This window comes from Panthera leo, chromosome C2 (assembly GCF_018350215.1).
Source record: "Panthera leo isolate Ple1 chromosome C2, P.leo_Ple1_pat1.1, whole genome shotgun sequence".
Classification (NCBI taxonomy): domain Eukaryota; kingdom Metazoa; phylum Chordata; class Mammalia; order Carnivora; family Felidae; genus Panthera; species Panthera leo.
The window spans coordinates 11,921,473-11,992,106 of NC_056687.1; the positions used below are offsets into that span (position 1 = coordinate 11,921,473).

The 70,634-nt window shown below is 47.7% G+C and overlaps 2 protein-coding genes across 6 annotated transcripts; both read right to left on the bottom strand.

Moving 5' to 3' along the window:
- Positions 1-1,806: 1,806 nt before the first annotated feature.
- On the bottom strand, positions 1,807-26,948 carry IL10RB (interleukin 10 receptor subunit beta). Its single transcript, XM_042955679.1, has 7 exons — positions 26,822-26,948; positions 25,306-25,429; positions 21,565-21,722; positions 19,277-19,443; positions 14,757-14,904; positions 8,905-9,059; positions 1,807-2,523 (listed from the first exon to the last, which is right to left on the bottom strand). Exons 1-7 carry the CDS (start codon positions 26,868-26,870, stop codon positions 2,209-2,211), a joined length of 1,116 nt encoding a protein of 371 aa, XP_042811613.1. The 5' UTR covers positions 26,871-26,948; the 3' UTR covers positions 1,807-2,208.
- A 1,766-nt stretch (positions 26,949-28,714) lies between these two features.
- IFNAR2 (interferon alpha and beta receptor subunit 2) lies at positions 28,715-59,110 on the bottom strand. Of its 5 annotated transcripts, XM_042903850.1 has the most exons (10): positions 58,997-59,110; positions 52,003-52,110; positions 50,793-50,880; positions 49,714-49,755; positions 47,704-47,827; positions 45,720-45,892; positions 43,071-43,231; positions 38,329-38,497; positions 34,163-34,293; positions 28,715-30,522 (listed from the first exon to the last, which is right to left on the bottom strand). In XM_042903850.1, exons 3-10 carry the CDS (start codon positions 50,845-50,847, stop codon positions 29,818-29,820), a joined length of 1,560 nt encoding a protein of 519 aa, XP_042759784.1. In that variant the 5' UTR covers positions 50,848-50,880; positions 52,003-52,110; positions 58,997-59,110; the 3' UTR covers positions 28,715-29,817. The 5 variants fall into 5 exon arrangements, with proteins under 5 accessions (XP_042759784.1, XP_042759782.1, XP_042759785.1 ...); XM_042903848.1 differs by lacking the exon at positions 52,003-52,110 and having other exon boundaries at positions 58,997-59,085; XM_042903851.1 differs by lacking the exons at positions 49,714-49,755; positions 52,003-52,110 and having other exon boundaries at positions 58,997-59,085.
- Positions 59,111-70,634: the final 11,524 nt, after the last annotated feature.

The window sequence follows — 70,634 nt, forward strand, 5'->3', positions numbered from 1 at the left end:
GGGGCAGGGTGGGGGGCTCACCCAGCAGCATGGGGCAGAGGCTCTGTTGTTAGCTCCTGGCCCAGGAGGACCCCCGCTTTGCTCTCCCTTTGTCCTCCCTCCCTGTGTCTCTCTCCCATTCGAGGTAGGAGGCTGATGAGCCCCCCAGACTCCAGCTAGCCAATCTTGGGCTTCAACTCCTTCCCCTGAAGCCCTTCAGGACCTCCCACCTCTAGAGGGAAGGTGTTATTACCGTCAACTCCCTCTGCTGAGCAGCCAGACAGAGAGAGATCTCATTCCCACCTGCCTCCTGCGCTTGCTCGGTGGATTTTCAGGACTGGGAAATCGACATCCAGTCCGTTTCACTCTTGGAGGTCCCCTCCGAGTCTTAGATGCGAGCACCAGAAGACGATTCTGACCGATATAAGAAGGAAAGGAATTTCTCAACATGATCTAGAGGAGCTCACAGATTCTCCGGAAGGCTTGGGGGAAACAGACTTAGCGGGGACCCAGGCAGGAACAAGGTCCAAATCAGACCCAGTCTGACGGGCACGTCGCTGCTGATGGTGTCAGCTCCCCTGGCCACTGGCTACGTCTCCCAGGAGCCCTGCCTCTTTCTGCTGCCCGTCTTGTAGGTCAAAGCTGGGCTGGAGCCTGGCTTGTGGGCCCTGTAGCCCAGCGGCGAGGGAACTAGGAAGCAAGCGTGCGGCATTTAGAGCCCCCAGAAAAGGGGAGGGGTTCACATTTGCAAGGTGAGGGAGATTCCGGTGTCCGGTGGGCAAAAAGAATCCAAGTGTCCGCAGTAAGAGAGGGTCGACAACGGGGTGTCTCATTTCTTCCCTCCTGAGCCAGATGCCTCCACCCGTGGAGAACTTGGCAGTCGCCCCCTCCCCCCTACTCCACGTGTAGGGAGGAAGAACTCAACCGGGGAAGAGAATCAACGTCTCCCCTGTCATGAGACTAGCCTCACGCCAGAGGAAGATCTTTGGGGGCACCGAGAACTGAGAATATGGTGCTCGCTCCTTCACAAGGCTATTGAAAACAATGAAATCATACTGAAATGTCAAACGAGAGCCAGGAAGGTCAGCAATCCTCCGATCTCCCTCCGCCTCCCCCCTCCGAACGCCACCCATGATGTTTCTTTTTAAAAATGTCGAGTTATTTGAAGAGTTGTTTCTCCTACCTTTGTGGCCTTCGAGGCAGCTGTTTATTGGGCAGTCCGGCGCAGAGGAAGGGACATTTGTCGCTGACCTAAGTTAGGAGTTAAAGTCATACCCATGACTGGTTATGTTGCTGGTAAGAACAGCTACCATTTCCTGAGTGCCTACTATGTGCGGGCATCGGGAGCAGCACTTTAATTAAAAAAAATTTTTTTAAATTGTTTTTGTTTATTTTTGAAGGAGAGACAGGGCATGAGCAGGGGAGGAGCAGAGCGAGAGGGAGACATAGAATTTGAAGCAGGATCCAGGTTCTAAGCTGTCGGCACAGAGCCCGATGCGGGGCTCGAACTCACGAACTGTGAGATCATGACCTGAGCTGAAGTCGGTCCCTCAACCGACTGAGCCACCCAGGCGCCCCCCTTAGGTCTTTTCATCTCCATGTACAGATGAGGAAACTGAGGGGTCACAGGCTAGAAGTTGCCTGAGGTAGAATTTAAAGCTTTCTAGACTGATAGCTCCCAGATGCCATTAGACCCTCACACCCGGCACAGCTCCTGGATGATGGCAGGAAGGGACTAAGGATTACCTGGCGAATGAATGGACACCAAAAATGGCAGATGAAAGCCTCATTCAATATCTGACGATTACCCAAATGTAGTACCATTAATGCATACAAACAGAGAATAAAACTTTAATAGAGCACCAGCACTATAGAAAATGTATACAGTAGAAAAATAAATCCAGGCCAAGTATCTCTGAGAACCCAGAGTTTGCTGACCACATTTGAGTTGAGGCTGTTTTTCGGAGGCAGTCTCTCGGCAGTCTGGTTGGATTTTACAGCACCTAGTCTGGTTGGATTTTACAGCACCTCGGTTTTTATTCCTCATTTAAAATATTTTTGTTTCTTATAATTAAAACTTATTGCTTATATTAGTGCCCTAAGAGGCTGAAAATTATACTCCCAGTGGTCAACAATTTTTTTTCTTAAAGTTATTGAGGTCTTTATAAAGCAGCAAATTCCCAACGTGGAGTTATTTTTGCCAAGCGAGTCTTCAAAAATCTAGCTCTTTCATTGTTTAGATGTTGTCTCGGAATCTTCGAGATCCAGATTTGGGGTTTGCCCAGGTGGTTTCCCGCTCCATTTACCCTCAGACGCAGGCGAGAGAACCAGGGGGGTGCTGTACTCAGCTGGGGGCACTTCCCCTTCGGGGACCAGCCTGGAGGAGCCCTGCCCCGACAGGGTCCCCGGGGTACAGCCGTTGCCAGGATTCTGTGTGCCGCTTTCAGAGACTGGCGTAATGACGCTCAGTTTGTCAAAGACTTCACTGTCATCAGAGGGCGGGAAGGAGAACAGAAGTGTATTGTGATGAGGGCAGCCCAAAAACTGCAGGAAAAAAAAAAAAAGATAGTTAATGATCAAATTTTCCCATTTCTTTTTCCGGGCTTACACAGATTTTATACAGAACTCCTGGCCAGAGAATGCGAGTTTAAAGGATGTGACAATCGCAGAGGGAGAGTTCCTCAAAACGTTAAAAATAGAATTATCATATGATGCAGCAATTTCATTTCTGGATACACGCCCAGAAGAACTGAAAGCAGGGTCTCAAAGAAATATCTGCACACCCACGTTCACAGCGGTATTATTCACGAGAGCCAGGGGGAGAAGCAAGCCGAGTGTCCGTCAACGGTGGAATGGATAAGATGTGGTCTGTTCATACAGTGGAAAATTATTCAGCCGTAAAAAGGAATGGAGTTCCGACACACGCTACGTGGATGAACCTGGAGGGCATTACACTCGGTGGAAGAAGCCAGGCACAAAAGGACAAATGCTGTATGGTTCCACTTACGCGAAATCCCTAGAGTAGTCAAGGTCATGGACAGAGAGCAGGACGGGGGTGCCAGGGGCTGGGGAGGGGGGGGATGGAGAGTTCTTGTTTAATGGGGGCAGAGACTCTGTTTGGGATCATGAAAAAGTTCTGGTGACGGATGGTGGCGATGGCTGCCCACCAATGTGACCCGCACTGTCAGAGCAGAACCTGACCCGGGGCTTGATCTCCCGAACCGTGACATCATGACCTGAGCCCAAACCAGGAGTTGGCTGCTTAACCCACTGAGCCGCCCAGGTGCCCCCGATGGTTCCTCTTTTAAGCTGGGATTTAGAGCAATCACAGCGCTGTGGCACTAACACAGGCCTGAGTGTCATTCCCTCTAGGAAGCAGGATGTTGCAGGCACAGGATGAACGTGTCTTGGAATAACGCAGAGAATCTCCCGTCTGTCTTCAGGCAGGGTTAGGGGCTCTCTTTGGTGTTTGCCAGTACCCGATGCGCCCCTAGTCTGAGCCCTCAGCCCTGTGCCGCCTGGCAGCCACGAGTCACATGCGGTTTCTGGCCACCTGAAATGTGGCTACTCGAATCAACACGTGAGAAATGCCAGATTTCGAAGACGCTGTATGAAAAAAGAATGCAAATATTTCCAAAATTATAAAGACCATTGATGACCGGTTGAAATGATATTTTGTAAATACCGGGTTACAGAAAGTACATTGTCAGTGCTAATTTCGTCTGCCCTTTTTTACTTAAAAACAAATAAACGACAATGTGGCTACTAGCCAATTTCAAATACACGTGGCTTGTGCTATCTTTCTGTCTAGCGCATCGAATGCACGTGGCCTTGTTTATTTCTCTCTCCTAGGGCATGGGGCTAGTTACGAGCAGGAACCCTAGTCTAACCATCCGGGGCTTTCCTGCCCTTTGAAGCATGAAAGATGCCCAGGTGTTTCCTGGAATATCTGCCGACTTCATGTTTGCCGTTTTCCTCCCAGTAGGTCCACCGACGCCCTTGGATCTTCAGGATGAGGTGGAGACAGTCTCAGAGCTCTGCAGTTTCCCTCAACCCTTTGATGGGACCTGGTTTAATGCCGCAGGATTTCCACCTCCCACCTGAGGGAAGGGAGGGGAGGGGCAAGAGGAATTACACCCAGATCTCAGTTTGTGCAAAGGAAGACACTGCGGAGAGGAGTAACTTCCCCAAACTCTCAGATCCAGTGGATTCGTAAGAATGGACCAGGGCCGCTCTTGATTCTCCTGGGAAAGGGGACAGGAAAGAACAGAGGAAGGTGGGCTGAGTCTCAGTAGAGCACATGTCAGGCTGGTGTCCAGGCGGGACACGTACAGAAACGCAACAGATTGGTGTTGGATAAGCCTCTGTGTTGCTCTAACTCCAAGTCCCCGTCCCTGCTGAGTCCCCCGAAACCCAGAATTGTTCTCTGGGCCGCGGTTGGCGAACCTTTACATCACGCATCAGGCTGGAGCATCCCATGATGCAATGATCCCAATCTTTGTAGTTTCCCGGTGCTTCCTTCGTCCCTCTCCCCGCTGGCCCCCTTCTCCAGCTCCCCTGCCCGCATTTCTCAGCCATTCCAGGGGCTGCCTCAGCAGGCAGGTGGGGCAAGTCTTCTAGTCTTGGAGCAGGGGCTCGTTCCAACAGATCTGGCTTTGATGTGCCTTACGGCAGGTGGTCCCAGTTGTCCTTTCCTGTCTGACCAGTCTGTGACGACAAGCCACAAGCAAAAACAGCAGGTGAATAGTTTTGCTTCCTTCTGGGTCTCCAGTTACAAAATGCCTTCTGCCCAGAACAAAGGGCCTGCCCCTCTTTGTTCTTCCTGCTTCTCAGGAGCTCACAGAGGCCTCTTGGCTCTTTCTGGCTGAGGCGGTCTTGATGAACTGATTAATGATCTTGAGAGAAGGTTCTAACTGCCCGGAAACACTTGCCTGTGGTCATGTGTCTCACTTTCCCTCCACTGTGGACGGCGTGCGGCCTGGACCAGCCCTCACGGTGCTTCTTCCGCAGCTTCTGGCAACACTGGGGCTGGCCTGGCTCACAGCAGAGTCCGGAAACTGCCCTATACAGAAGGGCGCGGGTCGCGGGGGACCGCGTCCTTCCCAGGGGCAGTTGCTACCAACTGACCGGGTGGTGTGGGGATGGGGCCTGACACCAGCTATCACGACAATATGGTAACGGGACCAGAAGAGAAAGAGATGGCAAGGCCTTGGTAAGACACATGCACCTCGGAGCTTGGGAAACTCCCCGTGTGGACATTCAGGGACCTGCCATATCAGTGAAGTTTTAGGGGTCCCCTGGAGTAGGACCCGCTGGACATCTTCTCTAAAGTAAAGGACCAATGGCTGTGTCTCACCCCTCCCACCGCTAACAACTAGCACCATTGCTAAGTGGGCCTCTCTGGGTCTGGAGGCAGCACATTCCATACCTGGGAACCCAACTCCAGGGTGTTTGTAGAGGGACACAGGACAGCTGCCAAGGGCAGGAGAGGCCCCCGCAGGACGAACGGGCTGTAGAGCAAGCCGCCCTGGCCACATCTCGTGACCGGCCGACGCAGGGGCACGAAGGCCCGGCATTATCTGTCAGTGACGACGTGTTAACTGGACCCAACGAACACGAGGTGCGCGTGGCCCGGCAGATCCTTGACGGGTCTGTGGTGGGGAGCCACGCCGGGTGGGGTGGACGGCAAATCCTACAAGGAGAATCGCTACGCGGATGACTGCCGTTTGGGGGCCAGGCCCGGCCGCTGCCGCAGAGAGTTATGCCCGATTTGTAAGACGGCTCCTGGACGTTACAGGGACCCAGCGGGGACACGGCCCGTGGCCAGAAGCGAGGTCGGAGGCTGCACGTACCCGGGGCTCGGCCTCCCACGCCACCCGCCCCCGCTGCACCAGCGCCCCCGCCTCGGTCCGCACCACGACCGCGCGGGGGGGCCGGCCGAAGGAGGAGGAAAAGGCCAAACGCGGTTCACAGGGCGGCTGGCGTGGCGCGTGGGCACACACCCAAAACGGCCTGTGGCGGCACTGCGGCCCGAACCAGGGGGCCCTGAACGGCAGTGGAGAGGAGAAAGCCCTCCGTCGGCGGAGTTTCGGGCCGCGCATCTGGTCGTCCTCTCGTGTTGGAAGAAAAGCGGGCTCCCCGTGGACTCGCGGGCGGAGGTCGATGGCTGGTGGTCACGGACCCATTAAGGGGCGAGCGAGCCCGCGGGAGAGGCGTGTGTCTGGACTCGGGAGCGGCTCCAAGTGGCTCCGTGTCGTGTGTGAACTCTGAGACCGCCACGGGACCCCGTGCCAACCGAGCCCACGCTCTGTCAGACCTCCGAGGCGCTGACCCAGGCCCTGGCAGACAAGGACGGCAAATCATCCCTCCCACAAGCGTCCACTACGGTCAAGTGCTTTACCTCCCCTTCTGGTGTCACCACCGCAGAATGTGACCCGATTTGGAGACGGGGTCTTCACGGAGGTATTCAAGTTAAAAAGACCTCCTCAGGGTGGGCCTCTAATCCGTATGCCTGGGGTCCTCGTAAGGAGAGGCAACGCGGGCACGGGCACAGGCATGAAGGACACCACGTGACGATGACGGCAGAGGTCGGGGCGACGCATCTACAAGCCAAGGGATGGTAACGACGGCCAGAAACCACCAGAAGCCAGAGGAGAGCTGGGAACGGACTCCCCGTCACAGCCGCAGAAGGCACCCACCTGCCGGCGCCCCGATGTCAGGCCTCTGGCCCCCACAACCGAGGCACAATGACCTTCCGCTGTTTAAGCCACGCAACCTGTGGGGCTTTGCTACGGACGCCCCGGCAAGTTAACAGGGCCCCCGCCTAGTATTGCATGAGACCGGGGGCCCGCTGACAGCAAAAAAGGCCTGGAGCGGGCACACGTCTAAGGGGCCCACTGGTGATACCACGCGGCACACGACCCAGCCGCGGCCAGCCCGGAGGGGCGGCGGACCGACCGGCGGAAGGTTCGGGTGACGCGCCAGCCGGGAAACGGTGCGCTGCGAGAACGGGGCATCGTCCCGCGGCACCCGGGGTGCACCCGGAAGCAAGGACTCTTACGTGACGCTGCATCTTCGATAGAATACAAGGGTTCAGGAACCAAGGGGGAGAAACCGGAGTGGCCGCGCTTACCATCGCTCTCAGGGACCCACTTAGGGTGCGCGCTCAGTTTTAGGCTAAGTCTGGAGCAGGATCCGCCAACTGTGGGGAAGCCCACGGATTAAGAACGGTTTCAGGGGCGCCTGGGTGGCTCAGACGGTCAAGCATTGAACTCTTGATTTTGGCTCAGCTCACGATCTCACGGTTTGCGAGTTCGAGCCCCACATTGGACTCTGTGCTGACAGCATGGAGTTTCTGCCTGGGATTCTCCCTCTCTCCTTCTCTTTCTCTGTCCCTTCCCTGCTTGTGCGTGTGCGCACGCTCTTTCTCTCTCTCTCTCTCTCTCTCTCTCTCTCTCTCTCTCTCTCTCAAAAATAAATAAATAAATAAACATTAAAAAAACAGAAGAGAGAGAGAATGGTTTAAAAGTTAAACCATTAAATGATTACCTATAAGTGGTTGTATAAATACCTGCATGATATCTTGATTTTTGCCTCCTGGCCTACAAGGCCTGAAGCATCTGCTTATCTGGTCCTTAAAGGAAAAGTTTGCTGACCTCTGGTCCAGAGAGTTCCCAAAGGGGGAGCCTTCTTACTGGGGGACACAGTAGGACAGTCCTGGTAAACTTACATTATGGCTGCCACTTCTTCATGTCAGGAACCCAGCTGGCAAGGAAAGGAGTCACCGGATGTCTCAGGGTGTCCCCTGCACAGTTTTTTTTTTTTTTTTTAACATTTATTTTTGAGAGAGAGAGAGAGAGAGAGAGAGAGCACGAGAGCGCGGGGGAAGGGCAGAGAGACAAGGAGACACAGAATCGGAAGCAGGCTCCAGGCTCTGAGCTGTCAGCACAGAGCCCGATGTGGGACTCAAACTCATGAACCGTGAGATCATGACCTGAGCCGAAGTCGGACACTTAAATGACTCAACCACCCAGGTGCCCCATCCCCTGTGCAGTTCTAACGGCAAGTGAGTCACTGGGTGTCTCAGGGTGGTCTCTGTGCCATTCTGATGGCAAGTGGACAAGTGCAGCCGCCCAGGCTTTTGGTGCCCCGTGACTAGAGACTCAGAACTTCTCAGGGCTGAGGGCCTGGGGCACCAATGAGACAAACAGCAGTCATGGGAGGGGAGTGGGGAGAGGGTCCCACAGGGGGACCAGCAGAGCTGTGAGGCCGTGTCACCTGTGCTCCTGAGACAGGCCCAGAGTGGCTCCATTAACCTTCCTCATGTAACTTTCCCCAGGAAGAGAGTGACTTAAGTCTCGGGGGTGCTGCTCTGGTGGGTTCCTGTATAAGGGGTGGACTGTATTAGACGCTGAGGTGTGTCCCCCCCCGGATCTCCTTCTGGAAGGAGGCCCTCACTGCCCTGGCCACCGGGGGACACTGCTGGCAGGTGTCTCACAGCTGAGTGCCCCCCTAACGACTTGGGGCTTCAGGCAGGGAAGGTCAGAGAAGGAACGACATCCAGGTTGGAGGGACGGTTTGCCTCCTCCCCGTGGGCTGTTCCGTGACCACAGACTGCCCTGCGGTGGTGTCCTTCTCCAGGACAGTCCGCCACATGGGATGAGATGGCCCTGACTTAAAAGGAAGTCCCCTTCCGGGGCACTTGGGTGGCATAGTCGGTTAAGCGTCCAACCCCCGATTTCATGATCTCACAGTTTGTGCGTTCGAGCCCCACATCGGCCTCTGTGCTGACAGCATGCAGCCTGCCAGGGTTCTCTGTCTCCCTCTCTCTGCCCCTCCCCTACGTGCTCTCTTTTTGTCTCAAAAATAAACATAAAAAAAAAAAAAAAGAGGTCCCCTTCCAGTCAGGCCCCCTCGTAGGCCTACCTCTTTCAGGTGCTGAGGCAGACAGTTCCCAGGGGAGAAGGCGTGCTTGGCCTTCTTGTACAGGCACCACAGCAGGGCGGAGCAGCCGAGGAGCAGGAAGGCCACACACACCGAGGCTGCCAGGACGATGGCGACGGTCCAGGACGGGGCAGTCTCTGTGGGAACGCGACAGCGGGCTGCGTTACCTGCTGCTCAAGTACACACGGGTCACGTGACCTCAACACCATCCCACCGTCACCATCCAGTGGAAATCCCGGCAAGCAGGGCCAGCCGCTCATCTCGGAAGGGGTGAGAAGGCACCACAGAAAAGCTGCTCAAGCAAGAATCCAGGCGTTTCCAGCAAGGGTCACCCCCTCCTATCTGTTCCCAGGTTTGGCTTCTGGCAGGACCGCTGACACGCAGGGTAAGAGTAAGCAAGAACCCTGAGCAGTGAGCCTCCCCGTTCTGAGAAACCTCTTCTGCCTTGAAGTGGGAAATGGGACTCCCTGGGGCCCCAGAGCCCCAGTAAAACACACGCACTGCAGTGTTTTGTACTGAGAACAGCAAAAGGTCTTGGCATGACGTCTCCACCCGAGCCTCTGTGCCCAGAGACGCGCCCAAACTCCAACGTTGTCTCCTAGTGGCCTAAGGCCACGCTGCTGGGACGGGACGCCCCAGCACCTGCCTTGGGTTTCTGTCGGGGGAAACTCAAGGCTGCCAATACCCGGCCTTCCTTTCTTAGAGCGCTTACCATAAAAAGTTTATGACTGTGAATCCTTCCTCTGCCCCTCTGAGATGCATACGTATCTCGTGAAACCCAGGGGTGTCTTTCTCAAGGACCCACAGGCCATTCCTCTAAACTGCAGCCATCAGGAAGGCAGGCCCCTGTCCCCCAGCCTCCGAAGGAAGGTAGGAGCTGACCTGTTAATGCCAGTTAGCGATAGACACTGATGGCCTAACTGCATTGACGCTGACCAACCCTCTCACCTGCTTTTTGTAATTTTCCTCTTCCCTGATTCTCTCTTCTCTTCTCCTCACTTCCCTTTAAATTTTTTAAAAATGTGTATTTGAGAGAGAGACAGAGTGTGAGCAGGAGGGGAGGGGCAGAGAGAGAGGGAGACACAGAACCCGAAGCAGGCTCCAGGCTCTGAGCTGTCATCATAGAGCCCGAGGCGGGGCTTAAGCCTGTGAACCGTGAGATCATGACCTGAGCCAAAGTTGGGCTGAGTCACCCAGGCGCCCCCTTGTTCTTCCTTTAAAACGGCCGGGCAGCTCAGGGCGCCTGGGTGGCTCAGTCAGTTGAGCGTCTGACTCTTGATTTCCACTCAGGTCATGATCTCACGGCTTGTGAGTTCGAACCGTGCATTGGGCTCTGCGCGGACATCACGGAGCCTGCTTGGGATTCTCTCTCTCAAAAACAAACAAACAAAAAAGATAACCTGTCCAGGCAGCTCTTTCTCTCCTGCAGTCCTCACTGAATAGGTTTTTACTGCTTCAATTAATGCCCAGCTTTACCTCTGACCTGGGTATCTGTGATCCTGGCTCCCCTCATGCAGCACCAGGAGGCTTCCTCTGTCGCCCGGGGCCACCTACCCTCCCAGTGCCCAACGCCTGGCAACTGGCGCCACCCTCCGATCAAAACCCAAAGCATCTGGTGCTGAGAGAGGAAAGCAAGTGAACCCTGCCCTCTAAGAGCAAGTCATTTTAAAGGGAGTCATTTTATTTGTCGAGAATATGCTCGCACGGGGCAGACCAAGCCTGCTGGAGCCTCATCAGCTGCTACCCTGCCCCTGTCCCCCCGCACTTAGCAGTATGAGGCCCGCAGGCACCGTCCTCAGATATCTGCTCCCGGGTGGCGTCTGCAGGGGACGCAGGGGCTGGGCCCAGCCTGCCTTCCTCCCTCGGCCCCCTGTGTTTTCATTCACAACAGTGGCCTCATCCTCCTCCTGGCCAAGGGGAACTCCTCCCAGAATTCCCTGGTGAATTCTTGCTTCATTTGCTGGACCCAGGGGTGGTGCCTTCCGGCCCCCAGTTTCAGCACTCAAACAGGTCCTTTCTCGGTGAATGCAGGGTCACGTGGCGATCGAGCTGGATGCAATGGTCCCGGGGCTGTACCTCAGTGAACGACAGGAGGCCGACTTGGGATCTGCTATCTCAGCTCTCAGGGAAGCCCCAGGCCCCTACTCGTCCACCTGTCCTTCCATCTAGCATTTTGGCAGTTCTCTGTGTGGCGTGCAGCAGGCTTACTCACTGAGTGCTGACTAAACACTGCTGGCCTCGACCCCAGACCCTGCGCTGTCGATGACACTGTGCCGAGCCCCCCACGTCCCCCTCCGAGGGCAGCGCCTGGGCTCCTTGTGATCCAGCCAGGATGTGCCGGCATCTTATTGGAGGACGTTCCATGGGCACATCTGGTTGGTGGTGACAAAATTCAAAAGATGCACTTGTGACTCACCCCGAGAGAGAAGGGGTAAGGACAGGTCACTGTGTCACACGGGCTGAGAATTACAGGAGGATCTGTGAGTCAAAACCCTCTGCTCTCTGACCTGCTGCGGGTCAGGAAGGACTCCCTTCCTCTGTGTTACCTGCAGGGAAGTCATGCCTGCGCTCACCTGCGGAATTCATCTGTAGGCAGTAAAATTACAGGGAAGATAACCTGCTCCATCCCTGGTCATTCACTGGCTGAGCGACCGACCGTGGGCAAGTTACTTCCTCTCTCTGAACCCTGATTTTCCAGTTTGTAAAAGGCACAGGGCCTAAAGCTCTCAGGGAAAATCTGTTGTGAGGTTTAGGAGAGAAGACTGTGTTTGGGGGCGCCTGGGTGGCTGAGTCGGTGAAGCGTCTGACTTCGGCCCAGGTCATGATCTCGTGGTTCGTGAGTTCAAGCCCCGCATCGGGCTCACTGTTGTCAGTGGCAGAACCTGCTTCGGATCCTCTGTCCCCCTCTCTCTGCCCCACCCACCCCTGCTTGCACTCTCTCTCTCTCAAAGATAAACATTAATTAAAAAAAAAAAAAGAGAGAGATAACTGTGTTTAAACAAACCTAAGATGATGTTTGACAAAAGCAGGTTTTCAGTGGGTGACACTTTTCTTTTATAAAATGTTTGGATTTTGTCAGTTCGTGGGTAATCACTTACAGTCACAAAATATTTGAAATATTTCTCTTGTTGGTCAAATTGTAGGCCTCACACTGTGTCTCGTGACATAAACCTTGAGGAGCACCTGACAGTGTGATTGTAATAATGTCATTATTAGTAACCATAATATCTAACGTATTAAGGCCTCACTTTGTCCCAGGCACTGTTCAAGTCCCCCAAGCCCCGCGTGTGGTGGCAACATACTGCTCTCCCTATTTTGCAGATGAGACGACTGAGGCAGAGGGCAGTCCGGGACTTGTCCCATGGCCCATGTCATGTTAATGGGGGAAGGAGGGGACACCGGGTGATCCCGAAATGTACTCAAGGTTTTGGGAAAGCAGATGACAGGTGTTCAGAGCAAAGGATGATTCTAGACCAGCGATTCTAGTGATTCAAGCAGGATGGGGGCTCCCAAGGTACAGAATTCTAAATCAAGTAAAAATGATTCAAGAGGGGAATAAAATGAGAAAAGACTTAGAGGAGGTCTATAGAAACAACGTGTGGGCTAGCAAATAACTTGTAGCACACAGACAGGAGGCTTTTTATTATTTAAAGCACGGCAGAGAGGCTCAGCCAGCTCAGACCGTGGAAGCAGGGACACAGGCAGGTGGACTTGGGCACTGACCTTGGGCCTACAGATGCGAGGCACTGAATGGGGGGGCTAGAGAAAAAAAACAGAGTGACAGAGAATGCCCTTCAGGGAGACCGCAAGACTTTCATTCTCTGTGTGGCTCTGTAGGCCTGAGAAAACTTCCTACTATAATTGCAGATCTTTGGATGACACCGCAAAGATCATGGACCTGGAAGGTGTGAAAGCGTCCTGGATTCAGGCAGAGCGCGCCTGGGTGGCTCAGTCGGTTGAGCAGCTGACTCTTGATTTTGGCTCAGGTCATGATCTTGTGGCTCGTGAGTTCGAGCCCCGGATTGGGCTCCATGCTCACAGCTTGGAGCCTGTTTCAGATCCTGTCTCCCTCTTTCTGCCCCTCCCCCACTTGTGCACACGCGTGCATGCTCTCTCTCTCTCTCTCAAAAATAAGTGTTAAGAAAAAAAAAAAGAATCCTGGATTCAGGCAATTTGTGCATTTAGAAAACAAAGGGAACAACAACAATAATAAGATTCAAGACACTACAGGCCAGCAAGCTTGATGCTGATCTCCAGAAAACAATAACAAACATTCCAGAATGGAAAATTAAGGGTTAGTTATCAACACTTAAAAAGGATAAGGATGGGGGCACCTGGGTGGCTCAGTCGGTTAAGCATCGGACTTCAGTTCAGGTCATGATCTCACGGCTCGTGAGTTCGAGCGCTGCATCAGGCTCTGTGCTGATGGCTCAGAGCCTGGAGCCTGCTTCAGATTCTGTGTCTCCCTCTCTCTCTCTCTCTCTCTCTCTCTGCCCCTTTCCTACTCACACTCTGTCCCTTTCTCTCAGAAATAAATAAGCGCTGAAAAAAAATTAACAACAGCAACAAAAAAGGATAAGGATGATAACTGAAAACAACATTAGGGCACTAAGAAGCAATTAGTTCAAAATGGCTGCCTTTCCTTTTTTGGGCACGGTAACCTGTTGGTAAATTACGGCATATGATGGGCTGGTTTTTCCCAGGCTGTGTTCCTCAGAATGCTAGTCCTCAAGAAAAGGTGGTGAGAGGTCAAATACGCTAAAAGTCCTAATATACAGGGTGGCTTTTCTGACCGCGCAATCCAGCGCCCCATCGCTTCTAAGCACCCTCAAGATTACAGGGCTCTTGTTTTGAGAAACATTCATAAATAGTCCTGGAACACAGTTGGTGAGGAGCAGAGATGATGAATCAATGAGACTGTTGTTGCATTGCAGTTTTGTCCGCTGCACCGTGACACGGAAGATGAAAAGTTTTGTTCTCTCTGGAGGGAACTCTTTCTGACTCTCCTTGGTATTTCTGTAGCCCCCAGATCAGCGCCTTGCTGCCAGGAGGGCCTCGGTAAATGAAAACGGCCAGGAGTGGACCTGCCTGTATTCATCCTTCCGTGGTCTGAGCTGGCTGAGCCTCTCAACGACGTCTTTAAATAATAAAAAGGCCTGCCGTTTGGGGGCAGACACGCAGCCGCAAGTTTGCATGACCCCGTATGCAATGTGCCTGTATGTAAATGATCACAGCGTCCGGGCCAATGGTACTCTCCCCTCTCCCTCTTTTCCTCCTTCCCTCTCTCTTTCCTTTTAAGAAACAGGGAGGATGGAGGCACTGTGAGGGACGGTGTTGCGATCCTGGTAGCCAAGACAAGTAGCCTTGCTGGAGACAGTGATAAAGGTCTCCAAACTCTCCCTCATGCATCTGGAGACATGCAGCCTGGGAAGGGAAGGCTCCTGGGGGTGGGGCTTGACCCTGCTGGGTGGTCTTGTGGGGGGGGGTGGTGATGAGACTCGCACCAGGAGGCCTGAGGGCACAGGATGGACACGATGTGGGTGGGTGCCAGGGGGCAGAGCCCAGCTCAATGAACGGATAACGTGTCCATCCGTCCCTTTGGTCTCAGAGTGTATGAGTTGCCTCGGAAGGTGGTGTGGTCTCCTTCCGGCGGGAAGCAGATCGGTGAGAGCTGACCTGGGCTGCAGTTTGAGCTGGACGTGTTCCTGTCTAAGGAACTTTCCAACGCTAACACTCGGTGGGTGTCTATAGGCTCAGAGGAGGTGGAGGAGGCTCTGAGGCTCAGAGGAGGCTCAGAGGAGGCAGAACCACAGACGGTGATTTTCAAGACTCACCGGCATTGGTTGTTGGCTCACAGACAGGCTCGCTCCATTCCCCGGTTTTGTTCCGATCAGGAAGAAACCCTTGAACTTGAACACAGTAAGTTGTCCATGGCTCAAGATCTCTGAGGACCTCAAAGTCATACTGACAAGTAATCGGCCACTAGGAATGAAGACAAAAATGAAAACATGCCTCCGCAGTGAAAGGACACCAGCTCTTTTTCCTCCCCTATTTGCCAGTTATGATCTTTACTTTGGGCTCGAAGCAGGCAGGTGAAGGAAGCGGGTGCTCCTCCCAGTTCACGTCAGGGGGCCCCGAGAGCATTTTAAGGCACGGGGCAAGGATTGACTGTGGTCCCGATGGAACCGCTTCATTTCCTGAGTCCTCTAGTTTAGATGCCATCTAAACAATCCTACTCCTTTTTTAAAAAGAATTAAGTTGTAGGGGTTGAATATGTGCAACCAACACATTCATATGCTGAACGGCTAACTTTCAGTACCTTGGAAAGTGACTTAGTGGGAGCCTGGGTCTTTCCGGAGGTGATTAAGTTAAAATGAGCTCATTAGGATGGGCCCTAATCCGGTGTGACCAGCGTCCTTACAAGAGGAAATGTGGACACAGACATGCACATGCCACAGAAGGACGGAGGCAGAGATTGGGCTGTCACTTCTACAAGCTAAGGAGCCAAAGAGAGCCAGCAAGCTGGAAGCTAGGAGACAGGCATGGAACAGAGGCTCCCTCATGTTCCTCCGAAGGACTGGCCACCACTGCTGACACCTTGATGTCACACGTCTGGCCTCCAGAACCTTGAGCTGACGCCTTCCTGTTCAATCTGCGGTACTCTGCTACAGCAGCCCCAGAACTGCTGCCACCGGTCATTTACGGTGAGACCCCGTGTGGTTCTCCTTCTAAGTCAAGGGCAGGTTGCCGACCCTTAGCTGCCCAGCCTTCTCCTTCGAATCGCTTCTCTGCTTGAGCCCCTGGGATGCTCTCGTCCAGCGGCGGCCTGCCTCCCCTGCAGGGCACACGTCACAGCCTGCCTCTGGAGGGACATCCCTGACTCAGCTTAGTTTGAATAGAAGGTATCATAATTGATATATTCCTGAATTTGGGAAACCAAGACAGTTTCCGGCAAAAGAAAGGAAACAAGAAGAGTATCTACCAGCCACATCTCCATCACGGTTATCATTTCTGGATAGAAGGCTCCTAGTTAAAACGCGTTACAGGCATAGGAACTTCCACAGAAAGTGAGCACAGACTCTTCTTTTGCTTTAGTAATTGGTTTTCTTTTTTTTTTTTTTAATTTTTTTTTTAATGTTTATTTATTTTTGAGACAGAGAGAGACAGAGCATGAATGGGGGAGGGGCAGAGAGAGAGGGAGACACAGAATCGGAAGCAGGCTCCAGGCTCTGAGCCATCAGCCCAGAGCCTGACGCAGGGCTCGAACTCACGGACCGTGAGATCGTGACCTGAGCCGAAGTCAGACGCTCAACCGACTGAGCCACCCAGGCGCCCCTGGTTATTTGTCTTTTAGGGTTGGGCTTGTTGAAAACTTGTCTCTATTCCTTTATTGTACGAGAAAGTTAAGCTCACTGAGGACAAGAACTGGATTATACCATCGACTAATGAAAAGCATGGTGTAACTTCCAATAATGAAATTTATTTTTTTTAATGTTTTTATTTATTTTTGAGACAGAGAGAGACAGAGCATGAGCAGGGGAGGGGCAGAGACAGAGGGAGACACAGAATCGGAAGCAGGCTCCAGGCTCCGAGCTGTCTGCACAGAGCCCGACTCGGGGCTCGAACTCACAGACCGTGACATCGTGACCTGAGCCGAAGTCGGACGCTCAACCGATTGAGCCACCCAGGAGCCCCGTAACTTCCAATAATTAAAAATAAGAAAACCCTGGCTTTCATTTCTAGAACTCCAATACCCCTAAGACCTTACGGTGCTCTTTTTTTCAAAGACTAAACTCAGGGCTGACTCACAGTGGCAGGCAGGGAAGGACAGATAGGGAGGGCTCTGTTCAAGTCCCCTCTGACTGCTTTTTTCCGGTTGTCTTTCACACCTGGGCAACTTCTCACTTCATCTGCCCACTCTCTCCCAGCAGGAAGAGACAGAATTTCCCGAAGCCTTTTATGCGATTTGCTTAGGGATCTAACGTGGCAGCCTTTTAAACCTGCATATTCGAGAAGGGAACCACACTGTCCTATTCCTTGCAGGCTGCTGTAACAGAACAGGTGGCTTATAAGCAAGAAACACTTATTTCTCGCGGTACTTGAGGCTGAAGAGTCCCAGATCGAGGCACGGGCAGATCTGGTGTCCGGGGAGGGCTGCTTCCTGATTCACAGCCAGCCATCTGCATGCTGGGTCCTCACATGGCAGAGGGGGAGAAGGGGCTCTCTGAGGTCTCTTTTATAAGGGCACGAATCCCAAGCCTCCTAAAGGCCCCGCCTCCTAATACCTTCACTTTGGGGGTAGGTTTCAACACAGCACGTATAAGCCAGTAACGGTGACAGGGTAGACACCAGCGAGGGAGGAGCGGGGGAGCAGGCAGCCTCCCCAACACTCGGCATGTCACAAAAACAACAACAACAACAACAACAACAACAACAGGCAGAAGTGACAGGACAGACGTGCAGCCAGACGCCTATCCTGTGGGCACATCCTGGATGAGAAGCTAAAGATAAACGAGGCGTTGCATTTCATGCCTGGTGCAGGAGGCACTCAGGCACGACAGCGGTGGAAACTGATCCTTAATAAAGGTTCGCTAACTCCTGTCTTATCTTTGCATCCCGGAGCTTAACAGAGACGCCTGCACTTGATAAGTGGCTATAAAACTCATTATTCTGGGGGAGTTTGGGTGGTTCAGTCGGTTAAGCGCCCAACCCTTGGTTTCGGCTCAGGACACGATCTCCCAGTTGGTAGGATCAAGCCCTACATTGGGCTCTGTGCTGACAGCATGGGGCCTGCTTGGGGTTCTCTCTCTCTCTCTCTCTCTCTCTCTCTCTCTCTCTCTCTTTCTCTTTCTCCCTTGCTTGCGCATGGGTTTTTTTTTTTTCCTCTCTCTCAAAATAAATAAATAACCTTAAAAAAAAAAACCCTTATTATTCTGTATTGCTTTCTAGGCATACATTTCCTGGGATCTTGACTATAAGCAAAAATCATCTATTCTGTGAAGAAGGCTGATATCCTACGCCATTTAATGGAGCACTTTTTGAGGGAAAAATTAACTTGAGATTCTGGGGGGCCGAGCAGTATGTACCTATAAATTTAATTACACAATTCCTAAAACAATACACATAGGTGACTCTTTCCTCCCAGACGCTTGAGAATTAAGTGATAAAAGCACCATTTAATATAGAAGGGATAACATATACATAATCTAACTTATATGACATATACATATGTCAGTTTAGGACCACGAATGGCATTCGGCTTGGAAGCAGTAAGTATAAGAACAAAACCTGACCAAGGATGAATGAAAATAGCCTAAATGCATCTACAGAAGGGGAAGGGAACCCCATGTATTGACCATATCATTGTTCAGGTAATGGGACAAGTTTATTTTTTTTCATTATGCCATTAAACTCCCCCAAATCCTGTGAAGGAGGTTATTAGTCCCACTGTATTAACGACGTGGGTTTTCATGCCCATTCTGCAGACAGGAAGGAGCTGAGGTACAAAATGTGACCGGAGTCACAATGGCAGGAGCAACATCCAGCCAGGTCAAACTCGTAGCTCCTTTTTTTTCGTTTTTTACATGTTTAATTTTGAGACAGAGAGAGAGAGAGAGAGAGGGCACAAGCAGGGGAGGGGCAGAGAGAGAGAGAGAGAGAAGGAGACAGAGAATCCGAATCAGGCTCCAGGCTCTGAGCTGTCATCGCAGAGCCTGACGCGGGGCTCGAACCCACAAACCGTGAGATCACGACCCGAGCCGAAGTCGGACGCTTAACTGACTGAGCCGCCCAGGCACCCCCTCCTAGCTCCTGTTTTTAAAGGAACCATCCCCTGGAGAGGAGGAGAGTGATGGGGAAAAGTGGGGTCAGATGGGTAACATGTGACACTCTTCATCTAGCATCCAGGGGCGGGGCTGCCGTGACCACGGCCTTGACTGTTCTGTGGTGTACATGGGGCACAGGGGTTCATACCGTGGAACAGCAGTTATGTAGCACGTCACCTGATTCAGCTGACTCCAACTTCTGTCAGGTGACTGCTGAGTCAGTTCTATCTTTTCCTACAACTTCCCTTCAGGGAGAGGAAGGTTTGCTCTCATTGAGCTAGTACCCTGGAAGTCATTTCCCTTGGGGCCCGGGAAGCAGGAGCCAGATACTAGGCACCCTTCAGACTGGGAAGCTTCTGGCGCTCAGAGGAACTGGCCTTAAACCCTTTGGACCATAAGGTGCTACCACCTTGCAAGACCCTGACCTGGATGGCCTCCTAGCTCCCTTTCTCCATAATCACGGCCTCAGACTAATACTGGGCAAAGAGGGGGAGGCTGCACATGAAATGCATACGATTTGCCGAGCTTACCTTTTCGTCAGAGCCATTTTTCCAATATTGCACATTATAAGCCCACGAGTTATAAATATTCCTCATGGTCCATGTTTCAGGTTCATTCTCTATTTTGGGGGCTAAGAAACGCATATGTAAGGAATTAGCAAGTGCTTCCACTTGCATCCCAGGTGGTCCGATCATGGCTAAGGAAGAGAACAAAGCAGAAAGGCTGTCAAAAATCACATTTAAAAACGCCAACATTTCTTTTTCATAACGGTGCAGACCAATGGTCTACGGAAGGACTCTGCTCTTTGATGTCAGATTGCTATGACATTGACTGATGTGGCCAAGGAGGGTAGTTGGAGTTTGTTTGTTCCACAGTCAAATGTGTCATAAAGTATGTGTCTATTTATGGTCTGATTTCCCTCATTAGAGTGTATACTCCACGAGGGCAGGGATTTTGTCTTGTTAACTGCTACAGCTTCTGCACTAAGAATGTGCCTGACACACAGTAGGTGCCCAGTAACAACTGTACCGTGAATAATAAATATCTCTCGGTGACTGTGCTATTTGAGTCATATCCTGTATTCTTCTCTGGCTGTTGTTACTTCTTTTGAGGCTGTTAGGGGGCCTGCTTCCAGCATTCTACTCTTGTTTTTAATCTGCCGGTAGCTGAAAACCAGAGAAGAACATTTATCATTTTTTTTCAAAGCAAAATGTGTAAATAGATTCGACGTGACATCTTGCAGCACTTTCCTGTCATACCAACTTCAAGAGGCAAACACCCAGAGAAGGGCGGTTGTTGCTAAGAGTGTGAAGAGAGCAGCCTGGTTCTCAATCCTTGCTGGGCCACTCCTTACTTGCATGACCTTTGGGCAAGCTGCTCAGCTATTGTGTATCAGTTTCTAAAGGGAATTTCCACAGATGGGTCCCCAAACGGAAACTGGAACCAGTCAGGACCCGGTCAGTCCCTTAGCAATTACAGGAGCAGGAGACTGGACTATGTTTTGAAAACTTGACTACTGTTAAGCTGCTTGTTATTTTTTTTTTAAATGAGATGGAAGAGAAGGGAAGGGAAGGGAAGGGAAGGGAAGGGAAGGGAAGGGAAGGGAAGGGAAGAAGGGAAGGGAAGGGAAGAAGGGAAGGGAAGGGAAGAAGGGAAGGGAAGGGAGAATGAGCAGGGAGAGGCAGAGAAAAGAGGGAGATGGGGAATCCCAAGCAGGCTCCATGCTGCCAGCACAAGCCCAATTCGGGGCTCAATCTCACAGACCAAGAGATCATGACCTGAGCTGAAATCAAGAGGTGGACACTTAACCGACTGAGCCACCCGGGCGCCCCAAGCTGCTTGTATTCCTCAATGTTTCTTTTTCTTAACTTTCATAAAGATAACCTTTAGAAAAGATAATACAACTTTGATGACTTCTGACTCCGGAAATAAGAGTTCTGTTGTCCAAGGCTGGGACAGAACTGGGAAAGAGTGGAAGGGTGTCCTAGCTGCATTCCCCACCGGGGCTGGGGGGGGGGGGGGAGTGAAGGGGGCGAGGCAGGGGGCAAAGTTGTGGGAGCCCCGGGGGTCCAGAGCAGGGAGCAGAACAAAGGCCCCACCCCGCACAGACACAAGCCTTCCAATGCTTCTCTCCAGGACTCCTCGGAAGACTGCACTTGAGTCTTGTTAGTGAGGGTACCCGGCCCCTCCTGTCCTCTTCCTCTCTCCATTGCTATGAAGTGGTTTAACTAGTTTTCAATTCCTGATGTTCTAATTATGTTCATCTTGTGACCTCTGGTGAGTCCCCACGACCCCCCAGATCTAACCTGGGAATATTCTTTTTGATGCTTACCAGCCTGCCTGACTCAATGTACCTGACATGCACCGAATCCGTTGCTCTGTCCTTCATTCTGCACAAGCTGGCTGTCTGCATCCGGTCAGCCTGTCTCCACACCTGCCTTGAATAACCTTTATTCTTCTGCCTGCCATGTCACATTTCCTTACGTCCTAACTTCTGATTTCCTCCCAGAAAATGCACTACATTAATCCTTCCAGTTCTTTTCATTAACAACACTGGCCTCAACTCCTTCTTTACCCACAAGCCTTGACATTCTTAGATTTATATTTCATTATCGTGTTGACTTTGTGACTGTGCCTTCCTGTCTCTCTCATAAACTTCTTTACGACCATAGCCCTTCTTATATTCCCTAAGCTCCTTGTGCAAGGCCACCCACTTTGCGGGAGCTCAAAGAATTCTTGCTGATGGGCTACCCCATGGGGAAAAAAACCCAAGGCATGATGATGGCATTGTAATGAAATGGAAAACAAAGCGACTTACTGTCATCCACAGGACAGAAGGTGATGTTCACCCAGTCTGAGTGCTCATCTGCAAATTCAGCCCTGACTCTCAAGGTGTGATCACCATACTTGGAAAGACTTGAGAAATCACATTCCATCAAGACAGTACTTGTGCACATATCTTGGAATTTCTTATAACTGTAAAATCAGAAAAATAAAATCATGAAAGTTCTCACTCTGGTCTGAGTCTGACTGTTACTTTATTAATCCCCACTACCAAAGGATAACGGAGACTAACATGAGAAAAATACACCAAATTCGAAATCATCAGTTTTGATGAGTAGCATGCCTCGTCTATAAGAGCATTTCCCAAACTGTGCTCCATGGGACTTGGGTGATCCTTGAGATATCATAAGTTGTTTCAAAAATAATCTGTCCAAAGTCAAACGACGCGGGGCAGAAACTAGGTTAAACATAAAGAGGCATCTGTCTTCATAACAGAACTTCTCAGTGACCTTTGTATCTTAGTGAGCACGAACCTCTCCAAAACAGGGTTGAGTATTCAATACATTTGAGGAAGAAAGCTTCCCTCCTTGATTATGTGGGACACGGTTTGTGAATACTGATATACCCAGAGTAGCCAAAGTAAGTATGTTACAATAATTTCAAACAATGTCCTATAAATGACTCTTGCTGCAATTCCTCTGGAAAAACCATAAAACAGTTCATTTTTATACAGATGTCTTTTTTTTATTAATTTTTTTAAATGTTTGTTTATTTTTGAGCGAGAGAGAAAGAGCGTGAGGGGGGAAAGAGCAGAGAGAGAGAGAGGGAGACACAGAATCCGAAGCAGGCTCCAGCCCCGAGCTGTCAGCACAGAGCCCGACGCGGGGCTCGGACTCACGAACCGCAAGATCATGACCTGAGCTGAAGTCAGACAGTTAACCAACTGAGTCACCCAGGCGCCCTACTCCTATTTTATAGATGAGGCACAGGCATGGAGGACCTAAGACACCCTCCCAACGGAACTCAGATCTGTTGGACTTCACAGCCCACAGTCTTAGGAGCCACACCACACCTCGCCACATTCTTGGCGACGGGGCCCAGAACAATCTCCTGCTAAAAGTAGGCAGAGATCATTGGGATCATACTATTCTACAATCTGCTCTTTTCACTTAATATAGCACAAATCTTTGGTCAATTGACTCTTCACAGTCGCCTGACATCCCACCATTTGGAAGCTCCAGGGGTCACTGCATTAAGGGGGCTTTCTCATATGTTGCCACTTCCTTCACTTAAACTAATGCATCGAGATGCCTGGGTGGCTCAGTCAGTTAAGCATCTGACACTTGATTTCAGCTCAGGTCAGGATCTCGCGATCTGTGAGTTAGAGCCCCACTTAGCGCTCTGCGCTGACAGCGTGGAGCCTCCTTGGGATTCTCCTTCTCTCCCTCTCTCTCTGCCCTTCCTTCCTTCCTTCAATCTCTCCTTCTCTGTCTCAAAATAAATACATAAACTTTAAGAAAATATTAAAAAAAAAATAAACGAATGCATCAACTGGCTGGAACACAGGGTATTTCGAAAGCTGTTCTGCAACAATTTCTCCTTCACGAGTCATTTTTATTGCACTTAAAAAACATTTTTCTCGGGGCGCCTGGGTGGCTCAGTCGGTTAAGCGGCCGACTTCGGCTCAGGTCACGATCTCGCGGTCCGTGAGTTCGAGCCCCGCGTCGGGCTCTGTGCTGACAGCTCAGAGCCTGGGGCCTGTTTCCGATTCTGTGTCTCCCTCTCTCTCTCTCTGACCCTCCCCCGTTCATGCTCTGTCTCTCTCTGTCTCAAAAATAAATAAACGTTTAAAAAAAAATATGTTTCTCCCCGTGAAACAGGTAATATGACCCATTCCCCATATTTACATCTAGTTTTCAAAGACGATTCCATATTCGAATCACCCATACATCCTCTGAAAGTTCCCCTCCTCTGGTCACCCCTACCCAGCGCACATATATGAGAGAGTCTGTGCTATCTAACCCCTCAGGCTAAGTTCGAACAAACCTTTCACAAGCCATGGAACAGTCATCAGATTTTTCAGGGTCAAATTTCTTCCCCAAGGGCGCCCCCAGCACATGTTGTGTTTTCCTCAGCACATCCCGTGCTCGGTCTACACTTCCATGCTAAGAACACCTGGAGCCCAGGGACTGACCTTTGTTTACTGGGAAGCCACTGGGAATTCGCACCTAAAAGAGGAACATGGAAACCAAACGCCTCTACCACAAGGGCACAGAACAGAACGCCAAATAATAAACTATGGGGGAGAGAGACAGAGGGAGAGGGAGGGTGATTTTTCCACAGTGAAATCTCTACCGCTGTCACCACCACAGAAACAGACATGAAATTATCAAACCACTGTCAGTGGGAGAAAATACACAGCAGGGAAAAAGGAGACACAGGACGACCCTTCCTAAATCCTTGAGAAAATGGACAAAGCTGGACTACGGACTGGAGGTCAGAGGGAAGTACCCGCATTAAAGCTGTCAACCTTGACAGCTGCCCTGATGTAAAAGATTACCCTTGCTCTTAGGAAGTTCACCGTGGAACATTAAGGGCAAAAGGGCATGATGTACGATAGAGAGAGAGGGAGAAACCTTAAAGGAAGGCAAGCCTTAAAAAACGGTGAACTGGATGTAGGCTATTCGGGAGTCCTTTGTACTGAACTTGAAATCTTAAAATGTTCTGTGAGCTGGGAATTACTTGGGATTCACAAGTTACAAGACAAGTAAAGACTGCCTTGTCCAGCTTCCTACTTCTTCTCTGACTTAGCAGTCCTGGGATAGGTTTGCAAAACAGAGCCGGACGAGAAGCGTGGGATGAATGGGGTCTGGGACCTGGGTTTCCTCCTGCTTCGCCGAAGGCGCTGTCTCCGTATGTTTCTGAGTCACACTGGAGGCAGGTGTGCCGGCTCATCACCCTTTGGCCTCCCGAGGTTATTTGCACTTGGCATAAAGGTGCGTCACCTGCAGTCCAGACTGTGGTGCGTGACGGCAGGCTGCTGAGGGAGGGCTGGCAGAGGGGAAAATCGGCGGGCAGGGCAGGTGCTGGGAAGTCAGAGCCCCACTGAGATAATAGTCTTGGTGACACTCACCCTTCCTTCATAAGCCTCTGTGCTGTTTTCAGAGGCCAGAGCTTTTAACAGTCAGTAGGTGGCTGACTTTCAATTTGGGGACACAGCCACAGAGTAACTGAGCACCCACTGTGCAAATGATCGGCACCCCATAGCACGGGAGTGTTCGGTTATAATCTGCTGGAGGGGGTGGGTGGTCGGATGGCCAGGGCTTTCCTGTTCCGCATACCTCAGTTTTCCTGGATGGCTTCCTCCTCCAAATGGCTGACTTCTAGCAATGCTACTCTAGTAAGTGGAGACGGTATCGGTGACATTTTTCTCTTAAAAAGCGTCAAATGTGACAAACCTGATACATTCGCATTGCAACTGCTACCACTGTGGCCAGTGACATCCATAGCCGTGTGATATAAGGTCATCATCTACCGGTGGCCCCGCGATTGTCAAGCTATGGACCAACACGACAAGAAAAAGTAAAAAGGGCTTTCCCTGTCTTTTCTCAGAGAACAGAACTTTCACGAGAATCTCCCGGACAGAATGAAGGCCAGCCGGGAGGCTCCCTGTGGGATATCACGGTCATGCAGGTGACAGCAGTCAGACCCTCTCCTGTCGTCCAGCCCAGTGACCAGCTCAGGGCCTTCCTGCCCAAGGGTGCCCCAGACTCACCTTTGGTACTGAGCTGTGAAAGTCAGATTCCCTTTGGGAAAAGCAGGCACCTCCCACTGTAGAACGTTCTTGAAATTCACTGACTTCATTCTGACGTTTTCGGGAGGTGGCACCATTCCTAAGGCTGGAAAAATAAAAGGAAAAGCTTTGCAACCTGGTTCCTCAAAAGAGTTGCACAAGTAAATGACCACGTCCAACATGCAGGTCTCCCTTATGGCTCCATGCCTTCAAATGGGCACACAGGCGAGGGGAAAAGACCCACATCAGCCGTGCCGAGGAGTCTGGATTTTATCTGGGAGGTTGGGAGTGGGGTGGGGCAGAGAGTGACCACGAAGAAGGGACAGATGGGGGTGACCTGGATTTGGGTGGTAGGAAAACGGTGTAAGGGGGGGGTGGGTACACGGGTTTTTTTAGATGTATTTCCAGAGGTATAGACTTGAGACGTTCTGATCCGTTTGGTGTGGAGACATTAATATTCATTCCTGGCTTAAGCACCTGATGCCCTGACTGGGGCTGGGGACAAGGACATCGAGAGTCCCATTTTTAGCTGCATTAGGTTTGAGATGCTGGAGAGCTATGCGAGCAGGGACATTCAGGACAGCTGGAGGAAGGGGCCTGGTGCACAGAGGAGAGAGCTGGATTAGAGACAGAAAGCATTTTTACAGGTGCTTGGGTGGCTCAGTCGGTGGAGAGACCACTCTTGATTTCGGCTCAGGTCATGATCCCTGGGTCGTGAGATCGGGCTCCTGGCTGAGCGTGGAGCCTGCTTACAATTCTCTCCCTCTCTCTCGCTCTGTCCCTCTCCCCCCCCCCCCAAAGAAAGAAACCATTTTTAAACTTTTTAATAGAAAATATCAAACATACACAAAAGCAGAGGGAAGGGTATGATAAACCACCACGGGCCCACCACCCAGCTGGTGCCAACAGAGATACATGTTTGCATCATAGGCCGGATAGCTGGTATCCAATGCCAGGCTTCTGCTGGTATCCCCTACAGGGATAGTGCGGGGGAAGGGGGTAGAGGGCCTGGTTAAGAACTTGACCCCGACAGGGATCTGGCAGAGGGGCAGGATCCCAGGTAGAAACAGCCTGAGAGGCAGGAGGAAAACCGGGACACTGTGGTATCCTGGAAGTCCGGGGATGAGTTCATCAGAAAGGAAGGGGGGTGGAGGGCGGGGGGGGGGGGGTCCATGGTTATCTCAACCCGGGCAAGAAATCTAGGGGCGGGCACAAAAGGTTTCAGTGGATTTTGAACTCATAAGCCCCGCAGCTGTGAAGGTGAGGGGCAGAGCTCAGGTGCTGGGGTGATGAGGACTGAATGGGAGGCCCGGACCGGGCACTCGGTCACTTCCAGGGCGCCCATGGGGTCCGCTCAGGGTTGGCCCTGGGGCCATCGCTGCCGGCGTCGCGGCCCGGCCTCCGGGTCCCCAGCGCACGTCGGGCCGCGCGGCGGCCGGGAGCCCCGCAGGGCGCGGCGCAGGGACCGGCCCGCGCCCCCTCCCCGCGGACCCCTCACCTGACACCAGGAGGCAGCCGCCCAGCCAGTTCCGCAGGCCCCGCGCCATGGCCGCGCCGGGAGCCGGGAGGGCGCTCGGGGGGCCGCGGCAGCCGCCGGGCCAGCGCCCCGGTGCCCGCCCCCGAAGCGCCCGTAGCTCCTCCTCCGCCCCCGCCGCGGCCGCTTCCGGGGACTGGTGGGGCGGGGCGAGCCGAGGCCCCGCCCCCGGCCCGGGCCCCGCCCCTGCCCGCCCTGCGTCCTGCGCACCCCTGCGCCCCGGGGAGAGAGAGATGTTGGTGGGGCCTGGCGACGGGAGACGCGGAGGGAAGGGGACTTGCTACCCCCAACTCGTGGGTGGAAAACACCGGTGGTAAACCGTTTGCAAAACTGTACGTAAGGTACCCGGATTGGGGGAGACACCCCGCCAGCATTAAAGGCGTGCTCTTCCAAGTTAGATAAATAGCTTACAATGCCCACCCAGAGGTTCTATCTGGGGTCATGGGTGGTGGTGGGTTTTCTTGACACCATTCCGTATCCCCCCAAGTTTTCTCCAGTGCAAACTGCCTCCAGGGTTTCTCTACAACCCCCTTTCCCTGAAAGTAAGCTGATTTTAAGGCGCTCTATTAGCAAAGACGGTTTGAAAGAGTCTACGTCACCCCCTCCCACCTAGGGGTAAACGACAGAGACCCAAGTTATTTATTGGGCAAAAACTGGTTTCTCTCACGAGATTGCTGAGAAACGTTTAATTTCCTCTTTCAAGGCTTGGGCAGTGGTGAGGTTGGAAAGTTCAGAGCAGGGTATAAAGTACGTGGTGATGTAAGGCGCTGCTTGACGTCTGACCCTAGAATGCCCCACCACGAGCACAGCAAGGGACGAGGAATGTTCCCTTGGTCCCTACAGGCCACCGCACACAGAGGGACTTCCGTGCAACCCTAGAGATGCGGGCAGAGCCACAAATCATCTGTGTATTTACCCCCTCTAATGAGAAATGACTCCGAAGGCATTACCCAGTTTTATTAAAAAGTATTTATTATCCTTCACCAACTTATGACAATTATACAAAACTGAAGCACACACACCTACATAAACACAGCCTTAAAAAGTTTATCCCAAAAGATCACTCTGGAAATCTTTCAAAATATGATAGTTGCTTTAAGAGGACAGAGAAATGGACACTTTCCATCATAAAGTTCCTTTCCTAGGTGATTTCATTAGGTTATTAAATAACCCCTTCCCCTCTCACATCCCTCTCCTTTGAATTACTTTTGTTTTTGAGAAAGGGAGAGAGAGAGAGAGAGAGAGAGAGAGCACGCATGAGAGAAGGGGAGGGGCAGAGAGAAGGGAGAGAGAGAGAATCCTAAGGAGGCTCCCTGGCCGGCAATGGAACCAGACACCAGGCTCTATCCCTTAAAACATGAGATCATGACCTGAACCGAAATCAAGAGTTGGATGCTTAACTGACCAGGCTCCCCTCTGAGTTACTTTTGAGCAGTTACAAAAATATTCTCTTCAAAGTCCTTGAACTAGGACTCATAATTGTTGTTTTCCCCCTTTTGGATGGACCTAGCAGATCTGAGAAGCCTGCTCTTGGGGTGAGGGGAGTGGGATAGGAGGTCCCGCACAATTCATTCACCTTGGGGGCCTCTCAGGGTTGCAGCACCTTCACCGGAGTCTTCAATTCCTGCGTATTTTCTAGTTTTTAAAAAATGTTTATTTTTGAGAGAGAGAGGGGGGCAGGGAGGGAGAAGAGAGAGGGAGACACAGAATCTGAAGCAGGCTCCAGGCTCTGAGCTGTCAGCACAGAGCCTGACGCGGGGCTCGAACTCACAAACTGTGAGATCATGACCTGAGCTGAAGTCGGATGCCCAACCGACTGCGCCACCCCAGGTGCCCCAATTCTCGTGTATTTTCTACTATTTCTCCTAGCACCACAGGATCTTGGAGATTACCTAGTCCAATCCCCTTATTTCCTAAATGAAGAAACTGAGGCTCAGAGAGGCTCAGCAAAGTACCTGGGGTCACACAGTGAAATAGCAGCGTCAGACCTCGGAGTCCTAGTTCTTGTACTGTTCGCTACATGATGTTCTAGAACTTCTCTTCCCCTGCCCCCCCCCCCTCCTTCCACAGGAACTGTGGTCACACATAGGACAGTTGGAATCAGTGCACACAGCTCTTCTTAAATTGCTAAGTAGGACCTCCAGGAATTTTCTTTCATACCTTATTTCCTCTGAAGACCTTGAAACGATTTTGCATTTGTTCTCTCGCTTTTTTTTTTTTTTTTTTAATCTTAAAATTTGGCACTGAGATTCTATCCCTCTCCCTCAGGCAAATATTTCCTAGTAGTCACCTGCCTGACACTAGAGTTATTTCTGTGTGCGAATGTGTCCTCCTCATTCAAATTGAGGAGAGCTGAATTCTGAGTGTAGGTGACAGAATGTGACGTCGGGGAGGAGCCCAAGACTGGGCTCCACTTTCCCGACTTCCAACTCGGAACCCGTGCTTCTGTTTCTTTGTGGGTCCCCTTTCTTTCCTTCTGGTGGCCTTCCCTTCCTGCTTCTTCTCTGCTGGCCCCTTCCTTAAGCCTGCTGGACCCACCACTGCTGACTGTACCTGCTAGGAGCCCTGCTGAGTGTCTTCCTTTTCACTCTCCACTCCCACCCTGGCTAATTTCATTAACTTGCAGGGTCCTGGACCACCCACGAAAGATGCAGGGGACCCTGCTCCTTACTCTGGGAGACAGGATGCAGAACCATTATAAATGCGGGAGGGTGAAGGAAATGGACAGGACACTTTCCTTCAAAGTGCATCCCTTGGGACATGTAAACAATACACTGCAGGATAGGAGGGTCCCATGTGGCCGTCCTGGGAATCTGCATAGATGACGTCACCAGGAATCACCCAGCAGACTGCAGTCTCCAGCACCTTCCCTCCGACATCGCTGGCAGGCCCCGGAGGGGCTGGTGACCGTACGCGGAGGGAGAACCTCATCGGTCCTTGTTAATTAACTATCCTTGGGATCATCTCATTATATAACCATCTCTGATGTCCGCATCTGACTCGGAACTGTCACTTTTGTCAGAAAGAGCGTCTTCAGGCCACGGGCACTCTGCAGAGGGGCTGGCGAAGAGTGGCTGTGTCCCTTCCCCACTGGCTGCCAGAAAGCTTATTTCCGTTTCATCTGAATCCTCTAGGTTGGCTGTCTCTTCTAGAAAAGATGGTGACGTCGGGGGTACTTCTGAGTCGTCATCGGGGACCCTCACAAACACAGAGTTTAAATTTACATTGAAGGTAATTCTGTCCCCAGACTCCTCGGTGGAGCTGTCATCATCCTCGGAGACGGGGTCCTGTGGCAGCCTCCCTCTCTCCTTGTAGGCCCCACTCTTGCAGCATTCCGACTGCTCGGGGCTGGGCCACGCTGCCATCAGGCGCTCGGTGTCAGCCTCAGGTTCGGATTGATCCGGTTCCTCAGCGTCCGGCTGGATGCAGTCTTCCGAGGTGGCCGAGGAGGCGGAGGCCGGACCCAGAAGCCTGCCCGTTAGCCCGTGCATAGTATAACCACCTCCGCTTACTGGAGGGGCCACCTCCTCATTGCTGTCGCTCTCATCGTCGTAATTGTAATCCCACACTTTCTTCTTCCTGTTAACGTGAATCACCTCCACGAAAGCCACTGTTTCCAAGGGTGGCCTCTCGAGAAAGACCCAGGATGACAAGTTATTAAAATTCTTAAAAACAAGAGAGAGAGAGAGAGAATCAATTCTGAGTGTTTGCTCTTTATTTTTTGACATAATAAAACTCCGTGAGATGAACTGTTCAGTGACGAGGATGAGGAGGTGAGGCCAACGGCAAGAACAACAGCAGCTAACGGTTACACGGTGTTTCCCACCTGCCGGGCACTGGTCTCTGTGCCTCACTCGTGTCATCATTCGTTTTACCCTCACGGCCCTGCCACGAAGCGGGCTTACTATTCTTATCCCCATTTCACAGATGACAAAAATGAGGCAGAGAGGTTAAGAAACGTGCCCGGGGGGCACGAACACTGAGCGGCCGAGGCTGCCTGCGGCAGAGGCTACGTTCTGGCCTCCACTCCTTCCCGCGGGGCTCCCCTCACCGCTTCCTGCTGCTCAGGGGACTCCGGCCACTTAGATTCTGGATTGCCATCTAAATCTGTCCATTGAGATTCTCCTAGGGCGTGTCAGGGAACCGTGGGTGAGGAGAGACTCTGGGGAGCCCATTGTATCTGGGTCACAGCCCCCTGGACTGGAGGATCTTAAAGATGAAGAGGGGATCCTAAAAGAGTTGGGAGGGTTAGAGGAATGGCAAGACCGGAGCTCACTCTGTTCCAGCTCTCGGAAGAAAGCACCACCAGGACACCAGCCGAGCAGGGAGCTGTGGAGAACACAGGAGAACAAGGCTGAGTCTTGCCCCGTCGGTGGGTCTGTCTCTAGGTGGGGCGAACGAGGAGGTGGTCAGGAGACTCCTTTCAGAGACCTGGAATCGTCATCAGCACCATCTTCCTATTTTCCTAAGGCCTACTTGGGCTGCCCACTTGGGCAAACCTGCTCTTCCCCTACTCTACCCAAGCCAGGCGTAGGGACAGTTTTTCTGCTGGGTTGTTCGTCTTTTTTCCCACAGGATTCCTAGGGGCGCTTCACATCACCTGGATGCTAATTGTTTGCTGATTATTTATGTCACACGTGTTTTCCCCTAGCCCGTGGTTCACCATTTTACTCTCTTTGTGAGGACATTCGATGACAAGAAATTCTTAGTTTTAACGTAAGAAAACGTATCGATGTCGAGCCTCTATGGTGTCTGTTTTTTGCGTCTGAGAGAATCTTCCTTACCCCAAGGTCACATAGAATCTCCTACAGTGCCTTTCATAGGACAACCTTTAATATACCTGGAACTGGTATTTGTGTGTGGTGTGAGGTAAAGTTCCAAATGCATTTTCTCCCATATAGATACACTTATTGACCCAGCCAATCCTGTCCCCGTGGCAATATCATTAAACATGTTTCCATACGTGTGGGTCTGTTTCTGGGCTCCCTATTTGACCAAATCTTTGTTAATGTCTCTCAAGAAGCCATTTTCTCCACAAACGACCTGTAACATCCTCTGTTAGATTTATTCTTTAATGTTTTAAAAATATTTTTTTATTACTATTGCAATGGTATTTAAAATAAACTATATGATTCCACTTAACTGTACGATTTCAAGTTCAAAACCAGATAAAACTAATCTATGCTGTTAGTAATCAGGATAGTGGTTATCCTCGGTGGGGGTTAGTTACTCGAAGGTGGCAGGAGAGAGACTTCTGGAGAGGCTGATTATATTCTCTTTCTTGATTTAGGCATGAATTACATGGGTGCATTGAGTTTGCGAAAATTCACAGGGCTTTATACTACGAGTTGTGTACCTACTTAATTTCTTGGAAGTTGAAAAGCAGCTTCATGTTTGTTTTCTGATTATTGCTGGTGTATAAAACCTCAAGCATTTTTTATATTGACTATTTTGTATGTACCAACGTCACTAAACTTATTAATCCTAATCATTTATCTCTAGATTCATGTGAATTTTTTACTTTGCCAGCTATATCATCTATAAATTGTCACAGTCCCTACCCTTAGTCCTCAGACTTTAAGATCTAGGAGGGCAGAAGTTTTTGTTTGTTTTGTTCTTTTCTATATCCCCAGCACCTAGAACATGTAAACACATGGTAGGCACTCGGTAAATATTTGTTAAATCCAAAAAAAAAAAAAAAGAAAAAGAAAACTTTAACATCTGTTCTCGATGAAACACATATACACACAAATACACGAGGCCTAGAGTGTTCTGCTTTGCCATTCCTAGAGTTTTTACTTAAACACAGAGCAACAATTTTTCATGAAGAAGTATGAGAAAGCCACAAGAACAACGCGTCCTCTCAGTACTTGGGGTCAACACCATAACAGGCGTATTTATAATTGGTGTATAATTTGGACACGCCTTAGGGATGGGAGGAACCCCAGGGAGACCTGGCGCGGGGGGGGGGGGGGGGGGGGGGGGGGGGGGAGATCAGTAACCATTTTAGGTAAGTCAGGCAGAGAATTTATCTAGAAGGGAGTAGGTGTGGTAATAAGGACCTTTATATCTCAAGGCTACAGTGAGACATATCGGGGTAGGATTTGCCTAAGACCTCAAGGCCAAAGGAATAAATACTTGGCAGACAGGAAGAAGTGGATTAAGGCAGCGATAAGGCCGCAACTGACGGCTAACATAAAAGACTGAAAGATACGTTTACACTGAAGGATCAAAACTGTCCGTACGTGAAAGGCAGGGATCACAGTGCGGATGAAACCCAACACAGAGTCCTCTGCGTCTAAGGCGTCTAAGGCGGGGCCAAATGCGGGCTGGGTTCAAACACCCATTGTAATTAAAATCTCCCCAAGCACACTCACCACCCCCTAAACAGCCCCCAAACCCAACCCGAAGGAGTAAAAACACAAAGAAAAAGAATAGTACAATTTTATCAACTGGGGAGGAATATTTAAATGTGCAGTTGTTTATAAAAATGAGAAGAAAAAGATGAAATGAGTTTAGAGAAAAATAAGATATCTCTGAATGGAAACTGATAAAATGAATATAGGAAGACAGCAATGGGATGGAGAAAATGACAAATGAGGGGCAAATTAATTCTTTTATCTTTTTATAAGATAAATCTGGGGGTGCCTGGGTGGCTCAGTCGGTTGAGCGTCTGACTTCGGCTCAGGTCATGATATCGCTGGGTTTGAGAGTTCGAGCCCCACGTCGGGCTCTGTGCTAACAGCTCAGAGCCTGGAGCCTCCTTCAGATTCTGTGTCTCCTCCTCTCTCTGCTCCTGCGCCCCCCCCCCCCCATGCTCATGCTCTATCTCTTTCTGTCTCTCAATAATAAATAAACGTTAAAAAAAATTAAAAAAAAAAAAGATAAATCCACCTTGTGTATATGTTCCATTGAAGTAATCCAAATTGAAAGATAATCTTTATAAAATGTTAATGAAACATACTGCATTATTCATAAAGTCCGAAGAATAAAAAGGAAGGAAAAGAAAGGAAAAAGAAGTCAATTCGGATGGCCTACAGCGGGCAAATGATTAAGGGAAAAATAAGACATTAATAACAATGGGATACTATGTGACCATTAAAAGTAACACGTGGGCCAAATATAAACAGAAAGCATCAAATGTAAATCTATATTTATAGGGATGGAAAAGTCACCCAGAGTGATAATGCATCTTAGTGTTTTTAGAAAACGTTTTTTTTCCTTCTGTGAAAATAGTTAAGAATATAATAAAAATTCTTAAGTTATAAAATAAAGATAGAAATTAAAAAAAAAAAGACTACATACCAAAACTTTGGGGAAATCATTTCTTAAGCATATGTAACCAACCCGTTTCAGTATTAATATGGTGCTTATGAAGACAGCTGCTATTAAAAACATAACAATTATTCCTCCTATTTTGGCGGATTCTGATGACTCTGTTGATGAAAAATGAAATGACTTTATTTCAAAATAAATTCAATAAATTATCACAGATGAGTGGAATAAGATATCAAAGAACAACAAACTTGGGAAAAACTATTGTTAACAGACGAAAGAGTGAAAGTAATCCAAGCATACATATTCTTAAATGATGAAAATGGCAGATTTATTTTTAAAAGTGAAATCTCTTCCAGTTTATAATGATGTTTTATGACTGCCCCATGCAATACAGTAGCCATCAGCCATATGTGACTACTTAAATTTAAATCATCAAAATAAAAAAAAAAAAAACCTGTTTCTCATTCATACTGGCCATATCTCAAAGGCTCAAGAGCCACCTGTTAATACGGTTAAAAAGAAAACTCAAGGCCCAAAAAGGAGTCATTTTATGCCTGGCCCACATCACCAAACTGTAATCTTCACTGGTCATTCTGGAATTTCCAACTCGGCACCATGAGGTAATCCACCTAATATAATAAGATCCTTTTGTCCCTCAAAGGGAGGTGACCTCACCTGAAAATAATCCTATTTTTGGTCTGACTTCCGCGTTCGGCCCTTAAAAACATTTCTCTTTCTGCAGCCCTCTGGAGCTCCTTTATACAGATGGGACGCTGCTCAACGCACAAATCGTTCAATAAAGCTAATTAGCTCTTCAAAATGGACTCGAAAGTTTGTGATTGAACAGTAGACATGACGGGCAGAAAGAAGTGGAGGAGGGGAGTTTGTCTGAGGAAAACAGCTGGGTTATTCTGAGGCTGGACTTTGGCCACACCAGGGCTCTACAGAGACCACTTTGTCCTACTGAGTGCCCCTCGAGCTTCTTGTCAAAATTCCTTTTGGAGAATTGCAACCTTCTGACGGCAAGTAGCTTTTTAAGTTTTGTTTTTCGGTCTCTCTATTGCGATGTAAGTTTCACGTGGTCAGGAAGTGTTATTTTTATTTGTTTTGTTCACTGCTGTTTCCCCAACATCTACAAGAGAATCCAGCAGACAGTGGGGCCCCAATAAATATTTGTCAAATGGACGGGCACAGCTTTCCCTCAGGGCCTTAGCAAAAGAACCAACCGGTTAATTTGGGACTTGACCAAAGGGGAGACCTTTCTCTCAATCTCTGGGCTAAACTCCCCCCATACGAGTGATGCCCTAAGCTCGTGGTATTCACCACTGAGTCTGAGGAAGTTAACGCTGGTCCCAGGTTGTCTTTCAAGCCCTGCCCCCCCCCCGCCATCCTAACCTGTCTGGTTCCCAAGTTGGGCCAGTTGAAGGTAGTTCAGATGGCAAATCTGGACAGTGAGGAGTCCACATTATGTGAACCTGCTTGGTCCCTGAGTTTCAGACAATAAGAATTGAGACATCAAATATTTGGATAGCGAGGGGTACCTGTCCTTTCACTGTCTGGGGCAATGATACAAGAAGGGAGGCTGACTTCATGTGCAAATGATGTGTTCACACCACGTAAAGATGAAATGACACGACGTCGTGCTATTGCATGACTCTTTCTCGGCAGGGGAAACAGAAAAGGCAGGGCAAAAACTGAGTAATCACAGCGCATGTCAGCCTCCAGGGAACGTGTGCCTTTGGTCAGTCTTACATTCATCTTCCAAGTGGGGGCTGAGTGTTAGCCAACCATCGTCTGTCACGTCACGTTACTAATCTGAGTTTTTATTGCTGCTGTTGTGATTTACGATAAAAAATATTTACTTATTTGGTCTTTGTCCCCGGTTCCTGCAGGGCATAGAGCTCTGAGACCCCTGACAACTTTGCCCTGCATGTGAAGTGGTGGTGGAGACAGTCTTGTGGGACTGAGCCCCGAACACCAGGTAGACAGTGCCAGACTTGAGTTAAATTGCAGGACCCCGAGCTGGTGTGGGAGAATTGCTTGGTGTAGGGGAAAAGCCCCTCACCGGAGGAAGTACAGAAGTATTCCATGAGGAGACGAGAAAATAGTTCTCTATTCAGCTGGCTTTGCAGTTTCGTTTGTTTGTAAGATCGTTGTCTAATAATAATAATAACAATATAAATATAGTAACAACAGTACGAAAAATAAAATAATAATAATACAAATCTGGTCTTTGCCCCTGGTTCTTGGCACAGACCATTAAAAACCCTTGGAATTTCCTGAGCGACAGGAGTGTCTTTGGGGGACCATACCTGAGTTTATGCTAATGAACCAAGGGAGGGTGTTGGATAGCTCCAGGAAGGGGGCTGGTCACCAGAAAAACCAACCTGGTGTTTAGAGAGTAGGAACGGCTGGCTGGCCTCTGACTGTTGGGGAGGGGGGAGGGCTGGGGATGGGAGTTCAATCACTAGTGGATGACGATTTCATGATTCATGCCTGTGTAATAAAACCCAGTATAAACTCTTGGACAGCAAGGCTTGGGGAGATTCGGGGTCAGGGAACACACGGACGTATTGGGAGGGTGGTGCACCCTGACTCCATGGGGACAGAAGCTCCTGCACTCGGGACCCTTCCAGACTCTGTGCCTCTGCATCTGGCCGTTCATTGTATTCTTATGATAAAACAGTAATCCTGGGGCACCTGGGTGGCTCAGCCAGTTAAGTGTCAGACTGGCTCAGGCCATGATCTCATGGCTCGTGATTTCAAGCCCCACCTTGGGCTGTCTGCTGTTAGTGTGGAGCCTGCTTGGGATTCTCCCTCTCTCTCTGCCCCTCCCTTGCTCACGCTCTGTCTTTCTCTCTCTCTCAAAAATAAATAAACGTTAAAAAAAAAAAGTAATCCTAAGTATAGTGCTTCCCGAGTCCCATGAGTCCTGGTGAGTTATTAATCTGCAGGGGGAGTGTGGGACCCTCTGAATTTGTAGTTAGAGTGCACAGAAGTTTGGACGGCCAGACTTGCAGCTGGTACCCGAAGAGGGGGCAGCCTTGAGTCTGAGCCCCTTAACCTGTGGGGCCTGCTAACTCCAGAGAGCGTCAGAAAGGAATCAAATCACTGGACACCTGGCTGGTGTTGGAGAATTGGTATTAGGGCATACGTATGTAGATTTGTTTGGGGTTCCCATTTTCCTAAGAGCTACAGGCATAAGGAATTTATAGGCAAGTTCAGGTTTGCCCATATTTGACCGACCCTACACTAATGATTCAAGCTAATGCCTTTTTCCTTTAAAGATACTTGAAAGGAGCTACTTTTTCCTTTAAAATCGCTCCGGGCGTCGTTGGACCCTGCGGAACACGGGAGAGTCAAATCACACTGAGCATCTCCAAGCACTAGGTGCCAGGCCTGTGTCCACTGAATCCCCAAGGAAGCCACACCATTGCGGTTGCTTTCTTCTGTCCCACCTGATCTTGTCTGTACTCTGGCAAGTGAGACCATTAAAGAAACTCTCGTCGGGGTTGGGAAATTCAGAAAGGCTTCTTTGGTGGAGATTTTCACTTTTGGCAAAACAATTAGGGGCCTCGTCACTTCCCAAGCAAATAATCAGCAACAAACGTCCCTAAGCCTGACTGTTCTCACTGCAGATTTCTCCACTCAGAGGAAGGTTCGGGGACTAGGCTGTTTCCCGTTCTGATGCCTTCACAACAGAAGGACTTTTTAGTCTTCGTGAGGGACTAGGTCATACGCACTGGTGAGGTTCCCTTCCATCTACAAGCTATAGCGAACTTTCCTGCAAGCTGGCCACGTCCGTGGGCCACACCCCACATCCATAATTTGACCCTCTGATACCTGTGCGTGCAATTGGTCCCGGTAACCCTGCCTCCTGCAGCAGCTAGCTTGAATAATGGCCAACCCAAGGGCACCCAGAACTGAATTCGATCCCGACTCCCTGAGCTAAACTAGAAGCGTTGCCACTTCAGAGGATCTGACTTTATAAAGACAGACACCTGATTGTCCCTCTGCTATGGCAACTTAAAAGTGACTTCACCGCATAGTAGAGACTGACCAACAGAAAGCATCTCTGTGATGGGCTTTTCGTGGAAGGAATACCTTCAGGGCTCCACGACTTTCAGATTCTTTTCATTAACCAGGTTTTCCCTCGGAGTGAAAGCAGAACATGAATTTTCAAACACTTATACCTGTTTCCTGTCCAGGTTGAAGGAAGGTACATTTGACTGGAGATCTATTTATTGCTCCCATATCTTTAGACTTAAAATAGACAGATACACAGTAGTTTGTGTTTGGAATCAGCTTGTCGATGACATAAGTGACATTTCCAATGATGTTTCCATTTAGCTTGGGGTGATGCTGTAAAAAAGAAGCAAAAAAATCAGGAAGGCTTTGAGTGAGAATTTCATTTGCAGGCAGGCCCTTCAAGCCTCCTTGGGGATTTGTCCTCAGATCTTAAATGGGGATAGAAAGATCTCAGGCTTGAAAAGAAAAAGTATTTTTAAGTCATCTGGGGCCAGCAGTTTAGCACAAAACTAGATGCACATTTTTAAACCATGAAATCTAGTCTAGCAACTGCACTCTATAACGAGTAGAAAAAGTTTCAATGAGGAATAAAAGTTTCCATGATGTTTGGGCACCTGGGTGGCTCAGTTGGTTAAAGGGTTGAGAGATCCACACTGAGCATGGTCTCCTGGAGATTCTCTCTCTCTCTCTCTCTCTCTCTCTCCCTCTGCCCCTCTCTCCCACTTGTGCTCTCTCTCTCAGGCAAATAAAATGAAAAAAAAGAAAAAAAAAGAAAAAAATGTTTCCATGATGTCATTTTTACAAGATTATTTTGTCATGCATTAAGATAATCTTGCAAAACTAAGAACATAAAAAAGTGAGATTATCTTTTTTCATTAATGATATGTGTCTACTCTTCAGGAAGTGCCTTCATACATATTAACGAACGTGATTATGAAAACAGTCCACAGAGTTGCAATGATCTCCATTCTCCAGATGAGGAAACTACCACTCAGGGTGGTTAAGTAACTTTCCAAGGCCACACAGCATGGCTGTGGCAGAACTGTGGCTGATGTCTAATTCCTCATCTTCTCCCTTTAGACACCTTGCCCCTTCTGTTCCTAGGTAGTTCTGTTCCATTTTGGAATTAGAGAGATGATACGAAGTTTCTTTCAAGAAAAACAACTTCGGGGCACCTGGGTGTCTCAGTCGGTTGAGCGTCCGACTTCGGCTCAGGTCACGATCTCGCAGTTTGTGAGTTCGAGCCCCGCATCGGGCTCCGTGCTGACAGCTCAGGGCCTGGAGCCCTGCTTCGGATTCTGTGTCTCCCTCCCCTCAGCTCTTCCCCTGCTCACGCTCTGTCTCTCTCTCAAAATAAATAAAGATTAAAAAAAAAATTAAAAAAAAAGAAAAACTTCTGTGTGAAGTTTTATGGTTTTCAAAATACTAACAGTTCTACGAATCAGGATTTTCCAGCAGTTCATATACGGCCTTCTGTAATAATGTTTTTCTGCAAATTTCTACTTGGAAGGAGGAAGAATTGAAAGAAAGAAAGAAAGAAAGAAAGAAAGAAAGAAAGAAAGAAAGAAAGAAAGAAAGAAAGAAGGAAAGAAAGAAGGAAAGAAATAAAGAGAAAGAAAGCTCTAACAAATTAAACTCTCATGCAGTGCCAATAAGCAGTGAAGAAGAAAAAGAGGGCAGAAATAGAAACAGTGTCACAGAGGGAAGGCTCTTGCCTCCAAGAGAAATAGCCAAAAGTAGCTGAGAATCAGACTATCTGGGTTTCACACCTGGTGTTGCCATTGTGTGATGTTGATGAAGTCTGCCATACTTACTTCCTGTTTCACCAGGCAAACAGAAGCTCGCCTGAGTATTTTGCCCCCCGCCCCCGCACTCGCCTTGGATGCACAGTCCCTGCTCTGCACCAAGGTCAATCCCTTCTTGTGCTTATGAGATTCCATCCCTCCTCACTTCCTCAAGCACATGGTCCAGCAATCCCTTTGGAACATCCCATCTGCATATGAACATGCTGTAACTTCTTCCATTTTCTTTTTCTTTATTTTATTTTGAGAGAGAGAGAGAGAGAGAGAGAGAGAGAGAGAGGGGGGATCTTAAGCAGGCTCCACACCCAGCATGCGGCCCGATACGGGGTTCGAACTCACAACTGTGAGATCATGATCTGAGCTGAAATCAAGAGTTGAATCACCCAGGCACCCCATAAGTTCTTCCATCTTAAAATGTCCCTCTTATGGGGCACCTGGGTGACTCAGTTGGTGAAGTGTCTGACTCTTGATTTTTTTGGTTTGGGCCATGATCTCATGGTTCATGTTCCAGCCCCGACTCAGGCTTTGTGTGCTGATAGTGCAGAGCCTGCTTGGGATTCTCCCTTTCCCCTGCTCTCTGCCCCTCCCTCATTCTCTCTCTCTCTCTCTCTCTCTCAAAATAAATAAACTTAAAAATAAAATAAAGTAAAATAAAATCCCTCTCTCTTGACCCCAGCTTCCCCTAGAGCTACCACAGAGTATCTCTCCTCTTTACAGAAAAACTCCTTAGAAGAATTAGTTCTCCTCACTGTCTCTAATTTCTCTCTTCCTTCTCTTTCTGGAATCCATTCTTACCAGGTGCTCACCCCATCACTCCACTGAGATCACTCTTATCAAGGTCACCAGGACTTCCATGTTGCTAAATCCAATACCCAATCCATAGGCCTCATCTAACGTGTCCCATTTATAGCATTTGATTCAGTAGATCACTTTCTCCTTCTGGAACTTTCTTCTCTCAGCTACCAGGACATCATTTTCACCTAGTTGTTCTCCGACCATGCTGGTTGCTCCTTCCCAGTCTCTCTCTCTCTTTTTTAAGGTTTTATTTTTAAGTAACCTCCACACCCAACGTGGGGCTTGAACTCACAACAACCCCTAGATCAAGAGTTGCACACTGTACTGACTGAGCCAGCCAGGCACCCCTGTAGCCTCTTTTGCCGGTTCCTCATTTGCCAGATCTCTCTATTTTGGGCTTCTGGGGCTCTGACTTTGGACGTCCTCTTTCCTCTCTGCATATCCACTTCCGGGTGATCTCACCTTGTCTCAAGGTATCAATACGCACCAAGAAGCCAACGACTCCCCAGGACGTCTCTCCAGCGAGGAGCTCTCCCCTGAACTCCAGACTCAGAGCATCCAACTCCTGCTCACTATATCCTCCTGGATGCCTTATTGGCACCTCAAACTTAATATATCCAGATCCAAGCTACTGATATCCAATTATCCACCTCCTCCATCCGTAATCTTCCCCATTTAAAATTTTTTTAAATTTATTTTTGAGACCGAGAGAAAGAGAGAGAGAGAAAGAAAGAGTGAGAGTGTGTGAATGGGGGAGGAGCAGGGGGAGAGGGAGTCGAAGTTGGATGCTCAACCGAGACACCCAGGTGCCCCTGTAATCTTCCCCATTTTAATTAATGGAAACTCCAGCCATCCAGACGCTCTGGTCTCTTTCTTCACCCCATGGCACATCCAACCCATCCAAAAATACTGTCAGCTCCACTTGCAAGATATATGCAGAATTTAACCACTTCTCATTACCGCCAAGTGGTCCAAGCCACCACCATCTGTCACCTGGATTACACCAGTAGTCTCTTCTTTTTTTCTTGGTCTAATTTAATCTAATGATTACTTTTCTTGGGGCGCCTGGGTGGCTCAGTCGGTTGAGCTTCCGATTTCGGCTCAGGTCATGATCTCACGGTCCGTGAGTTTGAGCCCCGTGTCGGGCTCTGTGCTGACAGCTCAGAGCCCGGAGCCCGCTTCGGATTCTGTGTCTCCCTCTCTCTCTGACCCTCCCCCGTTCATGCTCTGTCTCTGTCTCAAAAATCAATAAACGTTAAAAAAAATAAATAAAGATTACTTTTCTTTAATGAAGAAGATCCTTATTAACCGTCATTTTCCTCTCATGGTGTTGTCAATATCCTAATACCCATAGCTTTCTTATTTTAAAAATAATAATCTCAAACAGAGTTAGTAGCTCACGGGTTGAATATCAATGAGATGTGACTGGTTTATGATATTTAAAGAAGCTTCGTACAGTCTCTGAGCTACATAAGCTGATTTTCCCCTCTGTTATTTTCATTTTGTTTTGATTAGGGCGTTGATTATATCCAGGTAGATATTACAGCGAAAATTGTAATTTGCCATTTCCTACTAAGCAATTACCATCTCCACAGCCTCTTAACTGGTCTCCCAACCTCCACCTTTGGCTCCTGTGGTTTATTCTCAATACACCAGCCAGGATGCCCTGTTGAAGCCTCCGGACCTTCAGCAGCTTCATGATACTTCAAAGCCTCAGACCCACAAAGCCCAACAAGATTGGGCCCCACTGGTTCCCTGATCTCACCTCCTTCTAGTCTCCTGTCCCAGTTACTCCATACCAGCTCCCTGCCCTGATTCTCCAATCTACTGGGTCCACTCCAGCCTCAGGACCTCTGCTTCCTGTGCCCTCTGCCTGACACGCCCCTGCCCCTGGTGACTTGTGGGCTGGTACTTGCAAGGGTTTCTAATCGGCAAAGGGCTATGCACATGTCAGCTGCTGTTCCGGGAGGGCCCACTTCCACTCATCCCAGCACCCTGGAATTTCGCCCTAGTGCGCTGAAATTAGCCTGTTCTCTTTGTCCACACCACATTCCTTCCCTGTGTGCCCCTCGATGTTGCGCATGTGGCCTCTTCTTTGAAAGAAGACCACACTGCTAGGCTAAGTCAACGTATTTCCACAATGAATGAACTATAGAGACTTCTTTGCTTAAAGTCAGACCCCGCGGATTCAGACCCTTGAGGCTCAACTGCTCAAATCATTACAAATGTCTTTTTCCTTGTTTTGTTTTGTTTTTAAGAAGACGGTCAAATATATTCACTGCCAGCTCAGAACTGTTTCAGCCACTCACCTTCTTAACAATCTTCCCTGACTGTTCTTCGATGACGAGCGGTAAGTAATACTGTAAGATCTCGCCATTCAGTATCTTGGGAATGACTGGTGGAAATTTCACTATTACGTTGATGTGGTTGGTAGAGCCAACAATATCAAAGTCCGGTGGTTCCAAAGACACTGTGGAGAAAACGAAACCAGAAACACACCCCAATGATGTCAGCCAATGACTGCATCGCAGCAACGCTCCCGTGGCTGTAATACAACCTGACCTCTTGACAACCATCTTCTCTCTAACCTACGGTCTTAGGTGAGGCATGGGTTTTATTCTTTTTTTTTTTTTTTTATTGGTGAAAAACTGAGACTAAAAGCGATGTGATTTCCTTACTATTACCACAAGAAACGGAGGTCCCAGGATGGAAGTCAGGCCTTTCGTAATTTTCAGCCTGTATTCTAAACAAAATGACTTCTTATCATATCACAGTAACAATGATACCCAACCATTGGAGAAATATCAGAAAATACAGTAGGCAAGTGTCCCTGAATGTGGTTAATCGTGTTTTGTCTATATCGTATCAGCGTAAATATATACACACACGTATATAAACTGAACTAGTGCATACACACACACACACACACACACACACACACAATCTCATCTAAAATTAAATCATTCTTACCTATAGCTTTGCATGGTATATATTTCACTTAACTCAATTCACAAACATATCCATGCATATTTGTCTACATCACGGGGTGGAAAATGGGCCTGTGGGCTGGAGTTTTGCACAGCCTGCCAGTTCAGAATGGTTTTTATATTTTAAAGGGTTGTGGGGCACCTGGGTGGCTTCGTTGGTTAAGCCTAACTCTTGATTTTGGCTCAGGTCATGATCTCACGAGCCATGAGTTTGGGAGCCCCAGCACTGGGCTCCATGCTGACGGCGTGGAGCCTACTGGGGATTCTCTCTCTCCCCCTTTCTCTCTTCCCATCAGCTGCTTGCTCTCTCTCTCTCTCTCTCTCAAAATAAATAAATAAATAAATAAATAAATAAATAAACTTACAAAATAATAAAAGGGTTGTAAAACAACTGAAGAAGGACAGCTGATATGGTGTATGATATGTGGCCCATAAAGTCTAAAGTATTTCTTTTCTGGCCTTTACAGAAAGTTGGCTGACCCTGGATCTTCATCGTTAACTTTTTAGGGTGACTCTATTCCACTAAGCATCTGGCTGCACTATAATTTAACTGATCTGTTGCTTTGATTAATTTTTTTTTAACGTTTATTGATTTTTTATTTATTTATTTATTTATTTTAATTTTTTTTTCAACGTTTTTTATTTATTATTTTTGGGACAGAGAAAGACAGAGCATGAACGGGGGAGGGGCAGAGAGAGAGGGAGACACAGAATCTGAAACAGGCTCCAGGCTCTGAGCGGTCAGCACAGAGCCCGACATGGGGCTTGAACCCACGGACCACGAGATCATGACCTGAGCCCAAGTCGGCTGCTTAACCGACTGAGCCACCCAGGCGCCCCGATCTGTTGCTTTGAATATTTAGATTGTCTCTACATTTTCTGAATAGACCCACTGTGTCAATGAGCATTCTTAGAGCTAAATCATTACATTTGTCCACAATTATTTCTGTAGGACAAACCATTAAAGAGAAACTCTGGATGAGAGCAGGGACACGGCAAGATTTGAATACATCCTGCTGCAGATTTTCAGATATTCAAAGTACACTCTCCGCATTTCCCCTAAGCCTGGGTATTTACATGTGTTTGACGTTTACCATTTTGAGTCTTGACAAATGACGTCTCATCCTTACTTTAATATACTTTCTGTAATCGTCTGAGCGCCACGATCTGTAAGTTGTGCTTTTCTTTCTTTTCTTTTCTGGACGCACACGTAAACACACACACACACAAATCCAGGGAATCTCGTCAGCACCTGAGTTGTCTGCGACAGTGGGATTCGGTTATTGTCACTTTGCTAAGCACGTATGTGTGAACGCACATCCACACAGCCTTTAACAGGGAGCTGAAACCAAATCTTTCTCTTGGAAACAGGTTGCAAATGAGGACATCGAAGAAGAGCTGGAGTCTGGCCGAGGGCCACCAGCAGCCACCCTGGAGCTGTTTAACACAAGTGCCACAGGGAGCTGCCTCCAGTCATTGGGAAAGAAAGATAGGCAGACCCACTCTCGGGCTCCGGTCTCCAAGTGCCCAGGGTGCACATGTGTTTTGGGAACTAACATAGATAAGAACTATTGGGTTATGATCTGGGGGAGGGGGTACCGTATTAAGGAAAACATTGGCCCAAAGAGTTGGGACAGCTCAGATACAGGCCTTCTGGACCTCCCGGCCTACTTCCTGTCAGGTTGTGACAGGAAATGAACCGGAACAAACCAACCATTGCTGCCGGAACGCCTGCCTTAGACAGGCAGTGAGGAATCGCCGGCAAAGGACAGATAATCGTCCCACTTTTTGGATAAGAAAACCAAGGCTCCGAGAAGCAAACACTTCACAGGTCCAGGGCCGCGAAGGGGCAAGGCCAGCTGGTAAACATAGCCCTGAGTTTGAGACACCTCTGCAGACCTATGTCACGGGAAAGCAAATAATGATGATCTTGATGATGATGATGAAAATGATAAGCAGAGATGAACTCACCGTGTGTTGCCAGGAAGAAATCGCTGATACAGCTGACCAGCATTGTGTTTCCTCTGAATCCATCAACTCTGGGGATGTATGTCTCTGGCAGGACTTCCCACACATCGGTTAGGTCGCAAAATGATGCTGTGATATTTGAACAGTGCTCCACGATCTTCATATCGTCTGGTTTACTTTGAAAGGAAAAGACATGAGAAAAGGCAAACTTTAGTATTTATGTGACGGAGATTCCGTTAACTGCATGCCTCACTTCCTCATTTCTTTACGTCTCTGCTCAAGCATCACCGTATCAGGTGGCCTGTCCTAACCACCTTATTTAAAATGCAACACCTTGGAAGATGCCTGGGTAGTTCAGTCGGTTAAGCGTCCGCCTTCCCCTCAGGTCATGATCTCACGGATCATGGGTTCGAGCCCTGCGTCAGGCTCTGTGCTGACAGCTCAGAGCCTGGAGCCTGCTTCAGACTCTGTGTCTTCCTCTCCCTCTGCCCCTCCCCTGCTTGTACTCTGTCTTTCTCCCTCTCCCTCTCTCTCAAAGATAAACATTAAAAAAATTAAAATACAAAATATATATATATAAAATAAAATGGAACACCTAGGGGCGCCTGGGTGGCTCAGTCAGTTGAGTATCTGACTCTTAGTTTCAGCTCAGGTAATGATCTCATAGTTCATGAGTTCAAGTCCCGCATCAGGCTCTGCACTGACAGCACAGAGACTGCTTGGGATTCTCTCTCTCTCTCTGTTTTTCCCCCTGCTTGTGCCACTAGTTCTCTCAAAATAAATAAATAAGCCTAAAAAAAAAAAAAAAAAAGGAACACCTTACCCCATCATGTCCACCCCCTCTCTCGCTTGTCTTCATGTTCCTGCATTCCTTTACCATCACCTACCACATTATATCTTTATTTGTTTTTTTGGTATTTCTGTCTATTTTCCGAATGTCTGCTCTAGGCTCCAGGAGACCAAGGGCTTTGGTTCATGGTTGGTCCCCTCGCAATGTAGTCGGTGCTCAGTAAATATTTGCTGGGTGAATAAATGAGCAAACGTTACACTTTCATGACAGAAGTCCCAGATCTCTCTGCCCCTACAAGACCATCAGGAGTGTCCTCCCTGAGACACATTCTCTCTCCAGCTGAAGATCACATGGTCCAGGCCTAAATCAGCCTGTTCTATAGGGACAACACAGATGTCTGATTTCTCGAGCCTCAGAAGGGTAAGTAGGTGATACACGTGACCACCTAACGCAGAGAGAAACTAAGACTTTGGCAGGCACCAGAGAAACTCACAAGAGGCCTTCCATGGGCCAGTCAGTGGTAGTAACAGCTGTTAGCCAGATAAACAGCAAACAAAAGAACGCAGCTACTAGATCAAAGTGACAACTTATAAGGGTGATGTCAGACGTCGGAAAAAGAGAGCCATAGAAGGCTCCCTCCATTATGTCATTAATCTCTGCAGCAACCTATAAGTAGGATACTGAGCTCAGAGAAGCCGAGCTCTGTGCCTGAAGGTCACGGCTGATTAGTGATTAAGCCAGACCGTGGACCTGGTCTGGGCCAGGCAGCTCTCTGATGTGCCACCGCCCGCCTGCCCCGCCCCCCACCACTGAGTAAGGAAAAGTGAACAACACATTGATATGGTCACCAGATCTTTGGACTCCTGTCCTCAGAAAACAGTGCTTTTAAACATTCAGACTTACTGAGTCAGAGAAATAATTATAAAAACCATACGCCGTAATTATTTTGCGTCTGAGGCTTTGACCTGTAGAAATGGTTATAAATACAAGTTTTGTTAGAAGTGGTTTTGGAATATGACAGTATTCAGCTTAATTAAAAATGGACTTGTGTCTTGTCTTTGGACTTTTAAAGCTCTGAATACAAACCAGAGAGAGGAGGAGAGAGAGGCTTTATCACAAGATGACGACTCTTCCCCACTCCCCAATTAGTAGAAAGATAAGACCTTTAGCAAGAAAAAAATTAAGCGTCAAACCAACCTCATGACTGTGTACCATAACGTATAGTGAGTTGGTGCAATCGAATGGTTTTTTAATTCCCATGACAAGATAAGCCGGAAGCTGCGAAATGTCACCTTTAAAGTGCAAGATTCGTCTGACAAATCTAAAGGAAACAGGAGAAAAAAAAAGAAAAAGAAAAAGAAAAAGAAACGGTGAATCTGGAACTCAAGGTATAGCTTGGCTCCTATCCCATCCGTTCCTTGGGATTTGGAGCCCACACTCCCAGCACAGAAGCCCCAGGGGCCTTGGAACCACAGGAAGGAAATGGTTCTGGTGGACATGAAAAATAAAGTCATATAACTAATTGACGAACAACGCATTGTTAGGGCAGGCAAGCTTAGGATGCAGGAACTCGGCACTGTGCAAGCAGAATTTCGGCTCACGCTTAATTATCATGGACTCTCAGTGGCCTGCTGAATCAAAATGATCTATGTTATCCTGTCCCGGGCCACCTCATTCTCTCAACTCCACTCCACCTCTTTCTGCAGTCCCCTAAGCAGCTCGCTCAGCCCTCTGCCTGCCTTCCCTCCACTGAATCTCCCACCGCACTTGTCCCCCAGTCATGGAAGGAAGGGACAGATAAATGTATGCCTAGACTGTCCCTTTCCAGGCATTGAATCTGGGCAGCAATGCTGAAGTGGGTGCTGTTAAGAGACTCATCCTACAAACCGTAAGGCTGAGAGTTGGGTTATACAATATTATGCAGCTGGGAAGAGGCAGCGGTAAATGAGACTCTGAAGCTATACCTGTCGGGCACCTGGGTGGCTCAGTCGGGTTAAGTGTCCAACTTTGGCTCAGGTCAAGATCTCACAGTGTGTGAATTCGAGCCCCATATTGGGCTCTCTGCTGTCAGTACCTGCTTTGGATCCTCTGTCCCCCACCCCCTCTCTCCCGTCCCCACTCCCGCTTGCTCTCCCTCTCTCTCAAAAATAAATAAAAACATTAAAAAAAAAATAAAGCTATAGTTGTCAAATCCTGTTTAAATGCAAGTCTTTTTTTTTTTTTTTTTTCCAAATTCACTTTTTATGATTCTTGAAGCTTCCAGTAGTTAGGACCTAGGGCCTTTGCTTCTTGACTTCGAACTCTTCGTCCTCTGTGCTCATCACAAGGTTGGATATATAGTTAATGCACAGTGAGATTATGGGGGCGGATTTATATATGTAGGCAAGGTGTTTAGTTCAAAAAAATTATTTTCCTTTACCTGGCACCAGATAACAGGTGTAAGAATGCAAATTAAAGGGAAATTATGTCCGGGTTGTTTTTTGTTTGGCATAGTCTGTCTCCTCAATCTTCGATGAAGGGGCTTGAAGTTGAAAATTCCTTTAAAAATGTTTTTAAAGATTTTATTAAAGATTTTATTCTTAAGTAATCTAGACACCCAACGTGGAGCTCGAACCTCACGACCCTGAGATCCAGAGTCACACGCTCTGCTGACTGAGCCAGCCAGGCACCCCTGAAAATTCTTTTGAGGAGTCTTAAAATGATCTCTGGTGTGGGGCACGTGGGTGGCTCAGTCGGTTACCGGTCTGACTCTCGATGTAGGCTCAGGTTGACCTTGCAGGTCATGGTCCCCTGGGTGGTGATCTCGCGGTTCGTGGGTTTGAGCCCTGAGTGGGGTTCTGTGCTGACAAGGTGGAGTCTGCTTGGGATTCTCTTTCTCTTCCTCTCTTTCTGCCCCTCCCCTGCTCACAGGCACTCTCTCTTCCACTGAACGTAAATAAACAAACATTAAAAAAAATAAATAAAATGATCTCTGGTGTTAATTTCTTATAAGAGTTTTGAGAGACAAATGAGAAAACGTGGCTACTGTTGGCTCCTTTGACAGAGAAAAGGAGAGTATTTGAGAAAATCTGGGAAAAAGGATCCAGACAAAAATGGGCAACAGATCTGGGATCAGAAATCAAGCTCCCCGCATTTTAGACTTCTGAATGGTCACCCCAATCCTCTGTCCCTTACACGAAATTCAGCCAAGCCAAGAAAATCTCTTACCAGGCCACGCCGATACCACACCAACCATGAGGCCGATATATACTAGGAAGAAGAAAAAAATATTAGACCAGCAAAAATACTCTCTCCAGGCTCAATTTGTAATTATTGCTCTGGGTCTGTCATTCTTTTGTACACACGGCTTAATTAACGTTGGATTGCGACATCCATGTGTTAAGAAAAAAAATGCTCCAGTAAAGGGTTCTTAGAAGGTCACTGTTTGTATCAGCAGCACATGGCCCAAGGCTTTCAACCTGAGTGAATCCAAAATAAGCTCTGTTTGGGAGCTGGTGCTAATTCCAGGGCTGGTTGGTTGAGAGAATGTCCCGAGAAGCATTTACCTGCCTGGAAAAAGTCTCAGAATATGAATTCACAGGCACGTTGTTGGTTAAGAAACGTTAAAGGTAAAGGTGTTTGCCAAGGGTGGTGTAGGAGGCGTAGGAAGAAAACTGATGGGATTTGGGGGCCCTCATTTGTTTTCGGGATGACACAGTGACTTGGGAGGGGAGGGGTTGCAGGCATTTTTAGGACGCGGAGGCCAAGGAGGTTACACGCCCCCGTGCCTGGGCCGTCTGCTCAGGGGAGAAGTATACCGCCCATGGATCCCCTACCTATGAGCTATGGAACAGACGACACGGTGAGAGTGAAATAGAATCAAAAGAAAGGTGGAGAAAAAGTGGACCAGGATGACAGAGAGAGAAAAAAAAATCAATGATAGAAACACGGAAGCCAAAGTTCAGGAATGACTTCTCGGTCTGGTGACATGGTAGGAGATAAGGGGTTTGGCCTCCTCCTAAGTATGGGAGTCGAGTGATAAACCCCTCCCTGGATTAGAATGAGGGTATTAAGAGAAATTGCTCTTGAGGTTGCTCACGAGGATATTCTCCGTCACTGTGGAGCCTGAAGTCACTCTTAGTTAGTTGTTTGTTTTCCTACCTACGTTCCATTTGGCTCTTGGCACCGGATGGGCTGATACTGGGCCCCTCATCGGGGAAAGCCGTTTGCTACCCCCAGCAGGGCTCCGGGTGGTGGGGTGGCTGCTGGCTTGGCCCTAGGAGCACTGGGACAAAAGTGACACTTACCCATGGGATACAAATCACGGGGTCTAATCCAGGAAGTATTCTGGCTCCAAAGCATCTTTGGTATCAAGTCTTTTCTTTCCTTTCACATCTGAAAGGAAACAGATATCAGGTGATCCAAATGCTGAAGTGTTTACTTAAATTACAAAAGATAAAAAAGGACAAAGACAGGACAACGTGGGAGGAACAGGAATTTTCCTGTTCCAGGCTTCCTCTGCCTTCCCAGGAGCTGGACCTGGGACCAGTTCCCTATCTAGCTCTGGGAGAAGTTTTAAATTTAATTTTTGAATGGGCGACAGAGTTACTCGCTTCCAAAAATACACAAAAGCAAAGAGCAAAAGGTCTTGATTCCTTCAGAAAACTACTTCTATTAATTTTTTGGTGAGTCCTTCACATCTTTATGTATAAGCAAAACCAAATGTATATTATTTCTCCTTCTTGTTTAAAAATGTTTTATTTTTTTTTAATTTTTTTTTCAACGTTTTTTATTTATTTTTGGGACAGAGAGAGACAGAGCATGAACGGGGGAGGGGCAGAGAGAGAGGGAGTCACAGAATCGGAAACAGGCTCCAGGCTCCGAGCCATCAGCCCAGAGCCTGATGCGGGGCTCGAACTCACGGACCGCGAGATCGTGACCTGGCTGAAGTCGGACGCTTAACCGACTGTGCCACCCAGGTGCCCCTAAAAATGTTTTATTTTTGAGAGAGAGAGAGAAGAGGGAGCAACAGAGCATGGGGGGGGGGGGGGGCGGGGCGGAGGCAGAGAGAGAGGGAGACACAGAGTCTGAGGCAGGCTCCAGGCTCTGAGATGTCAGACAGAGAGAGCTAGCGGGGGGAGGGGCAGAGAGAGAAGGAGAGAGAACCAACCCCAAGCAGGCTCCATGCTGTCAGCATGAAGCCTGATGGGGGGCTCAAACTCACAAACAGTTGAGAACACGACCTGAGCCAAAACCAAGAGTCGGATGCCTAACTGACTGAGCCACCCAGGCGCCCCTAGGTGTTCCATTTTATTTTATTTTATTTTAATTTTTTTAATGTTTACTTTTGAGAGAGAGAAAGAGAAAGACGGAGTGCAAGCAGGGGAGGGGCAGAAGGAGAGGAAGACACAGAATCCCAAGTTCACGCATTAGTTTCATGCATTCGTTTCTGAGTTGTCTGTTTTCAGATTTAAAGGTATTTTCTTTCTTGGCATCCGCATTGTGAGTCCTAGTTACCTTCTCTGCCTCAGGGCTTTTGTCTCCATCCAAGCAACTGCGCCCCATAGGTTCTGGGTGTCCTGTCCTCCCAACACTTGTAGCAGGCATCAAGCCCCCGTGCTGAAACTGGAAAAGGGCCACGGGGCGGCAGACCTGAGTTCAAGCTCAAAACATGAAAAAGTCCTCTCGACTATGAGGTAACAGGTCCCATCCGGGTATTCTACAGGAATCCGAGAGATTCCAAGTCAAAGATGCCTTCCCTGCTGCAGACTCCCCCACCCATGAGCTATCTAGGCTCCTCTGCTTACAACCTGTCCCACAAGACTGCACCCGTTTATAGAGTGTCTACAGGGATCTTTGAGACACAAGACGTCATCTCCCACCATTACTCCCCGAAGGAGGGCCTGCAGGGCTGTGGACACTCCCTAGAAGCTGGCCGCAGCTAGAGTGTAGAATGCCACAGGGGGGTGGGGGGGGGGGGACAGGACTCCCTTACACTTGAACATCTGCCCTGCGGCTTCTCAACCCTCTGTCTTTGCCTGACGGTATGTCTTCACCTTTGTTCTACATCTGTGGAACATTCGGGTTTATTCAATGGCTGAGACACACACACACACACACACAATTACACAATTAGAAGTCCTCACCCCCTGTGGGCCAGGGGATGTCGCCTCCCCTTTATTCCTGATGGCCCATACTCTACTTCGAACCCAATGACTAGTAACTAGATTTCCTGCTTGCTTGGAAAATCTCATTTCCTGTCTTGGCATCCTGTCTGGGGTTGTTAATGAGGTGCCTTAAACCTCTCCCTGACTACAAATCAGCTTTCTAGAGCAAAGCTGTTGCCATTAGGAAGGGCTGGCTTTGCTCTTCCCCCATCTCTGTGCCCAGGTCCTACACGAAAAAGGGTCCACCCTCGGTTTACTGCTCTCCAATGGCTGCCTTGAAATTCTTAATAATTGTAGCGTTGAACTTATGTTTTGGTAGTGAAGTCTGATGGGCCATTGGACACATGGTGAGTTTGTAGTCTCAGCTCACGCTTGGTCTCACCCCCTGCCCCCCGCCGCCTCTGGACGCTGGGCACCATTGATGCCCTTCGTGTGGGGTGGCAGCTGGGTCACACTGTTGGAAAGTCCCACGTTGCACTGACGCCCTCCTGGTGTGTAAGCAGACAGAGAAGGGGCCAGGCAGAGTGGAATTTGCTCCTGCGCCAGGCTGGCAGGGCCCTGCTTTGCCCAGGGCGGTGGGGGGGGGGGGGGGCGACTAGCTGGACTGGGGGTGGTAAGCATCTAGGTTAGCCTTGATCAGGTACCTAGCATGTCCAGGGGCAGAGGTTTAAAGACCTTTGGGCATTGCCAGTGAGCTATGGGTTGAGATAGCAGGTCCTTGGGAAGGAGAGATTCAGGGCTGGACTTCCCAGAGCCCACCCCAGGCCGGAGTGCAGGGCGGGTAGCAGAGAGCGATCCTGGCAACCTTCAGGCCCAAGTGCATGTGTGCCCAGAGTCGCAAGGGGCAGAGTGGCATCGGGCACCTGCAGGGAGCCTCACTGGCCCTGACGGTAACCCAGGGAATGCTTCTTGGGCTGTGTGCCTGGGGGGGACCTCTCTTCTCCTTGCCACCCTCCCTCGTCTGGCTTGAGTTTGCTTCTCCTGGCTAGTTCGAGGTACCCTCTCAAAATGTGCTTGAGTTGCCAATTGTGTAATTCGGTGACTCCCCACATGAACTAAACGCACTTACGTTTGCATTTAGATCTGTGCGTTTGCACCATACAAAGCAGAAAGGTTGAAGCTCCTGCTGATAATTTCAAATTTTATTTATTTTTTTACTCAGGACGACATTTAAATGGCAAATACCAAAGTGACCAGTTGAGAGACCGAGAAGGTGGAAGAAAAGAAAAAGCTTTGTATTTTAATGCCTTCGTGATGCTTCTTGCTTTTTAAACACATGGGCCCTGCATTTTTATTTTGCTCTGGCCCCTGCAAATTCTGTGGCCAGCCCCGTCTGTAGCTCACTGTCACCTAACAAGGCATCAAGCAAGTGTTGCAGGTTGAATTCAAGGCTGTCATCAGCCTTTCTAGGTTTCTCTGGAAATCACTGTCCCCTGCAAGCCAGCTCTGGGTGCGGCTCGCCCAGAGCAACCCTTGCCTCTGACATGTCAACAAACACTGCTGACTTCCAGGGCCCCTTCTCTGAATTCCAGCTCCTCCTAGGCAGAGACAGACAGACAGACAGACAGCTCCCACGGAACTTGCTGCCTCAGTCTCCTGAAGGAGAACATAACGGTCTTTTCTTCTATCTGGCCTGACGCCTGGTATATCATTGGTCGTCAGGGAGTCATGAATGAACTGAATTCAGAAATACTACGCAAACACAATTACATAATTTTTTTCCTGGAAATCAGGGGAAAAAAACCCCAAAAAAGCACAAAGAAGAAAGTAACAATCATCCTTATTTCTACCACCCAGCATGAACCACTGTTAGCATCTTGGCATGTTGGTTTCCAGTTTATTTTTCAAACGTCTTTCTTGTTTCTGTAAAATTTCTTTTCTGTGCTCATTAAGAAACATTAAAAATAATGTATGAAAGTGCAAATTCCAGCATCCAGATGTTTCCATCATTAAGTTTAGGTGAACATAATCCCAGACATCTTTCTATGCGCATGTGCGTGTGTGGGCGCGCGCACACACACACACATTTCTGTCTAAATTTAATTGTACTTGGAACAAAACTGAAGGAAAGACCGAAGGGATGGTTGAAATTTAAATTATTCTCTTCTGTAAGACAGAGTAATTTCCTAAAATATTCTTCTAAGGTTTAGAAAAAACAGTTATGGAAGACATTGGGAAGTTAGGATATCATATGTTCCCAGCACTGCTTACTATGTTTTTATATTTTAAAAAAATCCTTATTTATTTTTGAGAGAGAGAGACAGAGCGCGAGCAGGCAAGGGCAGAGAGAGAAGACACAGAATCCAAAGCAGGCTCCAGGCTCTGCGCTGTCAGCACAGAGCCTGATGTGGGGCTTGAACTCACAAACTGTGAGATCATGACCTGCGCTGAAGTCAAATGCTTAACTGAGTCACCCAGGCGCCCCCAGCACTGTTTACTATTAAACCGTATTTATTGATCCATGCTTTCAAAGATGAGAATGTTGCTACTCTCTTTTTTCCTCCCATCTGCCTCCCCTATTTCCTTATTCCTATTGTTATTTTTTTTTTTTTTTGCTTTATTGTTTTTTGTGTCTAGATTTATATAACGATCACATTTTTTTCTACCTACAATTTCCAAACATGTCTGGTATTAATTCTACATTTAGATCAATACTCACCAACAGTCCTTTTGAGCGTGAGTTCTCTACGTCTGGGGTCTTTAGTTTGATTTATTTCTTAACTTGTTATTTGCTGGATTTTTCTAATCCAGTAGTCCCTCCCTCCCCCAAAGAGAGCTCACTGGGTCTTGAATTCCCTTTGCTCTTTTATATTTGAGAAGGCCTGCCTATTGATTACCTTGAGTGACATCTAAGCTGGATGAAAATACCCTCCTGGGGACAGTCTCCTCCATTTAGAATGTTTCTCTCAGAACCATCATATTCTGGAATTTAGCACTAGAACGTCTGAGGCCAGCTTGATTTGGCTTGCCCTTCTTTTATTTACTTTTTCTTCCTGGATTCCTAAAAGAATTCTTTTTTTTTTTTTTTAATTGAAATCACTAAAGATATCTTGGGGCTCAGCATTCCCATATGAATATTTGGAAAAATGGCAATTTCCTGAAAAAATGTTCTTTTGACCTATAGGCCATTTTTTCTTCATTTCAAGAAAAGTTCTTTTAACTTCCTTTTATTTGCATCTTCTGTCCCATTTGCTGGTTTCTGTATGACAGGGATCCCAATTATCCGAATGTTTGACTGTGCTTTTTTTTAATTTCCACATGGAGATTCTTCCTAATTGACTTGATCTTTTTTTTTCTTTTCATTTGCATTCATTGGGCTTAAATCAAACCTTTCCTCTATTAAAAATGTCCTTATTTTCAAAAGTATCCTGTTCTTTCTTCTTATTTCTTCTGCAATTATGTTTCTAGGGTGCTCAAATTATCTGCTTAAGTTTGCAACTCCGTCTCCATCACATTTGAAAATATTCTAACCTTCGAGTTTATTTTACTGAATTCGTATTTTTACCAACTCGTAGGATATAAGGCTATTGGAAACAATTTTCTACCAATCTAGGAGTAATATTATTTTTTTAGTAAGACTCCTTGCGGGCTATGTTTTTGTTTTTGTTTTTGTTTTTCCCTTCCTTTTTAGCCAGCCACCACACCCCACTTCTGTTCACCTTGCTGGTACTTAGATGGCTTTGTCACTGGCTACTGTGATAGAGTGGACTGAAATTTTAACCTCCTTGCCTTCCACACCAGATTCGAGTTTGTTCTGTAAAGACCGGGCAGTTTCTAGAGCCCCAAGGCCTGACGCTGGGATGGGGGAGGTGAGGTAGGGCCTCCCTCTGGTGGGGGTGGGGGGATGGGGAGGTGAGGCGGGGCCAACCACAGGGTCCTCGGAATGGTTTTGCTTCTGGCACTGCCTTTCTCCGCGACCCCCTCCCCTAGCTGACAATCCCCATCTCACTGCCTCTGACCACTGCCCCTTGCTCAGAAGGCCCTGTTTGCTTCTTTCCTGTGTATTAGGGAGCCTTTTTAAGATTGTTGTTGACTTACCAGGAAAGTTTCTGGTGGATGGGTACATTCAAATTAAAAAAAAAATTTTTTTTAAAACCCTCAGCATTAGAACAAGAATGATGCTTAAGCGTCTCTGTCCTATGTACCCTGGCTTATGGGGAAACTAAGTGCCCTCGTTTTCCTGCTGGCTCCAGAGACAATATTGGTTCAGTGGCTCTCAACTGCTCCCTTCTACATTTCTCTCTCTTTTTTCTCTTCTTTGGACTTCTCATGACTGTTACTAAAGCCCACCTGCTCTCCCAGGGAACTACTGTTCTCTTATTCTTCCCAGATCGTGTGCCATTTAGAACATGCAGACAGACAGACAGACAGCCCTCAAGGAACTTGCTGCCTCCAGTCCCCTGGTGGAGAACATAACAGTCTTTTCTTCTATCTGGCCTGACGCCTGGCATATCATTGGTCGTCAGGGAGTCATGAATGTCTCCGAGGTTTCATTCTCGTTAGGAATGAAGAGTCCTCAGGGAAAGTACTGTCAGGCTCTGCTTTCGTGCAGATTACCTTTTACAGATTATAAAATGTGCATTTCTTTCTGACATCCAAACCCCTCCGAAATCAGAATGCATGTTTTTTTTTTTTTTTTTTCTTACTTGGTTACATAAAAGCGCATCCTACACTCAGTGGCATTTAGGTTTAGTAAAATAGGATGACTGGTAGCCAAGAATATATATGCCGCTGGCTCTTTAATAGGTCGAGGGTTTATCAATATAATGGGAAAATGAGTTCACCAGGGCTCTGTGTGCAAGTAGGAGGGATGAGGTAAGTTTCACTTCTAGGGGAGTCTGGGTGGCTCAGTCGGGTAAGCCTAACTTGGGCTCAGGTCATGATCTCACCATTAGTGAGTTCGGGCCTCGCGTGGGGCTCTCTGCTGACGGCTCAGAGCCTGAAGCCTGCTTTGGATTCTGTGTCTCCCTCTCTCTCTCTCCCCCTCCCCCACTTGTGCCCGCGTGTGCTCTCTCTCTAAAAACGAACAGCCATTAAAAAAAAAAAAAAGTTTCACTTCTAAGACTACTTGTGGGGCTGTGCTTCTCCTAAAATGTTTTTAGACAAAGCACCAGGAACCCAATTTTGGGCACATTTTAACTTTTTAAATAAATACAGGAGGAATTTGAGAGGAAATACAGCTAAGACCAAAAGGGCCGTGCAGATTTTTGATAATTTAAAATGAAAAACCAGCTTGTGCACTACAGAACTTAAAAAGTTCAAGCCATTTCCTGGAACAAACGGGTCAAACTTTATCAACGTGCGCATATTGCTAGGAAATTTTAAAAGATGTTTTCTTCAGAGCCCATCTTGGTGTGGCTTCCCCTTCTGAACCCCTTTGCTCCCCAAACCCGAACAGTTCGTGGCGGGGGGGGGGGGGGGGCGGGGGAGGGTGCTTAGAAACCTCGCCAAGGTGTGGGGCAGGGGGCGGCCTGAGGGTCTTAGTCCCCGGGGGACAGTCAGTAGGACGCCTCCAGGGCTCCCGGAGTCTGCACCTCCCGGCGGGCTCGTCTGGCTCCGATCAGAGCCCTCTGGCGCGTCATACTAGCTTCTAAGCCCTCTTCCCAAACAAAAGCAAGGACATCAAACAAATACTAAAAGAAAAAAAAAAAAAAAAATGAGGCGGGGTGTCTAGAGTCTTTCAACAACGCCGCCGCTCACCTCCTAAGCGTGTTGAGGAATCGAACTTCTAACTGCACAGAACTGGCTGATCTCTCCGGGTTGAACTCCAGTATCGATTCGAACCGGGTTCCCCTAATTCCCCGGCCCCTCCCCACCCCCCACAGCGAGCCCGCTCCTCTGTCTCCCCGCCCTCTCCTCCTCCCAGCTTCCAAGCGGTGAGTCTCGAAGGGCGCCGGACACGCCACCCCCGTCGCCCCTCGGTGACCCTCTCCCGCTAGGCCACAAAGGCTGGTTAATTCCAGGGGTTCTCTTGGGGCGTGTGACCCTCACACTTCACCACGGCTCACATCTTGCAGCCGCGAGTGCCCGGGTGTCCCCGGCGCCGTTGGTGGGCAAGTGGGGCGCAGGGCCGGGTGCAAAGAAAGAAGGCTCCCGGGGGCGGCGAGGAACAGACGACGCGGGGCACAGCGGCCGGGGCCTGGCACGCCCTGCGCGGCGGCGGGGGGCTGGGGGGGGGGGGGGGAGCCGGGAACCCGGCGGGAGGAGGAGGAGGAGCAGGAGGAGGAGCCGGGGCGGGCGAGGAGCGTGCAGGGATTCCGGGAAGCGGCTGCAGGGTAGCGGCGTTTGCCGGGAGGTCAGGCGCACCCGCGGTCCCCATCCCCCGACCCCGCCAGCCCGTTTACCTCGGCAGGGTCGCCTCGCCTCTCCCCGCGGGGGTGCCGGCCTCCGAGCCAGCCCCTGCGGCCGGCGCCCTCGCACCTCCGGACCCGGCTCGGGAGCCCCGCGGCCCGGATGCGCGCTGCGGGCGGCCCCGGCGGCGGTGACGGCCGGCGCCGGCGGGCCGAGGGGCTGCCCGCAGACTCCGCCGGGGGAAGACACCGGGGTCGATCCGCGGGGTGGCGAAAGTCCCCGCGCTGGGTACGCGCGCCGAGCGCCGGCCTCCGGCCGCTAGGGGAGGTGGAGCGCGCGGGCCGGGGGCGGAGCCCGGGATCGGCCACTCGCCTGACGTGCGCGGAGCCAGCTCTTACCACTCCCCCCAGCGCCCTCCCCTCGGGAGCTGCGTGGGGCCCGGGGGCAAGGGGTGTGCGCTTTGCTTTCCTGCGGGATCCTCAGGGGTTAGACCGGTGCTTGGCCCTGGGAACAAAGCCTCGCTAGCACCTTTTATTTACTCAGTGAAAGTGGGATGAATGAATGAGTGAACGAATGAAGGAGTGGATGGGTTCTCTCCTGGCTCCCGCACCTGCCGGTTCTCTAAGCCACTCCGATCACAGTGCTCCCATCGATGAAACAGGGATAAAAGTAGCCACCATCGAGCTGCAAAGGCTTGGTGTAGTTCCAGGTTGGAGCAGGCCTTTGCCGATATTGTCAATGCGCTTCCCTCCTCATCGGTGAGTCCTCCCCTCTGCGTTCCTGTTTCCCCAGTCCCCCACGGATCAAAGTGTTCAGGGTAGGAGAGGAAAGATAGTCCCCCGTTATTTTGCGTATCTGTGGTTTATATTGGCAATTTTCAAAATAGAATATAAGGTAACTTTCAGGAAAATGTATGTATGCTTGGAACATTAAAGCTACTCATATGGAAATGTTGAAAATCCCCTCAAAGGATTAGGAAAAGAAATACACGAACCCCTTAAGTTCTCATCGAGCATCCAATCTGACTTTCGGCTTTCTGGACTCTGTTTCAGGAAAGGGGGAGGAGGACGTTTCATAGTTTTTGTAGCTGAAAAAGGGGACATTTGCACCCGTCCAGTCAACTAATGTTTGCTGACCCTCCTCCCTACAATAGGCACCGAGGTGATCATGAGAGGATGTCAGTCTGCTTCATGTGTGACCCTCAGTCTTCAAGAGGAGAATTGTCACCAGCCCCATAAGACCCGAAGGGAACTCGTCACCGGGTCAGGGTCCCCACAGAAGACATTCAACATTGGAAATATGTTCAGCAGCAGTTTTAGAGAAGCTTCAGAAATAGTCCCTGACAGTGGGGGAAAGACAATACAGAACTCCATCCTTTTATAAAAACATAGTTATGAATATAAATATGCCCACAAATAGAAACATGACGAATAGAAATATATACAAATGTTAACAATGATTAATTATAGACTGGGCGGCTCAAGGTGATTTTTAGGTTCTTCTTTTCACTTTCCAAATGTGTAATTCCCAAATATTTTTACTTATATAATCAGAAAAAAGATTTTATTAAACATTTTTTTAATGTTCATTTTATTATTTTTGAGAGAGAGAGACACACACACAGCATGAGTGGGGGAGGGGCAGAGAGAGAGGGAGACACAATCTGAAGCAGACTCCAGGCCCTGAGCTGTCAGCACAGAGCCCGACGCGGGGCTCGAACCCACAAACTGTGAGATCATGACCTGAGCCGAAGTTGGACCCTTAACCGGCCGAGCCACCTAGGTGTCCCATGGAAAGAGATTTTAAAAAACAAACACGGTCCGTTCCAAGATGTAAAGTGCTTAGAAATTGTCACTCCACATCTCACAAGAGAAAAGCTGAGCCAACTGGAAATCTCTTCAATCCAGCAGTGAATCTCTTCTTTGATCACAGCACAAACTGCAGCCAGCAACCCGGAGAGGCAGACCAATGTAGAGAGAGAATCGGTGTGCAGGGAGCAGGGGTCTTGGAAACCGTAGGAAAAGTTAAACTGCACTTGACTCCTGCTGTTCCAAGGTTGTATCCTGTACAGTAAGCCAGCAATGGTAAGTAAAGCACTTTGGTGAGTTTTGTGAGTCAGTTTAGCGAATTTTCAAACCTGGCAGGGTGGTCATGGGAACCCCTGACTCTGTAGTCAAGTCGGAGAGAAGGGTGGGTGGGCCGGGAACCCAAAACTTGTGACTGGTATCTGAAGTGAGGGCAGTCTTAGAGGACTGAGCCTTACACCTGCCAAGTCTGATGTGAGTTCTGGGTACTTAGTGTCAGCGTTGAATTGAATTCTAGGACACCAGCTGGCATTCGAGTTGGTTGGTGTTGGGAGGAAAAATACAACAACAACAACAACAACAACAAAAACCAGATGAGTAATGTAAGTAGAGAGATGAAAATTCTAAGAAAGAGTCAAAAGGAAATGCCAGAAATTTAAACAAAACAAAACACTGTAACGGAAGTGAAGAACACTTTTCGCAGACTTATCAGTAGACTGGACATAGCCAAGGAAAGAATCAGTGAGTGTGAAGATATGTGGATAGAAACTTCCCAAACTAGGGGCACCTGGATGGCTTAGTTGGTTAAGCATCCAGCTCTTGACTGGGGCTCAGGTCATGATCTCACGGTTCGTGAATCTGAGCCCCGCATAAAGCTCTGTGCTGGCAGTATGGAGCCTGCTTGGGATTTTCTCTGTCTCCTTCTCTCTGCACCTCCCCCTGCTCATGCACATACTCGCTCTTGCTCTCTCAAAATAGATAAATAAACAAAACTTAAAAATTAGAAACTTCCCAAACTAAAAAGTAAAAATCAATCAATCAATAAAAAAGGAACAGAGTGTCCAAGAACTGGGGAACAATTACGAAAGGTATCACATTCGTAGTAGGAAAGGAATATCAGAAAGAGAAGAATGAGAGAGAACGGAGTAGAAGTGTTTGAAACGATAATGGCTGAGAATTTTCTAAAATTAGTGACAGACACCAAATCATAGACTCAGGAAGCTCAGACAATACTAAGAATAAATACCGAAAAATCTACATGCTGGCATTTCGTATTCAAACTATAGGAAACCAAAGACAAAAAGAAAACCTTGAAAGAATCCGGAGGAATGAAACATCTTACCTTACAGAGGAGCAAGGGTAAGAATTTCATGTTATTTTTCTTCAGAAACCGCAAGCAAGAAGAGTGACGTAAAGTAAAAAAACACACCAGTAACCTGAAATTCTATATCCAGAAAAATCATCCTTCAAACAATGGAGAAATAAAGACTTTCTCAGGCAAACAAAAATGGAAGGTTTTGTTGCCAGTATACCTGCCTTGCAAGGAATGTTAAAATAAGTTCTTCAGAAAGAAAAAAATAATAATATAGGTTGGACACTTTTCCTGTATAAAAATGGAAAGACTGCTAGAGAAGGAATAAATAAAAGTAAAATAAAGTCTTTTATTTTTCTTATTCTAAATTGATCTAATAGATTATTATTTAAAATAATAACCATAGCATTGAATTGGGTGATTAGAGCTTATGGATAAATGAAATGTGTAATAATAAAGTTTACGAGGCATGGGGAGGAGGAATTGGAAACATATTGTGGGTCGGTACCTGCACTACTCATGAAATGGTGTGGTGTTCTCTTAAAGTGGATTTAGATTAGTTGTAAATGTATATTGAAAACTCTAGGGCGATCACTGATGATTACACTTCTTTTTAATAGATATACTAATGAAGGAAAGAAAAGGCAATCATATAAGAGGCTCAGTTAAAACTAGAGAAGGCAGAAAAGAGTAAAAGATTAAAGGGGCTCCTGGGTAGCTCAGTCAGTTAAGCATCCAGCTCTTGGTTTCTGCCCAGGTCATGATCTCACGGTTTCATGGATTTGAGACCTATGTCGGGCTTTGCAGTGGCAGCAAGGAGCCTGCTTGGGATTCTCTCTCTCTCTCTCTCTCTCTCTCTCTCTCTCTCTCTCTGCCCCTCCTGCTCACGCTGTCTCTGTCTCTCTCAAAAATAAGGAAATAAACTTAAATTTTAAAAAAAGAATAGAAGATTAAAAAAGAAACAAAGAACAAGTATAAATAGAGTAGAAAGCAGCTACCAATATGGTAGACCTTAACCCAACTATGTGAATAATAACCTTAAATGTGAATGGTCTAAATATGCCAATTAAAAGACAGAGACCGAGTGTGTAAAAAAGTAAGACCCAACGACATGTTATCTGCGAGAACTCTACTTTAAATATAAGGCACAGATAGATTAAATGCAAAGGGATGGAGAAATCTATGGCATGCCAACATGAATCAAAGGAAAGCTGGAGTAACTGTGTCAGTTTCAGAGTAGCAGATTTCTGAACAAAGAAAATTATCAGGGATAAACAGGACACTATATGATGATAAAGGGATCAATTCTCCAGGAAAGCATAACAATCCTTAAGGTGTGGGTGCCTAACAAAGTGTCAACAAAGTGTCAAAATATGTGAGGCAAAATTTGATAGAATTGCAATGAGAAATAGACAAATCCATGATTAGAGAGGCTTCATGACCCCCTTATCAGTGATCGACAGGCCCAGTAGTCAGAGAATCAGTAAGCATATAGTTGAGCTGACCAACATCACCAATCAACTGGCTCTGATTGACATTTGTAGAGTATTTCATCCAACAACAGCAAAATGTACGTTATTCTTCATCTCGCATGGAACATTTGCCAAAATAGACTATATTCAGGGCTGTAAAACACACCGTAACAAATCTGAAAAAAATAGAAATCACACGAAGTGTGCTGTCAGTTCACAATGGAATTAAACTCAAAATCACTAATAGAAAGATAGCTAGATAACCTTCAGATATTTGGAGGTTAAACAACACATTTCTAAATAACAAATGGGCCAAAGAAAAAGTCTTAGAAGAAATGAGAAAACATTTGGGCCAAAGAAGAAGGCTTAGAAGAAATGAGAAAACGTTTGGACTAAATGAAAGTGAAAATACAACTTATTGAAATTTGTGGGAAGCAGTGCAAAGAAGAAAGATATCAAATCAATAAGCTTCCACCTTAGGAAACTAGCGAAAGAAGATCAATATAAGCAAGCAGAGGAAAAGAATGAATAAATATGAGGACAGAAATAATCAATGAGATTGAAAACAGGAAATGAATAGAGACAATCAACACAACTAAAGCTGGTTCTTTGAAGAGATAAATAAAACTGATAAACTTCTAGCCAGGCTAACCAAACAACAACAACAACAACAACAACAACAAAGGATAAGACACTAATGACTACAATTAGAAATGAGAGAGGGACCAATCACTACTAATCCCATGGATATTAAAAGGATAATAAAGCACTATTCTGAATAATTTTCTATGCCCATAAATCTGATAACTTAGATGACTTAGACCAATTTTTTGAAAGACACAATCTATCAAAAGTCACACAAAGAGAAATAGATAATTGAAATCATTCTATATCTGTTAAAGAAATTGAATCAATAGTTGGTAATCTTCCAAAAAGAAAGCCCCAGGCCCAGATGGTTTCACTGTGCATTCTACCAAATATTTAAGGAAGAAATGATGACAATTTCTTGCAAACTCTTCCAGATAAGTGAAGTAGAAGGAACACTTCCTAGCTCATTCTGTGAGGCCAGCATGACCCTAATACCCAAACTAGATAAAGACAATACAAGAAAATAAAACCACAGATCAATAGCTCACGTGAATACAGAAGTAAGAATTCTCAACAAAATATTAACAAATCAAATCCAACTATGATTAAAAGAATTATAGACCATGTCCAAATGAGATTTATTCCAGTTATGTAAAGCTTGTACAATCTTCAAAAATCCACATATCTAAAATGAATATACGCTATCATATCAACAGGCGAAAGAAGAACAATCACATGATTATATCAATAGATGCAGAAAAAGCATTTAATAAAATCCAAAATTCATTCCTGACAAAAACTCTTAACACACTAGGAATAAAAGGAAACTTCCTTAACTTGATAAAGAACATCTACCAACAAACCTACAGCTAACATTATAAAAACTGTATTCTCCCACCATCGGGCACGAGGCAAGGATGACTTCTCCCTCCCGCCTATTCAACACTGTGCCAGAAGTCCTACAAATAAGGAGGAGAAGGGTTACAGATTGGGAAGGGAGAAATAAAATGGTGTCTGTTTGCAGATGGCATAATTATGTAGAAGATCCCAAAGAACTCACCAAAAAATCCCAAACAAACAAAAAACCCTCCTGAGAGTCATAAGTGATTATAACAAGGTTGCAGGATACTAGGTTAATATACAAAGGTCAACTGCTTCCTATACACAACAATGAGCAATTGGAATTTCAAATTAAAAGCACAGTACCATTGGGGCGTGTGGGTGGCTCAGTCGGTTAATCGTCCCTCAGGTCATGATCTTGTGGTTCATGAGTTCAGGCTCTGTGCTGACAGCTCAGAGCCTGGAGCCTGCTGTGGATTCTGTGTCTCCCTCTCTCTCTGCCCCTCCCCTGCTCGCGCTCTGTCTGTCTCTGCCTCTCAAAAATAAAGAAACATAAAAAAAAATTGAAAAAACACATACTAAAAAAAAGCGCAGTACCATTTACATTGTCACCCCCAAAGTAAAATATTTTTCTAAGTGTAACAAAACATGCAGAAGATGTATATAAGGAAAACTACAAAATTGTGAAGCCAGAAAGTAAAAAAATATATAAATAAATAAAGAGATTTCTATATTCATGGATAGGAAGAATCAATATTGTTAAAATGTTAGTTCTTCCCAATTGGATTTGCATTCAATCAAATCACAGCAGATTGTTTTGTGGGCATCAAGAAAATGATTCTCAAGTTTATGTGCAAAGGCAAAAGGCCCAGATAGCCAACACATGGCTGAAGAAGACAGTCAGAAGACTGAAGCTAGCTGGCTTCGAGACTTACCATAAACTACAATAATCAAGACAGTGTGATTTTGGTGAAAGAACAGACAACTAGATCAATGAAACAGAACAAAGAGTCCAGAGAAAGACCCACACAAATACAGTCGCCTGATCTTTGCCAAAGCTGCAGAGACAGTTCAATGGAGAAAGATAGTCTTTCCAACAGATGGTACTAGAACAGCTGAATACACACACACACACACACACACACACGCACATGCACACGCACACGCACACACAGAAAGAAAAGAAAGGAAAAGAAAGAAAAAAAGAAGGAAAAGAAAAAAGAAGCTAAAAACAGACCTCGCACTTTTCACAAAAATTAACTCAAAGTAGATCATAGGCCTACATATGTGATGTGCAAAACTCTAAAACTTTTATAAGATAACATAGGAGAAAATTAGATGACCCTAGGTTTGCCAATGAATTTTAAATACAACACCAAAGATACAATCTACAAAAGAAAAAATTGATAAGTTGGACTTCATTCAAATTAAACACTTCTGGGGCGCGTGGGTGGCTCAGTCGGTTAAGCGTCCGACTTCGGCTCAGGTCATGATCTCACAGTTCCTGAGTTTGAGCCCCACATCGGGCTCTGTGCTGACAGCTCAGAGCCTGGAGCCTGCTTCCGATTCTGTGTTCCCTCTCTCTCTGTCACTCCCCTGCTCATGCTCTGTATCTCTCTCTCCCTCTCAAAAATAAATAAACATTTAAAAAAAATTAAAAACTTCTACTCTGCAAAAGACACTGTTAAGATCATGAAAAGACCAGGTACAGGCTGGGAGTAAATATTTGCAAAACTTATCTAATAAAGGATTTGTATCCAAATGTACAAAGAACTCTTAAAACGTGACAAGAGAACAACCAAATTACAAAGGAGGCGAAGATCTGAACCCACACCTCATAAAAAAAGATAGGTAGATGACAAGGAAGCATATAAAGTTCTCAAAATCATTTGTTAGCAACGAATGGCAAATTACAACAACAATGAGGTACCACTGTATACCTATTAGAATGGCTAAAATCCCAAACACTGGCAACCCGAAATCCTGGAGCAGTAGAAGGAGTCATTCCTTGTAGGTGGAAGTACAACACAGTAGAATCACTTTGGAAGACAGTTGGGCAGTTCTTACAAAGCTAAACATATTCTTACGTCATATGACCCAGCAAACGTGAACTTACTACAATGAGTTGAAATCTTGTAGTCATGCAAAAATCGACGAGCGCTTTATTCTGGAAGCCACCAAGATTTCCTTCCACAAGTTAACGTATTAACAAATGGTGGCCACATCCGTACAATGGGATAGTATTCAGTAATAAAAAGAAATAAGCTATCAAGACAAAAAGTCATGGCGGGATCTAAATTTACAAACCTGTCAGTCTGAAAAAGCTACATGCTGTAATGATTCCAGTGATCTGACATTCTGGAAAAGGCAAGACTATAGACACAGTAGAAAGATCAGTGGTTTCCAGTGTTTTGGTATGAAGAGGGTAGGGAAGAAAAAGTGGACCACAGGGGACTTGGGGGCGCTGTAACTATCCTACGTGATACTATAGTGGTGGCTACATGACATTATACATTTGTCAAAACCCGTAGAATTGGGTAACACAAAGAGTGAATCCCAATGTAAACTTTACACTTTAAAAATATTGTATCACTATTGGCTCATCAATTGTAACATGTATCACACCAATACAAGATGTTAACAATAAGGGGAACTGTATGGAGGAGAAGGGTTATCTGGGAAATCTCTGTACTATATGCTGGATTTTTCTGTAAAGAAAGTCTACGACATTCTTAAAAATGCACCTTTGTTTATTCACTCAGAAATATATATTGGGCACCCACCCGTGTTAACTATTGTTGTGTGTTTTGGAGGTAGCACAGTGTATTACACAGGCCAAGTTCTGCTCTCCGGTGGGGCTTATGTAACTAGTGGGTGGAGGGGGGCTGGGGGTGCAGACACAGACCATAAGCAAACAAGATACTTTCAGAGTGATGTGAGGACAAAGCAACGGATGGTAAGCCGGAGGGGGCCTGGGAGGGCTACGTGGGACAAGCTGGTCTGGGAGGGCCTCCCTCAGCTGAGAACATCTGGGCTGAGACGTGAACAATGGGCAGTCTGAGGCTAAGAGTTCCTAGAGGGCCAGGCTGGAAGAAGAGCTAAGCCCAAAAGCCCCCGGGGCAGGAACCAGCCAAAGAAGGAAAGGGAAGAGCAAGTCTAGTGTGGAATCACGGATGACCGTATCGAGGGCTGGAGCAACGCGCTGGCTACTGGACTCGTGCATTGACATGGGAAAGGCTGAGAGAAAAATGGTGTAAGGGTAGAGGATGGAAATCTAACATTCTGCCTTGTAGTGTTAAGTTTGACAGGCCCCCTGATGCTAAGGCAGGTAGAGTCCTGAAGTTGCTAGGTGGGACAGAGCAAGACAGGGACCATGCTGGTGAGTGACAGGGGAGCCGTGGAAACCCATCGAGGGGAGAAAGGGGGCATCCGTGAGGACAATCTTGCGTGGAGCGTCAGAGCATGCCGGAGAGTGAGGGTTGCACCCACACGGGAGTAGGGGGCGGTGTGAGGTACAAAAGGGGTGAGGAAGCAATTCTCCTGGGGACAGCCCAGGTGGGTTGAGGAGGGCATTCATGCTGAGAAAGGGGGGGGCAGGGGAGATTGGAGATTGGTTACATACTACAGGGGGGATCAGTCATACTATCAATCTATCAAGGCTAATGGGAGCTCAGGTTCTGTTGGAGAAACAGGTAGTGAGAGGAAGAGACTAGAATCAACTCTGCGGTGTTGGATTGGAATTGGAGGTGTTGACGTGAACTCATGGTTTTCTCTAGATGGATGGGTAGACCCATAGAAAGATAGATATCGACATAAAATGTAAATAGGTATAGTAATATAATAGACACAATAGAATATATAAAAGATAATATGCACAATATAGAATGTGCACATGTGAATGTAAATATTTATAAGTAATATAAGTATGCGTGAGGCTATATATTTTTGTATATAATGGAAATATATAGAGGCGCCTGGGTGGCCCAGTCGGTTAAGTGTCCAACTTCAGCTCAGGTCATGATCTCACGGTTCATGAGTTCGAGCCCCGCATCGGGCTCTGTGCTGACAGCTCGGGGCTGGAGCCTGTTTTGGATTCTGTGTTTCCCTCTCTCTCTGCCCCTCCCCTGCCCATTCTCTCTCTCTCTCTCTCTCTCTCTCTCTCAAAAAAAAAATATTAAAAATAAATATATATAATTATAGAATGAATATATCTATATCTATATCTATCTATCTATCTATCTATCTATCTATCTATCTATCTAACTCTGCCCTCTGAGATATGAATGCATACATGTATGTGTGTATTTCCCCCCCTAGCTCTGCCCTCTGAGGGGCTTGGTGACATTCCAATAGTGATAGGCATACCTAGTTCCTAGATCTTTGATTCGAAATATAATTACCCAGTAAAAGAAACTGGTTCCTTGGAGATTCCAGGGTAGGGGCAGGGGAAGCACAAGGCAGATCTGGAACACCTTATGCAGGAAAGCAAGGAAGCTCTCAAAGAATGATAGGGGCATGTCGAGGGGACTGGCCCAAACAAGGACAATGGGAGTATCAAAATAAATAATGCCAGTAATGGATTATAACCCACTTAATAAAAAGGGACATCATGAGTCCACACTGGTGTTTTCCTTGTTTTATATTGAGTAAGTTGAAAGTTTGATGAAGACTAGGATGTTTACCTCCTTTCAAAGCATGTCCCCACAAAACATACTTATTAATTGCAAAGGTGAAAAGAGTAACTTTACGGTGGCCTATGTTGTCAGAGTTCATTTTAAATCGGATGATGTGATTGAACACCGTCAATGTTGGGACAACGCTGCATAAATTGCATATGGCTCAGCAGGGAGCAATGTCTTCTTCAGATAGCAGACCACATCTGCGATGCTCCTGCCAAAGGTGTATAACCAAATATAATGATATTCTAGAAGATAATTGGCCAGTAGTCTTCTAAAGTCATGAAGGTCAAGGTCATGAAGGTCAAAGTCGAAGGAAAACTTCAAGACTAAAGGAGATTAAAGAGACATGACAACTAAAAGCAATTTGTGACTGAACTGGGTCCTTTTCACCGAGAGGACTTGACTGGGGACCCCTGAAGGAGGTCCAGGGATTAGATGGTATTAACTCATTAAAGTTAATTTCCTTATCATGAATGTTGTATTATAGTCATGTGGAAGACTGTCCTTGCTCCTAGGAAGTAAACATGAAAGTATTTAGGGGTGATGGGCCACAGGAAATGACTCAGAAAAAAAGCTCTTTGTCCCATAGTTCAACTTTTCTGTACCTTGTGACTGTTTAAAAGTAAAAATGTATTGAAGACGTACAAAGAAGGTAGTGAGGTATACAGTTTTTGGCGTTGGCGTAAAGGTATAGTCTGGAATTCTAAATTTGCACATCGTCAGCATAGAGCTGGAGCATTAAGTCATCAGATGCGTCGGGTCACCTAGAGAACAGATGGAGAAGAGGGCTGAGGACTGGCCCTGAGTCTCGCCAATGTCTAGACATCCAGGAGAGAAGCGAGGCAAGGGAACTGCCATGCATGGTCAGTTGGATGGTAGGAAACCAAGAGATTGGATGTCATGGAAGTGAAGGGAAGAGACTTTCTCAATCGACTCTGTTGACTGTGGCTGATAGATTGAACCCGATGAAGGAGTGACCATTGGGCTTTGCAACT

Excerpts from the sequence above, each read along its gene's own strand:
- IL10RB (XM_042955679.1), bottom strand. The coding sequence starts at position 26,870 with ATGGCGCGGGGCCTGCGGAACTGGCTGGGCGGCTGCCTCCTGGTGTCA. Across the intron at positions 21,723-25,305 it reads TTCACAGCTCAGTACCAAAG|TTATAAGAAATTCCAAGATA; the intron begins GTGAGTCTGGGG and ends CTGATTTTACAG. Across the intron at positions 2,524-8,904 it reads TGCCTCAGCACCTGAAAGAG|TTTTTGGGCTGCCCTCATCA; the intron begins GTAGGCCTACGA and ends TTTTTCCTGCAG.
- IFNAR2 (XM_042903850.1), bottom strand. The coding sequence starts at position 50,847 with ATGCTTTGGAGCCAGAATACTTCCTGGATTAGACCCCGTGATTTGTAT. Across the intron at positions 45,893-47,703 it reads TTATGGTACACAGTCATGAG|TAAACCAGACGATATGAAGA; the intron begins GTTGGTTTGACG and ends TTCCTTTCAAAG. Across the intron at positions 43,232-45,719 it reads TTTCTTCCTGGCAACACACG|TGTCTTTGGAACCACCGGAC; the intron begins GTGAGTTCATCT and ends TTTTCTCCACAG.